Genomic DNA, 71,520 nt, shown 5'->3' with positions numbered 1-71,520 from the left:
CATTTGATTCATCAGCTAGGAATGGCGATTGCTTCACCAGACCAATCGAAGGCTAGGCCAAAGTAACTCGATGTTTCCAAGAGGTGTGTGGCCCAACTATTGAAAGAACCGCTAAGTGGAGAACTATTTGGTATTTTCCGAAGCACTTTTCACCGTAATTGTCATAAGGTTGGTCTCTGCATCCTTAAGCATACCAGAGTCTTCACAGACGAAACAGGCTGAGGCCCAGTAATCTTGGCATTTCCAATGGTTGGTCCTAGAGACTACCAAGAAAGTGTTCTTATAAGCATTATTCCTTTGTGGTTTCAGCATTATTTTCAGAACCCGAGCAGGGTTCTCGCATTAGCATAAGAATCCTGCCTGGTAGTTGAGGTTTATGGGTGGGGTGTAAGTGCGCGGCTTCTGTCAGCCCTGCCTTTGATTTGTTTACCTCCAGAGTTGGAAAGTGCATATTTGCGTGAGATGGGAAAAGTGTGGATCGTGCTTCAGATTTCATCCTGACACTTTGAAATGACCAGTGTGTTGGTAGTTATTTGCATTTCCATGGCGTTTGGCACAGAAATAGTCATGAGGTCGGTCTCTGCATCCTGAAGCCTATGATGCTTTTTGCAGAGAAACCTCTGCTGAGGCCCAGGTAACTTGCTATTTCCCATAGCTGGCACAGGAGCCTTGGAAGATAGGATTGTTTTCAGCATTATTTCACCATCCTTTCACCACTGTTTCAAGAACGGGAGCCCTTTTCAACCGTTAGTGGAAGAATCCTTCTTTGGAGATGAGATATTTTTCTGGGGTGGCAAGTACAGGGCCTCTGTCAGTCCTGGGTTTGTTGGACTAGCGCCAGACATGAGAAGTGCGCCTTTGTGGGACAGGTGAATAGTGCGGATCCTGTTTCAGTCTAAAGACTGAACTTTCCGCACTTTTCACCGTTCCTTTCAGAATCATTTGATTCATCAACTAGGAATGGCGATTGCTTCACCAGACCAATCAAAGGCTAGGCCAAAGTAACTCGATGTTTCCAAGAGGTTTGTGGCCCAACTATTGAAAGAACCGCTAAGTGGAGAACTATTTGGTATTTTTCCGAAGCACTTTTCACCGTAATTGTCATAAGGTTGGTCTCTGCATCCTTAAGCATACCAGAGTCTTCACAGACGAAACAGGCTGAGGCCCAGTAATCTTGGCATTTCCAATAGTTGGTCCTAGAGACTACCAAGAAAGTGTTCTTTTAAGTATTATTCCGTTGTGGTTTCAGCATTATTTTCAGAACCCCAGCAGGGTTCTCGCATTAGCATAAGAATCCTGCCTGGTAGTTGAGATGTCTGGGTGGGGTGTAAGTGCGGGGCTTCTGTCAGCCCTGCCTTTGATTTGTTTACCTCCAGAGTTGGAAAGTGCATATTTGCGTGAGATGGGAAAAGTGTGGATCGTGCTTCAGATTTCATCCTGACACTTTGAAATGACCAGTGTGTTGGTAATTATTTGCATTTCCATGGCGTTTGGCACAGAAATAGTCATGAGGTCGGTCTCTGCATCCTGAAGCCTATGATGCTTTTTGCAGAGAAACCTCTGCTGAGGCCCAGGTAACTTGCTATTTCCCATAGCTGGCACAGGAGCCTTGGAAGATAGGATTGTTTTCAGTATTATTTCACCATCCTTTCACCACTGTTTCAAGAACGGGAGCCCTTTTCAACCGTTAGTGGAAGAATCCTTCTTTGGAGATGAGATATTTTTCTGGGGTGGCAAGTGCAGGGCCTCTGTCAGTCCTGGGTTTGTTGGACTAGCGCCAGACATGAGAAGTGCGCCTTTGTGGGACAGGTGAATAGTGCGGATCCTGTTTCAGTCTAAAGACTGAAACAGGATCCGCACTTTTCACCGTTCCTTTCAGAATCATTTGATTCATCAGCTAGGAATGGCGATTGCTTCACCAGACCAATCGAAGGCTAGGCCAAAGTAACTCGATGTTTCCAAGAGGTGTGTGGCCCAACTATTGAAAGAACCGCTAAGTGGAGAACTATTTGGTATTTTTCCGAAGCACTTTTCACCGTAATTGTCATAAGGTTGGTCTCTGCATCCTTAAGCATACCAGAGTCTTCACAGACGAAACAGGCTGAGGCCCAGTAATCTTGGCATTTCCAATAGTTGGTCCTAGAGACTACCAAGAAAGTGTTCTTTTAAGTATTATTCCGTTGTGGTTTCAGCATTATTTTCAGAACCCGAGCAGGCTTCTCGCATTAGCATAAGAATCCTGCCTGGTAGTTGAGATGTCTGGGTGGGGTGTAAGTGCGGGGCTTCTGTCAGCCCTGCCTTTGATTTGTTTACCTCCAGAGTTGGAAAGTGCATATTTGCGTGAGATGGGAAAAGTGTGGATCGTGCTTCAGATTTCATCCTGACACTTTGAAATGACCAGTGTGTTGGTAATTATTTGCATTTCCATGGCGTTTGGCACAGAAATAGTCATGAGGTCGGTCTCTGCATCCTGAAGCCTATGATGCTTTTTGCAGAGAAACCTCTGCTGAGGCCCAGGTAACTTGCTATTTCCCATAGCTGGCACAGGAGCCTTGGAAGATAGGATTGTTTTCAGTATTATTTCACCATCCTTTCACCACTGTTTCAAGAACGGGAGCCCTTTTCAACCGTTAGTGGAAGAATCCTTCTTTGGAGATGAGATATTTTTCTGGGGTGGCAAGTGCAGGGCCTCTGTCAGTCCTGGGTTTGTTGGACTAGCGCCAGACATGAGAAGTGCGCCTTTGTGGGACAGGTGAATAGTGCGGATCCTGTTTCAGTCTAAAGACTGAAACAGGATCCGCACTTTTCACCGTTCCTTTCAGAATCATTTGATTCATCAGCTAGGAATGGCGATTCCTTCTCCAGACCAATCGAAGGCTAGGCCAAAGTAACTCGATGTTTCCAAGAGGTGTGTGGCCCAACTATTGAAAGAACCGCTAAGTGGAGAACTATTTGGTATTTTTCCGAAGCACTTTTCACCGTAATTGTCAGAAGGTTGGTCTCTGCATCCTTAAGCATACCAGAGTCTTCACAGACGAAACAGGCTGAGGCCCAGTAATCTTGGCATTTCCAATGGTTGGTCCTAGAGACTACCAAGAAAGTGTTCTTATAAGCATTATTCCTTTGTGGTTTCAGCATTATTTTCAGTACCCGAGCAGGGTTCTCGCATTAGCATAAGAATCCTGCCTGGTAGTTGAGATGTCTGGGTGGGGTGTAAGTGAGGGGCTTCTGTCACCCCTGCCTTTGATTTGTTTACCTCCAGAGTTGGAAAGTGCATATTTGCGTGAGATGGGAAAAGTGTGGATCGTGCTTCAGATTTCATCCTGACACTTTGAAATGACCAGTGTGTTGGTAATTATTTGCATTTCCATGGCGTTTGGCACAGAAATAGTCATGAGGTCGGTCTCTGCATCCTGAAGCCTATGATGCTTTTTGCAGAGAAACCTCTGCTGAGGCCCAGGTAACTTGCTATTTCCATAGCTGGCACAGGAGCCTTGGATGATAGGATTGTTTTCAGCATTATTTCACCATTCTTTCACCACTGTTTCAAGAACGGGAGCCCTTTTCAACCGTTAGTGGAAGAATCCTTCTTTGGAGATGAGATATTTTTCTGGGGTGGCAAGTGCAGGGCCTCTGTCAGTCCTGGGTTTGTTGGACTAGCGCCAGACATGAGAAGTGCGCCTTTGTGGGACAGGTGAATAGTGCGGATCCTGTTTCAGTCTAAAGACTGAAACAGGATCCGCACTTTTCACCGTTCCTTTCAGAATCATTTGATTCATCAGCTAGGAATGGCGATTGCTTCACCAGACCAATCGAAGGCTAGGCCAAAGTAACTCGATGTTTCCAAGTGGTGTGTGGCCCAACTATTGAAAGAACCGCTAAGAGGAGAACTATTTGGTATTTTTCCGAAGCACTTTTCACCGTAATTGTCATAAGGTTGGTCTCTGCATCCTTAAGCATACCAGAGTCTTCACAGACGAAACAGGCTGAGGCCCAGTAATCTTGGCATTTCCAATAGTTGGTCCTAGAGACTACCAAGAAAGTGTTCTTATAAGCATTATTCCTTTGTGGTTTCAGCATTATTTTCAGAACCTGAGCAGGGTTCTCGCATTAGCATAAGAATCCTGCCTGGTAGTTGAGGTTTATGGGTGGGGTGTAAGTGCGCGGCTTCTGTCAGCCCTGCCTTTGATTTGTTTACCTCCAGAGTTGGAAAGTGCATATTTGCGTGAGATGGGAAAAGTGTGGATCGTGCTTGAGATTTCATCCTGACACTTTGAAATGACCAGTGTGTTGGTAATTATTTGCATTTCCATGGCGTTTGGCACAGAAATAGTCATGAGGTCGGTCTCTGCATCCTGAAGCCTATGATGCTTTTTGCAGAGAAACCTCTGCTGAGGCCCAGGTAACTTGCTATTTCCCATAGCTGGCACAGGAGCCTTGGAAGATAGGATTGTTTTCAGCATTATTTCACCATCCTTTCACCACTGTTTCAAGAACGGGAGCCCTTTTCAACCGTTAGTGGAAGAATCCTTCTTTGGAGATGAGATATTTTTCTGGGGTGGCAAGTGCAGGGCCTCTGTCAGTCCTGGGTTTGTTGGACTAGCGCCAGACATGAGAAGTGCGCCTTTGTGGGACAGGTGAATAGTGCGGATCCTGTTTCAGTCTAAAGACTGAAACAGGATCCGCACTTTTCACCGTTCCTTTCAGAATCATTTGATTCATCAGCTAGGAATGGCGATTGCTTCACCAGACCAATCGAAGGCTAGGCCAAAGTAACTCGATGTTTCCAAGAGGTGTGTGGCCCAACTATTGAAAGAACCGCTAAGTGGAGAACTATTTGGTATTTTCCGAAGCACTTTTCACCGTAATTGTCATAAGGTTGGTCTCTGCATCCTTAAGCATACCAGAGTCTTCACAAACGAAACAGGCTGAGGCCCAGTAATCTTGGCATTTCCAATGGTTGGTCCTAGAGACTACCAAGAAAGTGTTCTTATAAGCATTATTCCTTTGTGGTTTCAGCATTATTTTCAGAACCCGAGCAGGGTTCTCGCATTAGCATAAGAATCCTGCCTGGTAGTTGAGGTTTATGGGTGGGGTGTAAGTGCGCGGCTTCTGTCAGCCCTGCCTTTGATTTGTTTACCTCCAGAGTTGGAAAGTGCATATTTGCGTGAGATGGGAAAAGTGTGGATCGTGCTTGAGATTTCATCCTGACACTTTGAAATGACCAGTGTGTTGGTAATTATTTGCATTTCCATGGCGTTTGGCACAGAAATAGTCATGAGGTCGGTCTCTGCATCCTGAAGCCTATGATGCTTTTTGCAGAGAAACCTCTGCTGAGGCCCAGGTAACTTGCTATTTCCCATAGCTGGCACAGGAGCCTTGGAAGATAGGATTGTTTTCAGCATTATTTCACCATCCTTTCACCACTGTTTCAAGAACGGGAGCCCTTTTCAACCGTTAGTGGAAGAATCCTTCTTTGGAGATGAGATATTTTTCTGGGGTGGCAAGTACAGGGCCTCTGTCAGTCCTGGGTTTGTTGGACTAGCGCCAGACATGAGAAGTGCGCCTTTGTGGGACAGGTGAATAGTGCGGATCCTGTTTCAGTCTAAAGACTGAAACAGGATCCGCACTTTTCACCGTTCCTTTCAGAATCATTTGATTCATCAACTAGGAATGGCGATTGCTTCACCAGACCAATCAAAGGCTAGGCCAAAGTAACTCGATGTTTCCAAGAGGTTTGTGGCCCAACTATTGAAAGAACCGCTAAGTGGAGAACTATTTGGTATTTTTCCGAAGCACTTTTCACCGTAATTGTCATAAGGTTGGTCTCTGCATCCTTAAGCATACCAGAGTCTTCACAGACGAAACAGGCTGAGGCCCAGTAATCTTGGCATTTCCAATAGTTGGTCCTAGAGACTACCAAGAAAGTGTTCTTTTAAGTATTATTCCGTTGTGGTTTCAGCATTATTTTCAGAACCCCAGCAGGGTTCTCGCATTAGCATAAGAATCCTGCCTGGTAGTTGAGATGTCTGGGTGGGGTGTAAGTGTGGGGCTTCTGTCAGCCCTGCCTTTGATTTGTTTACCTCCAGAGTTGGAAAGTGCATATTTGCGTGAGATGGGAAAAGTGTGGATCGTGCTTCAGATTTCATCCTGACACTTTGAAATGACCAGTGTGTTGGTAATTATTTGCATTTCCATGGCGTTTGGCACAGAAATAGTCATGAGGTCGGTCTCTGCATCCTGAAGCCTATGATGCTTTTTGCAGAGAAACCTCTGCTGAGGCCCAGGTAACTTGCTATTTCCCATAGCTGGCACAGGAGCCTTGGAAGATAGGATTGTTTTCAGTATTATTTCACCATCCTTTCACCACTGTTTCAAGAACGGGAGCCCTTTTCAACCGTTAGTGGAAGAATCCTTCTTTGGAGATGAGATATTTTTCTGGGGTGGCAAGTGCAGGGCCTCTGTCAGTCCTGGGTTTGTTGGACTAGCGCCAGACATGAGAAGTGCGCCTTTGTGGGACAGGTGAATAGTGCGGATCCTGTTTCAGTCTAAAGACTGAAACAGGATCCGCACTTTTCACCGTTCCTTTCAGAATCATTTGATTCATCAGCTAGGAATGGCGATTGCTTCACCAGACCAATCGAAGGCTAGGCCAAAGTAACTCGATGTTTCCAAGAGGTGTGTGGCCCAACTATTGAAAGAACCGCTAAGTGGAGAACTATTTGGTATTTTTCCGAAGCACTTTTCACCGTAATTGTCATAAGGTTGGTCTCTGCATCCTTAAGCATACCAGAGTCTTCACAGACGAAACAGGCTGAGGCCCAGTAATCTTGGCATTTCCAATAGTTGGTCCTAGAGACTACCAAGAAAGTGTTCTTTTAAGTATTATTCCGTTGTGGTTTCAGCATTATTTTCAGAACCCGAGCAGGGTTCTCGCATTAGCATAAGAATCCTGCCTGGTAGTTGAGATTTCTGGGTGGGGTGTACGTGGAGGACTTCTGTCAGCCCTGCCTTTGATTTGTTTACCTCCAGAGTTTGAAAGTGCATATTTGCGTGAGATGGGAAAAGTGTGGATCGTGCTTGAGATTTCATCCTGACACTTTGAAATGACCAGTGTGTTGGTAATTATTTGCATTTCCATGGCGTTTGGCACAGAAATAGTCACGAGGTCGGTCTCTGCATCCTAAAGCCTATGATGCTTTTTGCAGAGAAACCTCTGCTGAGGCCCAGGTAACTTGCTATTTCCCATAGCTGGCACAGGAGCCTTGGAAGATAGGATTGTTTTCAGTATTATTTCACAATCCTTTCACCACTGTTTCAAGAACGGGAGCCCTTTTCAACCGTTAGTGGAAGAATCCTTCTTTAGAGATGAGATATTTTTCTGGGGTGGCAAGTGCAGGGCCTCTGTCAGTCCTGGGTTTGTTGGACTAGCGCCAGACATGAGAAGTGCGCCTTTGTGGGACAGGTGAATAGTGCGGATCCTGTTTCAGTCTAAAGACTGAAACAGGATCCGCACTTTTCACCGTTCCTTTCAGAATCATTTGATTCATCAGCTAGGAATGGCGATTGCTTCACCAGACCAATCGAAGGCTAGGCCAAAGTAACTCGATGTTTCCAAGAGGTGTGTGGCCCAACTATTGAAAGAACCGCTAAGTGGAGAACTATTTGGTATTTTTCCGAAGCACTTTTCACCGTAATTGTCATAAGGTTGGTCTCTGCATCCTTAAGCATACCAGAGTCTTCACAGACGAAACAGGCTGAGGCCCAGTAATCTTGGCATTTCCAATAGTTGGTCCTAGAGACTACCAAGAAAGTGTTCTTTTAAGTATTATTCCGTTGTGGTTTCAGCATTATTTTCAGAACCCGAGCAGGGTTCTCGCATTAGCATAAGAATCCTGCCTGGTAGTTGAGATTTCTGGGTGGGGTGTACGTGGAGGACTTCTGTCAGCCCTGCCTTTGATTTGTTTACCTCCAGAGTTGGAAAGTGCATATTTGCGTGAGATGGGAAACGTGTGGATCGTGCTTCAGATTTCATCCTGACACTTTGAAATGACCAGTGTGTTGGTAATTATTTGCCATTTCCATGGCCTTTGGCACAGAAATAGTCATGAGGTCGGTCTCTGCATCCTGAAGCCTATGATGCTTTTTGCAGAGAAACCTCTGCTGAGCCCAGGTAACTTGCTATTTCCCATAGCTGGCACAGGAGCCTTGGAAGATAGGATTCTTTTCAGTATTATTTCACCATCCTTTCACCACTGTTTCAAGAACGGGAGCCCTTTTCAACCGTTAGTGGAAGAATCCTTCTTTGGAGATGAGATATTTTTCTGGGGTGGCAAGTGCAGGGCCTCTGTCAGTCCTGGGTTTGTTGGACTAGCGCCAGACATGAGAAGTGCGCCTTTGTGGGACAAGTGAAGAGTGCGGATCCTGTTTCAGTCTGAAACAGGATCCGCACTTTTCACCGTTCCTTTCAGAATCATTTGATTGATCAGCTAGGAATAGCGATTGCTTCACCAGACCAATCGAAGGCTAGGCCAAAGTAACTCGATGTTTCCAAGTGGTGTGTGGCCCAACTATTGAAAGAACCGCTAAGAGGAGAACTATTTGGCATTTTTCCGAAGCACTTTTCACAGTAATTGTCAGAAGGTTGGTCTCTGCATCCTTGAGCATACCAGAGTCTTCACAGACGAAACAGGCTGAGGCCCAGTAATCTTGGCATTTCCAATAGTTGGTCCTAGAGACTACCAAGAAAGTGTTCTTTTAAGTATTATTCCGTTGTGGTTTCAGCATTATTTTCAAAACCCCAGCAGGGTTCTCGCATTAGCATAAGAATCCTGCCTGGTAGTTGAGATTTCTGGGTGGGGTGTACGTGGAGGACTTCTGTCAGCCCTGCCTTTGATTTGTTTACCTCCAGAGTTGGAAAGTGCATATTTGCGTGAGATGGGAAAAGTGTGGATCGTGCTTCAGATTTCATCCTGACACTTTGAAATGACCAGTGTGTTGGTAATTATTTGCATTTCCATGGCGTTTGGCACAGAAATAGTCATGAGTTCGGTCTCTGCATCCTGAAGCCTATGATGCTTTTTGCAGAGAAACCTCTGCTGAGGCCCAGGTAACTTGCTTTGCCCATAGCTGGCACAGGAGCCTTGGAAGATAGGATTGTTTTCAGTATTATTTCACCATCCTTTCACCACTGTTTCAAGAACGGGAGCCATTTTCAACCGTTAGTGGAAGAATCCTTCTTTGGAGATGAGATATTTTTCTGGGGTGGCAAGTGCAGGGCCTCTGTCAGTCCTGGGTTTGTTGGACTAGCGCCAGACATGAGAAGTGCGCCTTTGTGGGACAGGTGAATAGTGCGGATCCTGTTTCAGTCTAAAGACTGAAACAGGATCCGCACTTTTCACCGTTCCTTTCAGAATCATTTGATTCATCAGCTAGGAGTAGCGATTGCTTCACCAGAACAATCGAAGGCTAGGCCAAACTAACTCGATGTTTCCAAGTGGTGTGTGGCCCACCTATTGAAAGAACCGCTAAGAGGAGAACTATTTGGCATTTTTCCGAAGCACTTTTCACGGTAATTGTCAGAAGGTTGGTCTCTGCATCCTTGAGCATACCAGAGTCTTCACAGACGAAACAGGCTGAGGCCCAGTAATCTTGGCATTTCCAATAGTTGGTCCTAGAGACTACCAAGAAAGTGTTCTTTTAAGTATTATTCCGTTGTGGTTTCAGCATTATTTTCAGAACCCGAGCAGGGTTCTCGCATTAGCATAAGAATCCTGCCTGGTAGTTGAGATTTCTGGGTGGGGTGTACGTGGAGGACTTCTGTCAGCCCTGCCTTTGATTTGTTTACCTCCAGAGTTGGAAAGTGCATATTTGCGTGAGATGGGAAAAGTGTGGATCGTGCTTCAGATTTCATCCTGACACTTTGAAATGACCAGTGTGTTGGTAATTATTTGCATTTCCATGGCGTTTGGCACAGAAATAGTCATGAGGTCGGTCTCTGCATCCTGAAGCCTATGATGCTTGTTGCAGAGAAACCTCTGCTGAGGCCCAGGTAACTTGCTATTTCCCATAGCTGGCACAGGAGCCTTGGAAGATAGGATTGTTTTCAGTATTATTTCACCATCCTTTCACCACTGTTTCAAGAACGGGAGCCCTTTTCAACCGTTAGTGGAAGAATCCTTCTTTGGAGATGAGATATTTTTCTGGGGTGGCAAGTGCAGGGCCTCTGTCAGTCCTGGGTTTGTTGGACTAGCGCCAGACATGAGAAGTGCGCCTTTGTGGGACAGGTGAATAGTGCGGATCCTGTTTCAGTCTAAAGACTGAAACAGGATCCGCACTTTTCACCGTTCCTTTCAGAATCATTTGATTCATCAGCTAGGAATGGCGATTCCTTCTCCAGACCAATCGAAGCCTAGGCCAAAGTAACTCTATGTATCCAAGTGGTGTGTGCCCCAACTTTTGAAAGAATGGCTAGGTGGAGAACTATTTGGTATTTTTCCGAAGCACTTTTCACCGTAATTGTCATAAGGTTGGTCTCTGCTTCCTTAAGCATACCAGAGTCTTCACAGACGAAACAGGCTGAGGCCCAGTAATCTTGGCATTTCCAATAGTTGGTCCTAGAGACTACCAAGAAAGTGTTCTTTTAAGTATTATTCCGTTGTGGTTTCAGCATTATTTTCAGAACCCCAGCAGGGTTCTCGCTTTAGCATAAGAATCCTGCCTGGTAGTTGAGATTTCTGGGTGGGGTGTAAGTGGGGGGCTTCTGTCAGCCCTGCCTTTGATTTGTTTACCTCCAGAGTTGGAAAGTGCATATTTGCGTGAGATGGGAAAAGTGTGGATCGTGCTTCAGATTTCATCCTGACACTTTGAAATGACCAGTGTGTTGGTAATTATTTGCCATTTCCATGGCGTTTGGCCCCGTCATAGTCATGAGGTCGGTCTCTGCATCCTGAAGCCTATGATGCTTTTTGCAGAGAAACCTCTGCTGAGGCCCAGGTAACTTGCTATTTCCCATAGCTGGCACAGGAGCCTTGGAAGATAGGATTGTTTTCAGTATTATTTCACCATCCTTTCACCACTGTTTCAAGAACGGGAGCCCTTTTCAACCGTTAGTGGAAGAATCCTTCTTTGGAGATGAGATATTTTTCTGGGGTGGCAAGTGCAGGGCCTCTGTCAGTCCTGGGTTTGTTGGACTAGCGCCAGACATGAGAAGTGCGCCTTTGTCGGACAGGTGAATAGTGCGGATCCTGTTTCAGTCTAAAGACTGAAACAGGATCCGCACTTTTCACCGTTCCTTTCAGAATCATTTGATTCATCAGCTAGGAATGGCGATTGCTTCACCAGACCAATCGAAGGCTAGGCCAAAGTAACTCGATGTTTCCAAGAGGTGTGTGGCCCAACTTTTGAAAGAACCGCTAAGTGGAGAACTATTTGGTATTTTTCCGAAGCACTTTTCACCGTAATTGTCATAAGGTTGGTCCCTGCATCCTTAAGCATTCCAGAGTCTTCACAGACGAAACAGGCTGAGGCCCAGTAATCTTGGCATTTCCAATAGTTGGTCCTAGAGACTACCAAGAAAGTGTTCTTTTAAGTATTATTCCGTTGTGGTTTCAGCATTATTTTCAGAACCCGAGCAGGGTTCTGGCATTAGCATAAGAATCCTGCCTGGTAGTTGAGATTTCTGGGTGGGGTGTACGTGGATGACTTCTGTCAGCCCTGCCTTTGATTTGTTTACCTCCAGAGTTGGAAAGTGCATATTTGCGTGAGATGGGAAAAGTGTGGATCGTGCTTCAGATTTCATCCTGACACTTTGAAATGACCAGTGTGTTGGTAATTATTTGCATTTCCATGGCGTTTGGCACAGAAATAGTCATGAGGTCGGTCTCTGCATCCTGAAGCCTATGATGCTTTTTGCAGAGAAACCTCTGCTCAGGCCCAGGTAACTTGCTATTTCCCATAGCTGGCACAGGAGCCTTGGAAGATAGGATTGTTTTCAGCATTATTTCACCATCCTTTCACCACTGTTTCAAGAACGGGAGCCCTTTTCAACCGTTAGTGGAAGAATCCTTCTTTGGAGATGAGATATTTTTCTGGGGTGGCAAGTGCAGGGCCCTCTGTCAGTCCTGGGTTTGTTGAACTAGCGCCAGACATGAGAAGTGCGCCTTTGTGGGACAGGTGAATAGTGCGGATCCTGTTTCAGTCTAAAGACTGAAACAGGATCCGCACTTTTCACCGTTCCTTTCAGAATCATTTGATTCATCAGCTAGGAATGGCGATCCCTTCTCCAGATCAATCGAAGCCTAGGCCAAAGAAACTCTATGTTTCCAAGTGGTGTGTGGCCCAACTTTTGAAAGAACCGCTAAGTGGAGAACTATTTCGTATTTTTCCGAAGCACTTTTCACCGTCATTGTCATAAGGTTGGTCTCTGCTTCCTTAAGCATACCAGAGTCTTCACAGACGAAACAGGCTGAGGCCCAGTAATCTTGGCATTTCCAATAGTTGGTCCTAGAGACTACCAAGAAATTGTTCTTTTAAGTATTATTCCGTTGTGGTTTCAGCGTTATTTTCAGAACCCCAGCAGGGTTCTCGCATTAGCATAAGAATCCTGCCTGGTAGTTGAGATTTCTGGGTGGGGTGTAAGTGCGGGGCTTCTGTCAGCCCTGCCTTTGATTTGTTTACCTCCAGAGTTGGAAAGTGCTTATTTGCGTGAGATGGGAAAAGTGTGGATCGTGCTTCAGATTTCATCCTGACACTTTGAAATGACCAGTGTGTTGGTAATTATTTGCATTTCCATGGCGTTTGGCACAGAAATAGTCATGAGGTCGGTCTCTGCATCCTGAAGCCTATGATGCTTTTTGCAGAGAAACCTCTGCTGAGGCCCAGGTAACTTGCTATTTCCCATAGCTGGCACAGGAGCCTTGGAAGATAGGATTGTTTTCAGTATTATTTCACCATCCTTTCACCACTGTTTCAAGAACGGGAGCCCTTTTCAACCGTTAGTGGAAGAATCCTTCTTTGGAGATGAGATATTTTTCTGGGTTGGCAAGTGCAGGGCCTCTGTCAGTCCTGGGTTTGTTGGACTAGCGCCAGACATAAGAAGTGCGCCTTTGTGGGACAGGTGAATAGTGCGGATCCTGTTTCAGTCTAAAGACTGAAACAGGATCCGCACTTTTCACCGTTCCTTTCAGAATCATTTGATTCATCAGCTAGGAATGGCGATTGCTTCACCAGACCAATAGAAGGCTAGGCCAAAGTAACTCGATGTTTCCAAGAGGTGTGTGGCCCAACTTTTGAAAGAACCGCTAAGTGGAGAACTATTTGGTATTTTTCCGAAGCACTTTTCACCGTAATTGTCATAAGGTTGGTCCCTGCATCCTTAAGCATTCCAGAGTCTTCACAGACGAAACAGGCTGAGGCCCAGTAATCTTGGCATTTCCAATAGTTGGTCCTAGAGACTACCAAGAAAGTGTTCTTTTAAGTATTATTCCGTTGTGGTTTCAGCATTATTTTCAGAACCGGAGCAGGGTTCTCGCATTAGCATAAGAATCCTGCCTGGTAGTTGAGATTTCTGGGTGGGGTGTAAGTGCGGGGCTTCTGTCAGCCCTGCCTTTGATTTGTTTACCTCCAGAGTTGGAAAGTGCATATTTGCGTGAGATGGGAAAAGTGTGGATCGTGCTTCAGATTTCATCCTGACACTTTGAAATGACCAGTGTGTTGGTAATTATTTGCCATTTCCATGGCGTTTGGCACCGTCATAGTCATGAGGTCGGTCTCTGCATCCTGAAGCCTATGATGCTTTTTGCAGAAAAACCTCTGCTGAGGCCCAGGTAACTTGCTATTTCCCATAGCTGGCACAGGAGCCTTGGAAGATAGGATTGTTTTCAGTATTATTTCACCATCCTTTCACCACTGTTTCAAGAACGGGAGCCCTTTTCAACCGTTAGTGGAAGAATCCTTCTTTGGAGATGAGATATTTTTCTGGGGAGGCAAGTGCAGGGCCTCTGTCAGTCCTGGGTTTGTTGGACTAGCGCCAGACATGAGAAGTGCGCCTTTGTGGGACAGTTGAATAGTGCGGATCCTGTTTCAGTGTAAAGACTGAAACAGAATCCGCACTTTTCACCATTCCTTTAAGAATCATTTGATTCATCAGCTAGGAATGGCGATTCCTTCTCCAGACCAATCGAAGCCTAGGCCAAAGTAACTCTATGTTTCCAAGTGGTGTGTGGCCCAACTTTTGAAAGAACCGCTAAGTGGAGAACTATTTGGTATTTTTCCGAAGCACTTTTCACCGTATGTGTCATAAGGTTGGTCTCTGCTTCCTTAAGCATACCAGAGTCTTCACAGACGAAACATGCTGAGGCCCAGTAATCATGGCATTTCCAATAGTTGGTCCTAGAGACTACCAAGAAAGTGTTCTTTAAGTATTATTCTGTTGTGGTTTCAGCATTATTTTCAGAACCCGAGCAGGGTTCTCGCATTAGCATAAGAATCTTGCCTGGTAGTTCAGTTTTCTGGGTGGGGTGTACGTGGAGGACTTCTGTCAGCCCTGCCTTTGATTTGTTTACCTCCAGAGTTGGAAAGTGCATATTTGCGTGAGATGGGAAAAGTGTGGATCGTGCTTCAGATTTCATCCTGACACTTTGAAATGACCAGTGTGTTGGTAATTATTTGCATTTCCATGGCGTTTGGCACAGAAATAGTCATGAGGTCGGTCTCTGCATCCTGAAGCCTATGATGCTTGTTGCAGAGAAACCTCTGCTGAGGCCCAGGTAACTTGCTATTTCCCATAGCTGGCACAGGAGCCTTGGAAGATAGGATTGTTTTCAGTATTATTTCACCATCCTTTCACCACTGTTTCAAGAACGGGAGCCCTTTTCAACCGTTAGTGGAAGAATCCTTCTTTGGAGATGAGATATTTTTCTGGGGTGGCAAGTGCAGGGCCTCTGTCAGTCCTGGGTTTGTTGGACTAGCGCCAGACATGAGAAGTGCGCCTTTGTGGGACAGGTGAATAGTGCGGATCCTGTTTCAGTCTAAAGACTGAAACAGCATCCGCACTTTTCACCGTTCCTTTCAGAATCATTTGATTCATCAGCTAGGAATGGCGATTGCTTCACCAGACGAATCGAAGGCTAGGCCAAAGTAACTCGATGTTTCCAAGTGGTGTGTGGCCCAACTATTGAAAGAACCGCTAAGTGGAGAACTATTTGGTATTTTTCCAAAGCACTTTTCACCGTAATTGTCATAAGGTTGGTCTCTGCATCCTTAAGCATACCAGAGTCTTCACAGACGAAACAGGCTGAGGCCCAGTAATCTTGGCATTTCCAATAGTTGGTCCTAGAGACTACCAAGAAAGTGTTCTTTTAAGTATTATTCCGTTATGGTTTCAGCATTATTTTCAGAACCGGAGCAGGGTTCTCGCATTAGCATAAGAATCCTGCCTGGTAGTTGAGATTTCTGGGTGGGGTGTAAGTGCGGGGCTTCTGTCAGCCCTGCCTTTGATTTGTTTACCTCCAGAGTTGGAAAGTGCATATTTGCGTGAGATGGGAAAAGTGTGGATCGTGCTTCAGATTTCATCCTGACACTTTGAAATGACCAGTGTGTTGGTAATTATTTGCCATTTCCATGGCGTTTGGCACCGTAATAGTCATGAGGTCGGTCTCTGCATCCTGAAGCCTATGATGCTTTTTGCAGAGAAACCTCTGCTGAGGCCCAGGAAACTTGCTATTTCCCATAGCTGACACAGGAGCCGTGGAAGATAGGATTGTTTTCAGTATTATTTCACCATCCTTTCCCCACTGTTTCAAGAACGGGAGCCCTTTTCAACCGTTAGTGGAAGAATCCTTCTTTGGAGATGAGATATTTTTCTGGGTTGGCAAGTGCAGGGCCTCTGTCAGTCCTGGGTTTGTTGGACTAGCGCCAGACATAAGAAGTGCGCCTTTGTGGGACAGGTGAATAGTGCGGATCCTGTTTCAGTCTAAAGACTGAAACAGGATCCGCACTTTTCACCGTTCCTTTCAGAATCATTTGATTCATCAGCTAGGAATGGCGATTGCTTCACCAGACCAATAGAAGGCTAGGCCAAAGTAACTCGATGTTTCCAAGAGGTGTGTGGCCCAACTTTTGAAAGAACCGCTAAGTGGAGAACTATTTGGTATTTTTCCGAAGCACTTTTCACCGTAATTGTCATAAGGTTGGTCCCTGCATCCTTAAGCATTCCAGAGTCTTCACAGACGAAACAGGCTGAGGCCCAGTAATCTTGGCATTTCCAATAGTTGGTCCTAGAGACTACCAAGAAAGTGTTCTTTTAAGTATTATTCCGTTGTGGTTTCAGCATTATTTTCAGAACCGGAGCAGGGTTCTCGCATTAGCATAAGAATCCTGCCTGGTAGTTGAGATTTCTGGGTGGGGTGTAAGTGCGGGGCTTCTGTCAGCCCTGCCTTTGATTTGTTTACCTCCAGAGTTGGAAAGTGCATATTTGCGTGAGATGGGAAAAGTGTGGATCGTGCTTCAGATTTCATCCTGACACTTTGAAATGACCAGTGTGTTGGTAATTATTTGCCATTTCCATGGCGTTTGGCACCGTCATAGTCATGAGGTCGGTCTCTGCATCCTGAAGCCTATGATGCTTTTTGCAGAAAAACCTCTGCTGAGGCCCAGGTAACTTGCTATTTCCCATAGCTGGCACAGGAGCCTTGGAAGATAGGATTGTTTTCAGTATTATTTCACCATCCTTTCACCACTGTTTCAAGAACGGGAGCCCTTTTCAACCGTTAGTGGAAGAATCCTTCTTTGGAGATGAGATATTTTTCTGGGGAGGCAAGTGCAGGGCCTCTGTCAGTCCTGGGTTTGTTGGACTAGCGCCAGACATGAGAAGTGCGCCTTTGTGGGACAGTTGAATAGTGCGGATCCTGTTTCAGTGTAAAGACTGAAACAGAATCCGCACTTTTCACCGTTCCTTTAAGAATCATTTGATTCATCAGCTAGGAATGGCGATTCCTTCTCCAGACCAATCGAAGCCTAGGCCAAAGTAACTCTATGTTTCCAAGTGGTGTGTGGCCCAACTTTTGAAAGAACCGCTAAGTGGAGAACTATTTGGTATTTTTCCGAAGCACTTTTCACCGTATGTGTCATAAGGTTGGTCTCTGCTTCCTTAAGCATACCAGAGTCTTCACAGACGAAACATGCTGAGGCCCAGTAATCATGGCATTTCCAATAGTTGGTCCTAGAGACTACCAAGAAAGTGTTCTTTAAGTATTATTCTGTTGTGGTTTCAGCATTATTTTCAGAACCCGAGCAGGGTTCTCGCATTAGCATAAGAATCTTGCCTGGTAGTTCAGTTTTCTGGGTGGGGTGTACGTGGAGGACTTCTGTCAGCCCTGCCTTTGATTTGTTTACCTCCAGAGTTGGAAAGTGCATATTTGCGTGAGATGGGAAAAGTGTGGATCGTGCTTCAGATTTCATCCTGACACTTTGAAATGACCAGTGTGTTGGTAATTATTTGCATTCCCATGGCGTTTGGCACAGAAATAGTCATGAGGTCGGTCTCTGCATCCTGAAGCCTATGATGCTTGTTGCAGAGAAACCTCTGCTGAGGCCCAGGTAACTTGCTATTTCCCATAGCTGGCACAGGAGCCTTGGAAGATAGGATTGTTTTCAGTATTATTTCACCATCCTTTCACCACTGTTTCAAGAACGGGAGCCCTTTTCAACCGTTAGTGGAAGAATCCTTCTTTGGAGATGAGATATTTTTCTGGGGTGGCAAGTGCAGGGCCTCTGTCAGTCCTGGGTTTGTTGGACTAGCGCCAGACATGAGAAGTGCGCCTTTGTGGGACAGGTGAATAGTGCGGATCCTGTTTCAGTCTAAAGACTGAAACAGCATCCGCACTTTTCACCGTTCCTTTCAGAATCATTTGATTCATCAGCTAGGAATGGCGATTGCTTCACCAGACGAATCGAAGGCTAGGCCAAAGTAACTCGATGTTTCCAAGTGGTGTGTGGCCCAACTATTGAAAGAACCGCTAAGTGGAGAACTATTTGGTATTTTTCCAAAGCACTTTTCACCGTAATTGTCATAAGGTTGGTCTCTGCATCCTTAAGCATACCAGAGTCTTCACAGACGAAACAGGCTGAGGCCCAGTAATCTTGGCATTTCCAATAGTTGGTCCTAGAGACTACCAAGAAAGTGTTCTTTTAAGTATTATTCCGTTATGGTTTCAGCATTATTTTCAGAACCGGAGCAGGGTTCTCGCATTAGCATAAGAATCCTGCCTGGTAGTTGAGATTTCTGGGTGGGGTGTAAGTGCGGGGCTTCTGTCAGCCCTGCCTTTGATTTGTTTACCTCCAGAGTTGGAAAGTGCATATTTGCGTGAGATGGGAAAAGTGTGGATCGTGCTTCAGATTTCATCCTGACACTTTGAAATGACCAGTGTGTTGGTAATTATTTGCCATTTCCATGGCGTTTGGCACCGTAATAGTCATGAGGTCGGTCTCTGCATCCTGAAGCCTATGATGCTTTTTGCAGAGAAACCTCTGCTGAGGCCCAGGAAACTTGCTATTTCCCATAGCTGACACAGGAGCCGTGGAAGATAGGATTGTTTTCAGTATTATTTCACCATCCTTTCACCACTGTTTCAAGAACGGGAGCCCTTTTCAACCGTTAGTGGAAGAATCCTTCTTTGGAGATGAGATATTTTTCTGGGTTGGCAAGTGCAGGGCCTCTGTCAGTCCTGGGTTTGTTGGACTAGCGCCAGACATAAGAAGTGCGCCTTTGTGGGACAGGTGAATAGTGCGGATCCTGTTTCAGTCTAAAGACTGAAACAGGATCCGCACTTTTCACCGTTCCTTTCAGAATCATTTGATTCATCAGCTAGGAATGGCGATTGCTTCACCAGACCAATAGAAGGCTAGGCCAAAGTAACTCGATGTTTCCAAGAGGTGTGTGGCCCAACTTTTGAAAGAACCGCTAAGTGGAGAACTATTTGGTATTTTTCCGAAGCACTTTTCACCGTAATTGTCATAAGGTTGGTCCCTGCATCCTTAAGCATTCCAGAGTCTTCACAGACGAAACAGGCTGAGGCCCAGTAATCTTGGCATTTCCAATAGTTGGTCCTAGAGACTACCAAGAAAGTGTTCTTTTAAGTATTATTCCGTTGTGGTTTCAGCATTATTTTCAGAACCGGAGCAGGGTTCTCGCATTAGCATAAGAATCCTGCCTGGTAGTTGAGATTTCTGGGTGGGGTGTAAGTGCGGGGCTTCTGTCAGCCCTGCCTTTGATTTGTTTACCTCCAGAGTTGGAAAGTGCATATTTGCGTGAGATGGGAAAAGTGTGGATCGTGCTTCAGATTTCATCCTGACACTTTGAAATGACCAGTGTGTTGGTAATTATTTGCCATTTCCATGGCGTTTGGCACCGTCATAGTCATGAGGTCGGTCTCTGCATCCTGAAGCCTATGATGCTTTTTGCAGAAAAACCTCTGCTGAGGCCCAGGTAACTTGCTATTTCCCATAGCTGGCACAGGAGCCTTGGAAGATAGGATTGTTTTCAGTATTATTTCACCATCCTTTCACCACTGTTTCAAGAACGGGAGCCCTTTTCAACCGTTAGTGGAAGAATCCTTCTTTGGAGATGAGATATTTTTCTGGGGAGGCAAGTGCAGGGCCTCTGTCAGTCCTGGGTTTGTTGGACTAGCGCCAGACATGAGAAGTGCGCCTTTGTGGGACAGTTGAATAGTGCGGATCCTGTTTCAGTGTAAAGACTGAAACAGAATCCGCACTTTTCACCGTTCCTTTAAGAATCATTTGATTCATCAGCTAGGAATGGCGATTCCTTCTCCAGACCAATCGAAGCCTAGGCCAAAGTAACTCTATGTTTCCAAGTGGTGTGTGGCCCAACTTTTGAAAGAACCGCTAAGTGGAGAACTATTTGGTATTTTTCCGAAGCACTTTTCACCGTATGTGTCATAAGGTTGGTCTCTGCTTCCTTAAGCATACCAGAGTCTTCACAGACGAAACATGCTGAGGCCCAGTAATCATGGCATTTCCAATAGTTGGTCCTAGAGACTACCAAGAAAGTGTTCTTTAAGTATTATTCTGTTGTGGTTTCAGCATTATTTTCAGAACCCGAGCAGGGTTCTCGCATTAGCATAAGAATCTTGCCTGGTAGTTCAGTTTTCTGGGTGGGGTGTACGTGGAGGACTTCTGTCAGCCCTGCCTTTGATTTGTTTACCTCCAGAGTTGGAAAGTGCATATTTGCGTGAGATGGGAAAAGTGTGGATCGTGCTTCAGATTTCATCCTGACACTTTGAAATGACCAGTGTGTTGGTAATTATTTGCATTTCCATGGCGTTTGGCACAGAAATAGTCATGAGGTCGGTCTCTGCATCCTGAAGCCTATGATGCTTGTTGCAGAGAAACCTCTGCTGAGGCCCAGGTAACTTGCTATTTCCCATAGCTGGCACAGGAGCCTTGGAAGATAGGATTGTTTTCAGTATTATTTCACCATCCTTTCACCACTGTTTCAAGAACGGGAGCCCTTTTCAACCGTTAGTGGAAGAATCCTTCTTTGGAGATGAGATATTTTTCTGGGGTGGCAAGTGCAGGGCCTCTGTCAGTCCTGGGTTTGTTGGACTAGCGCCAGACATGAGAAGTGCGCCTTTGTGGGACAGGTGAATAGTGCGGATCCTGTTTCAGTCTAAAGACTGAAACAGCATCCGCACTTTTCACCGTTCCTTTCAGAATCATTTGATTCATCAGCTAGGAATGGCGATTGCTTCACCAGACGAATCGAAGGCTAGGCCAAAGTAACTCGATGTTTCCAAGTGGTGTGTGGCCCAACTATTGAAAGAACCGCTAAGTGGAGAACTATTTGGTATTTTTCCAAAGCACTTTTCACCGTAATTGTCATAAGGTTGGTCTCTGCATCCTTAAGCATACCAGAGTCTTCACAGACGAAACAGGCTGAGGCCCAGTAATCTTGGCATTTCCAATAGTTGGTCCTAGAGACTACCAAGAAAGTGTTCTTTTAAGTATTATTCCGTTATGGTTTCAGCATTATTTTCAGAACCGGAGCAGGGTTCTCGCATTAGCATAAGAATCCTGCCTGGTAGTTGAGATTTCTGGGTGGGGTGTAAGTGCGGGGCTTCTGTCAGCCCTGCCTTTGATTTGTTTACCTCCAGAGTTGGAAAGTGCATATTTGCGTGAGATGGGAAAAGTGTGGATCGTGCTTCAGATTTCATCCTGACACTTTGAAATGACCAGTGTGTTGGTAATTATTTGCCATTTCCATGGCGTTTGGCACCGTAATAGTCATGAGGTCGGTCTCTGCATCCTGAAGCCTATGATGCTTTTTGCAGAGAAACCTCTGCTGAGGCCCAGGAAACTTGCTATTTCCCATAGCTGACACAGGAGCCGTGGAAGATAGGATTGTTTTCAGTATTATTTCACCATCCTTTCCCCACTGTTTCAAGAACGGGAGCCCTTTTCAACCGTTAGTGGAAGAATCCTTCTTTGGAGATGAGATATTTTTCTGGGTTGGCAAGTGCAGGGCCTCTGTCAGTCCTGGGTTTGTTGGACTAGCGCCAGACATAAGAAGTGCGCCTTTGTGGGACAGGTGAATAGTGCGGATCCTGTTTCAGTCTAAAGACTGAAACAGGATCCGCACTTTTCACCGTTCCTTTCAGAATCATTTGATTCATCAGCTAGGAATGGCGATTGCTTCACCAGACCAATAGAAGGCTAGGCCAAAGTAACTCGATGTTTCCAAGAGGTGTGTGGCCCAACTTTTGAAAGAACCGCTAAGTGGAGAACTATTTGGTATTTTTCCGAAGCACTTTTCACCGTAATTGTCATAAGGTTGGTCCCTGCATCCTTAAGCATTCCAGAGTCTTCACAGACGAAACAGGCTGAGGCCCAGTAATCTTGGCATTTCCAATAGTTGGTCCTAGAGACTACCAAGAAAGTGTTCTTTTAAGTATTATTCCGTTGTGGTTTCAGCATTATTTTCAGAACCGGAGCAGGGTTCTCGCATTAGCATAAGAATCCTGCCTGGTAGTTGAGATTTCTGGGTGGGGTGTAAGTGCGGGGCTTCTGTCAGCCCTGCCTTTGATTTGTTTACCTCCAGAGTTGGAAAGTGCATATTTGCGTGAGATGGGAAAAGTGTGGATCGTGCTTCAGATTTCATCCTGACACTTTGAAATGACCAGTGTGTTGGTAATTATTTGCCATTTCCATGGCGTTTGGCACCGTCATAGTCATGAGGTCGGTCTCTGCATCCTGAAGCCTATGATGCTTTTTGCAGAAAAACCTCTGCTGAGGCCCAGGTAACTTGCTATTTCCCATAGCTGGCACAGGAGCCTTGGAAGATAGGATTGTTTTCAGTATTATTTCACCATCCTTTCACCACTGTTTCAAGAACGGGAGCCCTTTTCAACCGTTAGTGGAAGAATCCTTCTTTGGAGATGAGATATTTTTCTGGGGAGGCAAGTGCAGGGCCTCTGTCAGTCCTGGGTTTGTTGGACTAGCGCCAGACATGAGAAGTGCGCCTTTGTGGGACAGTTGAATAGTGCGGATCCTGTTTCAGTGTAAAGACTGAAACAGAATCCGCACTTTTCACCGTTCCTTTAAGAATCATTTGATTCATCAGCTAGGAATGGCGATTCCTTCTCCAGACCAATCGAAGCCTAGGCCAAAGTAACTCTATGTTTCCAAGTGGTGTGTGGCCCAACTTTTGAAAGAACCGCTAAGTGGAGAACTATTTGGTATTTTTCCGAAGCACTTTTCACCGTATGTGTCATAAGGTTGGTCTCTGCTTCCTTAAGCATACCAGAGTCTTCACAGACGAAACATGCTGAGGCCCAGTAATCATGGCATTTCCAATAGTTGGTCCTAGAGACTACCAAGAAAGTGTTCTTTAAGTATTATTCTGTTGTGGTTTCAGCATTATTTTCAGAACCCGAGCAGGGTTCTCGCATTAGCATAAGAATCTTGCCTGGTAGTTCAGTTTTCTGGGTGGGGTGTACGTGGAGGACTTCTGTCAGCCCTGCCTTTGATTTGTTTACCTCCAGAGTTGGAAAGTGCATATTTGCGTGAGATGGGAAAAGTGTGGATCGTGCTTCAGATTTCATCCTGACACTTTGAAATGACCAGTGTGTTGGTAATTATTTGCATTTCCATGGCGTTTGGCACAGAAATAGTCATGAGGTCGGTCTCTGCATCCTGAAGCCTATGATGCTTGTTGCAGAGAAACCTCTGCTGAGGCCCAGGTAACTTGCTATTTCCCATAGCTGGCACAGGAGCCTTGGAAGATAGGATTGTTTTCAGTATTATTTCACCATCCTTTCACCACTGTTTCAAGAACGGGAGCCCTTTTCAACCGTTAGTGGAAGAATCCTTCTTTGGAGATGAGATATTTTTCTGGGGTGGCAAGTGCAGGGCCTCTGTCAGTCCTGGGTTTGTTGGACTAGCGCCAGACATGAGAAGTGCGCCTTTGTGGGACAGGTGAATAGTGCGGATCCTGTTTCAGTCTAAAGACTGAAACAGCATCCGCACTTTTCACCGTTCCTTTCAGAATCATTTGATTCATCAGCTAGGAATGGCGATTGCTTCACCAGACGAATCGAAGGCTAGGCCAAAGTAACTCGATGTTTCCAAGTGGTGTGTGGCCCAACTATTGAAAGAACCGCTAAGTGGAGAACTATTTGGTATTTTTCCAAAGCACTTTTCACCGTAATTGTCATAAGGTTGGTCTCTGCATCCTTAAGCATACCAGAGTCTTCACAGACGAAACAGGCTGAGGCCCAGTAATCTTGGCATTTCCAATAGTTGGTCCTAGAGACTACCAAGAAAGTGTTCTTTTAAGTATTATTCCGTTATGGTTTCAGCATTATTTTCAGAACCGGAGCAGGGTTCTCGCATTAGCATAAGAATCCTGCCTGGTAGTTGAGATTTCTGGGTGGGGTGTAAGTGCGGGGCTTCTGTCAGCCCTGCCTTTGATTTGTTTACCTCCAGAGTTGGAAAGTGCATATTTGCGTGAGATGGGAAAAGTGTGGATCGTGCTTCAGATTTCATCCTGACACTTTGAAATGACCAGTGTGTTGGTAATTATTTGCCATTTCCATGGCGTTTGGCACCGTAATAGTCATGAGGTCGGTCTCTGCATCCTGAAGCCTATGATGCTTTTTGCAGAGAAACCTCTGCTGAGGCCCAGGAAACTTGCTATTTCCCATAGCTGACACAGGAGCCGTGGAAGATAGGATTGTTTTCAGTATTATTTCACCATCCTTTCCCCACTGTTTCAAGAACGGGAGCCCTTTTCAACCGTTAGTGGAAGAATCCTTCTTTGGAGATGAGATATTTTTCTGGGTTGGCAAGTGCAGGGCCTCTGTCAGTCCTGGGTTTGTTGGACTAGCGCCAGACATAAGAAGTGCGCCTTTGTGGGACAGGTGAATAGTGCGGATCCTGTTTCAGTCTAAAGACTGAAACAGGATCCGCACTTTTCACCGTTCCTTTCAGAATCATTTGATTCATCAGCTAGGAATGGCGATTGCTTCACCAGACCAATAGAAGGCTAGGCCAAAGTAACTCGATGTTTCCAAGAGGTGTGTGGCCCAACTTTTGAAAGAACCGCTAAGTGGAGAACTATTTGGTATTTTTCCGAAGCACTTTTCACCGTAATTGTCATAAGGTTGGTCCCTGCATCCTTAAGCATTCCAGAGTCTTCACAGACGAAACAGGCTGAGGCCCAGTAATCTTGGCATTTCCAATAGTTGGTCCTAGAGACTACCAAGAAAGTGTTCTTTTAAGTATTATTCCGTTGTGGTTTCAGCATTATTTTCAGAACCGGAGCAGGGTTCTCGCATTAGCATAAGAATCCTGCCTGGTAGTTGAGATTTCTGGGTGGGGTGTAAGTGCGGGGCTTCTGTCAGCCCTGCCTTTGATTTGTTTACCTCCAGAGTTGGAAAGTGCATATTTGCGTGAGATGGGAAAAGTGTGGATCGTGCTTCAGATTTCATCCTGACACTTTGAAATGACCAGTGTGTTGGTAATTATTTGCCATTTCCATGGCGTTTGGCACCGTCATAGTCATGAGGTCGGTCTCTGCATCCTGAAGCCTATGATGCTTTTTGCAGAAAAACCTCTGCTGAGGCCCAGGTAACTTGCTATTTCCCATAGCTGGCACAGGAGCCTTGGAAGATAGGATTGTTTTCAGTATTATTTCACCATCCTTTCACCACTGTTTCAAGAACGGGAGCCCTTTTCAACCGTTAGTGGAAGAATCCTTCTTTGGAGATGAGATATTTTTCTGGGGAGGCAAGTGCAGGGCCTCTGTCAGTCCTGGGTTTGTTGGACTAGCGCCAGACATGAGAAGTGCGCCTTTGTGGGACAGTTGAATAGTGCGGATCCTGTTTCAGTGTAAAGACTGAAACAGAATCCGCACTTTTCACCGTTCCTTTAAGAATCATTTGATTCATCAGCTAGGAATGGCGATTCCTTCTCCAGACCAATCGAAGCCTAGGCCAAAGTAACTCTATGTTTCCAAGTGGTGTGTGGCCCAACTTTTGAAAGAACCGCTAAGTGGAGAACTATTTGGTATTTTTCCGAAGCACTTTTCACCGTATGTGTCATAAGGTTGGTCTCTGCTTCCTTAAGCATACCAGAGTCTTCACAGACGAAACATGCTGAGGCCCAGTAATCATGGCATTTCCAATAGTTGGTCCTAGAGACTACCAAGAAAGTGTTCTTTAAGTATTATTCTGTTGTGGTTTCAGCATTATTTTCAGAACCCGAGCAGGGTTCTCGCATTAGCATAAGAATCTTGCCTGGTAGTTCAGTTTTCTGGGTGGGGTGTACGTGGAGGACTTCTGTCAGCCCTGCCTTTGATTTGTTTACCTCCAGAGTTGGAAAGTGCATATTTGCGTGAGATGGGAAAAGTGTGGATCGTGCTTCAGATTTCATCCTGACACTTTGAAATGACCAGTGTGTTGGTAATTATTTGCATTCCCATGGCGTTTGGCACAGAAATAGTCATGAGGTCGGTCTCTGCATCCTGAAGCCTATGATGCTTGTTGCAGAGAAACCTCTGCTGAGGCCCAGGTAACTTGCTATTTCCCATAGCTGGCACAGGAGCCTTGGAAGATAGGATTGTTTTCAGTATTATTTCACCATCCTTTCACCACTGTTTCAAGAACGGGAGCCCTTTTCAACCGTTAGTGGAAGAATCCTTCTTTGGAGATGAGATATTTTTCTGGGGTGGCAAGTGCAGGGCCTCTGTCAGTCCTGGGTTTGTTGGACTAGCGCCAGACATGAGAAGTGCGCCTTTGTGGGACAGGTGAATAGTGCGGATCCTGTTTCAGTCTAAAGACTGAAACAGCATCCGCACTTTTCACCGTTCCTTTCAGAATCATTTGATTCATCAGCTAGGAATGGCGATTGCTTCACCAGACGAATCGAAGGCTAGGCCAAAGTAACTCGATGTTTCCAAGTGGTGTGTGGCCCAACTATTGAAAGAACCGCTAAGTGGAGAACTATTTGGTATTTTTCCAAAGCACTTTTCACCGTAATTGTCATAAGGTTGGTCTCTGCATCCTTAAGCATACCAGAGTCTTCACAGACGAAACAGGCTGAGGCCCAGTAATCTTGGCATTTCCAATAGTTGGTCCTAGAGACTACCAAGAAAGTGTTCTTTTAAGTATTATTCCGTTATGGTTTCAGCATTATTTTCAGAACCGGAGCAGGGTTCTCGCATTAGCATAAGAATCCTGCCTGGTAGTTGAGATTTCTGGGTGGGGTGTAAGTGCGGGGCTTCTGTCAGCCCTGCCTTTGATTTGTTTACCTCCAGAGTTGGAAAGTGCATATTTGCGTGAGATGGGAAAAGTGTGGATCGTGCTTCAGATTTCATCCTGACACTTTGAAATGACCAGTGTGTTGGTAATTATTTGCCATTTCCATGGCGTTTGGCACCGTAATAGTCATGAGGTCGGTCTCTGCATCCTGAAGCCTATGATGCTTTTTGCAGAGAAACCTCTGCTGAGGCCCAGGAAACTTGCTATTTCCCATAGCTGACACAGGAGCCGTGGAAGATAGGATTGTTTTCAGTATTATTTCACCATCCTTTCACCACTGTTTCAAGAACGGGAGCCCTTTTCAACCGTTAGTGGAAGAATCCTTCTTTGGAGATGAGATATTTTTCTGGGTTGGCAAGTGCAGGGCCTCTGTCAGTCCTGGGTTTGTTGGACTAGCGCCAGACATAAGAAGTGCGCCTTTGTGGGACAGGTGAATAGTGCGGATCCTGTTTCAGTCTAAAGACTGAAACAGGATCCGCACTTTTCACCGTTCCTTTCAGAATCATTTGATTCATCAGCTAGGAATAGCGATTGCTTCACCAGACCAATAGAAGGCTAGGCCAAAGTAACTCGATGTTTCCAAGAGGTGTGTGGCCCAACTTTTGAAAGAACCGCTAAGTGGAGAACTATTTGGTATTTTTCCGAAGCACTTTTCACCGTAATTGTCATAAGGTTGGTCCCTGCATCCTTAAGCATTCCAGAGTCTTCACAGACGAAACAGGCTGAGGCCCAGTAATCTTGGCATTTCCAATAGTTGGTCCTAGAGACTACCAAGAAAGTGTTCTTTTAAGTATTATTCCGTTGTGGTTTCAGCATTATTTTCAGAACCGGAGCAGGGTTCTCGCATTAGCATAAGAATCCTGCCTGGTAGTTGAGATTTCTGGGTGGGGTGTAAGTGCGGGGCTTCTGTCAGCCCTGCCTTTGATTTGTTTACCTCCAGAGTTGGAAAGTGCATATTTGCGTGAGATGGGAAAAGTGTGGATCGTGCTTCAGATTTCATCCTGACACTTTGAAATGACCAGTGTGTTGGTAATTATTTGCCATTTCCATGGCGTTTGGCACAGAAATAGTCATGAGGTCGGTCTCTGCATCCTGAAGCCTATGATGCTTTTTGCAGGAAAACCTCTGCTGAGGCCCAGGTAACTTGCTATTTCCCATAGCTGGCACAGGAGCCTTGGAAGATAGGATTGTTTTCAGTATTATTTCACCATCCTTTCACCACTGTTTCAAGAACGGGAGCCCTTTTCAACCGTTAGTGGAAGAATCCTTCTTTGGAGATGAGATATTTTTCTGGGGAGGCAAGTGCAGGGCCTCTGTCAGTCCTGGGTTTGTTGGACTAGCGCCAGACATGAGAAGTGCGCCTTTGTGGGACAGTTGAATAGTGCGGATCCTGTTTCAGTGTAAAGACTGAAACAGAATCCGCACTTTTCACCGTTCCTTTAAGAATCATTTGATTCATCAGCTAGGAATGGCGATTCCTTCTCCAGACCAATCGAAGCCTAGGCCAAAGTAACTCTATGTTTCCAAGTGGTGTGTGGCCCAACTTTTGAAAGAACCGCTAAGTGGAGAACTATTTGGTATTTTTCCGAAGCACTTTTCACCGTATGTGTCATAAGGTTGGTCTCTGCTTCCTTAAGCATACCAGAGTCTTCACAGACGAAACATGCTGAGGCCCAGTAATCATGGCATTTCCAATAGTTGGTCCTAGAGACTACCAAGAAAGTGTTCTTTAAGTATTATTCTGTTGTGGTTTCAGCATTATTTTCAGAACCCGAGCAGGGTTCTCGCATTAGCATAAGAATCTTGCCTGGTAGTTCAGTTTTCTGGGTGGGGTGTACGTGGAGGACTTCTGTCAGCCCTGCCTTTGATTTGTTTACCTCCAGAGTTGGAAAGTGCATATTTGCGTGAGATGGGAAAAGTGTGGATCGTGCTTCAGATTTCATCCTGACACTTTGAAATGACCAGTGTGTTGGTAATTATTTGCATTTCCATGGCGTTTGGCACAGAAATAGTCATGAGGTCGGTCTCTGCATCCTGAAGCCTATGATGCTTTTTGCAGAGAAACCTCTGCTGAGGCCCAGGTAACTTGCTATTTCCCATAGCTGGCACAGGAGCCTTGGAAGATAGGATTGTTTTCAGTATTATTTCACCATCCTTTCACCACTGTTTCAAGAACGGGAGCCCTTTTCAACCGTTAGTGGAAGAATCCTTCTTTGGAGATGAGATATTTTTCTGGGGTGGCAAGTGCAGGGCCTCTGTCAGTCCTGGGTTTGTTGGACTAGCTCCAGACATGAGAAGTGCGCCTTTGTGGGACAGGTGAATAGTGCGGATCCTGTTTCAGTCTAAAGACTGAAACAGGATCCGCACTTTTCACCGTTCCTTTCAGAATCATTTGATTCATCAGCTAGGAATAGCGATTGCTTCACCAGACCAATCGAAGGCTAGGCCAAAGTAACTCGATGTTTCCAAGTGTTGTGTGGCCCAACTATTGAAAGAACCGCTAAGTGGAGAACCATTTGGTATTTTTCCGAAGCACTTTTCACCGTAATTGTCATAAGGTTGGTCTCTGCATCCTTAAGCATACCAGAGTCGTCACAGACGAAACAGGCTGAGGCCCAGTAATCTTGGCATTTCCAACAGTTGGTCCTAGAGACTACCAAGAAAGTGTTCTTTTAAGTATTATTCCGCTGTGGTTTCAGCATTATTTTCAGAACCCGAGCAGGGTTCTCGCATTAGCATAAGAATCCTGCCTGGTAGTTGAGATTTCTGGGTGGGGTGTAAGTGCGGGGCTTCTGTCAGCCCTGCCTTTGATTTGTTTACCTCCAGAGTTGGAAAGTGCATATTTGCGTGAGATGGGAAAAGTGTGGATCGTGCTTCAGATTTCATCCTGACACTTTGAAATGACCAGTGTGTTGGTAATTATTTGCCATTTCCATGGCGTTTGGCACCGTAATAGTCATGAGGTCTGTCTCTGCATTCTGAAGCCTATGATGCTTTTTGCAGAGAAACCTCTGCTGAGGCCCAGGTAACTTGCTATTACCCATAGCTGGCACAGGAGACGTGGAAGATAGGATTGTTTTCAGTATTATTTCACCATCCTTTCACCACTGTTTCAAGAACGGGAGCCCTTTTCAACCGTTAGTGGAAGAATCCTTCTTTGGGGATGAGATATTTTTCTGGGGTGGCAAGTGCAGGGCCTCTGTCAGTCCTGGGTTTGTTGGACTACCGCCAGACATGAGAAGTGCGCCTTTGTGGGACAGGTGAATAGTGCGGATCCTGTTTCAGTCTAAAGACTGAAACAGAATCCGCACTTTTCACCGTTCCTTTCAGAATCATTTGATTCATCAGCTAGGAATGGCGATTCCTTCTCCAGACCAATCGAAGCCTAGGCCAAAGTAACTCTATGTTTCCAAGTGGTGTGTGGCCCAACTTTTGAAAGAACCGCTAAGTGGAGAACTATTTGGTATTTTTCCGAAGCACTTTTCACCGTAAGTGTCATAAGGTTGGTCTCTGCTTCCTTAAGCATACCAGAGTCTTCACAGACGAAACAGGCTGAGGCCCAGTAATCATGGCATTTCCAATAGTTGGTCCTAGAGACTACCAAGAAAGTGTTCTTTAAGTATTATTCTGTTGTGGTTTCAGCATTATTTTCAGAACCCGAGCAGGGTTCTCGCATTAGCATAAGAATCCTGCCTGGTAGTGGAGATTTCTCAGTGGGGTGTAAGTGCGGGGCTTCTGTCAGCCCTGCCATTGATTTGTTTACCTCCAGAGTTGGAAAGTGCATATTTGCGTGAGATGGGAAAAGTGTGGATCGTGCTTCAGATTTGATCCTGACACTTTGAAATGACCAGTGTGTTGGTAATTATTTGCATTTCCATGGCGTTTGGCACAGAAATAGTCATGAGGTCGGTCTCTGCATCCTGAAGCCTATGATGCTTTTTGCAGAGAAACCTCTGCTGAGGCCCAGGTAACTTGCTATTTCCCATAGCTGGCACAGGAGCCTTGGAAGATAGGATTGTTTTCAGTATTATTTCACCATCCTTTCACCACTGTTTCAAGAACGGGAGCCCTTTTCAACCGTTAGTGGAAGAATCCTTCTTTGGAGATGAGATATTTTTCTGGGGTGGCAAGTGCAGGGCCTCTGTCAGTCCTGGGTTTGTTGGACTAGCGCCAGACATGAGAAGTGCGCCTTTGTGGGACAGGTGAATAGTGCGGATCCTGTTTCAGTCTAAAGACTGAAACAGGATCCGCACTTTTCACCGTTCCTTTCAGAATCATTTGATTCATCAGCTAGGAATGGCGATTGCTTCACCAGACCAATCGAAGGCTAGGCCAAAGTAACTCGATGTTTCCAAGAGGTGTGTGGCCCAACTTTTGAAAGAACCGCTAAGTGGAGAACTATTTGGTATTTTTCCGAAGCACTTTTCACCGTAATTGTCATAAGGTTGGTCTCTGCATCCTTAAGCATACCAGAGTCTTCACAGACGAAACAGGCTGAGGCCCAGTAATCTTGGCATTTCCAATAGTTGGTCCTAGAGACTACCAAGAAAGTGTTCTTTTAAGTATTATTCCGTTGTGGTTTCAGCATTATTTTCAGAACCGGAGCAGGGTTCTCGCATTAGCATAAGAATCCTGCCTCGTAGTTGAGATTTCTGGGTGGGGTGTAAGTGCGGGGCTTCTGTCAGCCCTGCCTTTGATTTGTTTACCTCCAGAGTTGGAAAGTGCATATTTGCGTGAGATGGGAAAAGTGTGGATCGTGCTTCAGATTTCATCCTGACACTTTGAAATGACCAGTGTGTTGGTAATTATTTGCCATTTCCATGGCGTTTGGCACCGTAATAGTCATGAGGTCGGTCTCTGCATCCTGAAGCCTATGATGCTTTTTGCAGAGAAACCTCTGCTGAGGCCCAGGTAACTTGCTATTTCCCATAGCTGGCACAGGAGCCTTGGAAGATAGGATTGTTTTCAGTATTATTTCACCATCCTTTCACCACTGTTTCAAGAACGGGAGCCCTTTTCAACCGTTAGTGGAAGAATCCTTCTTTGGAGATGAGATATTTTTCTGGGGTAGCAAGTGGAGGGCCTCTGTCAGTCCTGGGTTTGTTGGACTAGCGCCAGACATGAGAAGTGCGCCTTTGTGGGACAGGTGAATAGTGCGGATCCTGTTTCAGTCTAAAGACTGAAACAGGATCCACACTTTTCACCGTTCCTTTCAGAATCATTTGATTCATCAGCTAGGAATGGCGATTGCTTCACCAGACCAATCGAAGGCTAGGCCAAAGTAACTCGATGTTTCCAAGTGGTGTGTGGCCCAACTATTGAAAGAACCGCTAAGTGGAGAACTATTTGGTATTTTTCCGAAGCACTTTTCACCGTAATTGTCAGAAGGTTGGTCTCTGCATCCTTGAGCATACCAGAGTCTTCACAGACGAAACAGGCTGAGGCCCAGTAATCTTGGCATTTCCAGTAGTTGGTCCTAGAGACTACCAAGAAAGTGTTCTTTTAAGTATTATTCCGTTGTGGTTTCAGCATTATTTTCAGAACCCGAGCAGGGTTCTCGCATTAGCATAGGAATCCTGCCTGGTAGTTGAGATTTCTGGGTTGGGGTGTACGTGGAGGACTTCTGTCAGCCCTGCCTTTGATTTGTTTACCTCCAGAGTTGGAAAGTGCATATTTGCGTGAGATGGGAAAAGTGTGGATCGTGCTTGAGATTTCATCCTGACACTTTGAAATGGCCAGTGTGTTGGTAATTATTTGCATTTCCATGGCGTTTGGCACAGAAATAGTCATGAGGTCGGTCTCTGCATCCTGAAGCCTATGATGCTTTTTGCAGAGAAACCTCTGCTGAGGCCCAGGTAACTTGCTATTTCCCATAGCTGGCACAGGAGCCTTGGAAGATAGGATTGTTTTCAGTATTATTTCACCATCCTTTCACCACTGTTTCAAGAACGGGAGCCCTTTTCAACCGTTAGTGGAAGAATCCTTCTTTGGAGATGAGGTATTTTTCTGGGGTGGCAAGTGCAGGGCCTCTGTCAGTCCTGGGTTTGTTGGACTAGCGCCAGACATGAGAAGTGCGCCTTTGTGGGACAGGTGAATAGTGCGGATCCTGTTTCAGTCTAAAGACTGAAACAGGATCCGCACTTTTCACCGTTCCTTTCAGAATCATTTGATTCATCAGCTAGGAATGGCGATTGCTTCACCAAACCAATCGAAGGCTAGGCCAAAGTAACTCGATGTTTCCAAGAGGTGTGTGGCCCAACTATTGAAAGAACCGCTAAGTGGAGAACTATTTGGTATTTTTCCGAAGCACTTTTCACCGTAATTGTCAGAAGGTTGGTCTCTGCATCCTTAAGCATACCAGAGTCTTCACAGACGAAACAGGCTGAGGCCCAGTAATCTTGGCATTTCCAATAGTTGGTCCTAGAGACTACCAAGAAAGTGTTCTTTTAAGTATTATTCCGTTGTGGTTTCAGCATTATTTTCAGAACCCCAGCAGGATTCTCGCATTAGCATAAGAATCCTGCCTGGTAGTTGAGATTTCTGGGTGGGGTGTAAGTGCGGGGCTTCTGTCAGCCCTGCCTTTGATTTGTTTACCTCCAGAGTTGGAAAGTGCATATTTGCGTGAGATGGGAAAAGTGTGGATCGTGCTTCAGATTTCATCCTGACACTTTGAAATGACCAGTGTGTTGGTAATTATTTGCATTTCCATGGCGTTTGGCACAGAAATAGTCATGAGGTCGGTCTCTGCATCCTGAAGCCTATGATGCTTTTTGCAGGGAAACCTCTGCTCAGGCCCAAGTAACTTGCTATTTCCCATAGCTGGCACAGGAGCCTTGGAAGATAGGATTGTTTTCAGTATTATTTCACCGTCCTTTCACCACTGTTTCAAGAACGGGAGCCCTTTTCAACCGTTAGTGGAAGAATCCTTCTTTGGAGATGAGATATTTTTCTGGGGTGGCAAGTGCAGGGCCTCTGTCAGTCCTGGGTTTGTTGGACTAGCGCCAGACATGAGAAGTGCGCCTTTGTGGGACAGGTGAATAGTGCGGATCCTGTTTCACTCTAAAGACTGAAACAGGATCCGCACTTTTCACCATTCCTTTCAGAATCATTTGATTCTTCACCTAGGAATAGCGATTGCTTCACCAGACCAATCGAAGGCTAGGCCAAAGTAACTCGATGTTTCCAAGTTGTGTGTGGCCCAACTATTGAAAGAACCGCTAAGTGGAGAACTATTTGGTATTTTTCCGAAGCACTTTTCACCGTAATTGTCATAAGGTTGGTCTCTGCATCCTTAAGCATACCAGAGTCTTCACAGACGAAACAGGCTGAGGCCCAGTAATCTTGGCATTTCCAATAGTTGGTCCTAGAGACTACCAAGAAAGTGTTCTTTTAAGAATTATTCCGTTGTGGTTTCAGCATTATTTTCAGAACCCGAGCAGGGTTCTCGCATTAGCATAAGAATCCTGCCTGGTAGTTGAGATTTCTGGGTGGGGTGTACGTGGAGGACTTCTATCAGCCCTGCCTTTGATTTGTTTACCTCCAGAGTTGGAAAGTGCATATTTGCGTGAGATGGGAAAAGTGTGGATCGTGCTTCAGATTTCATCCTGACACTTTGAAATGACCAGTGTGTTGGTAATTATTTGCATTTCCATGGCGTTTGGCACAGAAATAGTCATGAGGTCGGTCTCTGCATCCTGAAGCCTATGATGCTTGTTGCAGAGAAACCTCTGCTGAGGCCCAGGTAACTTGCTATTTCCCATAGCTGGCACAGGAGCCTTGGAAGATAGGATTGTTTTCAGTATTATTTCACCATCCTTTCACCACTGTTTCAAGAACGGGAGCCCTTTTCAACCGTTAGTGGAAGAATCCTTCTTTGGAGATGAGATATTTTTCTGGGGTGGCAAGTGCAGGGCCTCTGTCAGTCCTGGGTTTGTTGGACTAGCGCCAGACATGAGAAGTGCGCCTTTGTGGGACAGGTGAATAGTGAGGATCCTGTTTAAGTCTAAAGACTGAAACAGGATCCGCACTTTTCACCGTTCCTTTCAGAATCATTTGATTCATCAGCTAGGAATGGCGATTGCTTCACCAGACCAATCGAAGGCTAGGCCAAAGTAACTCGATGTTTCCAAGTGGTGTCTGGCCCAACTATTGAAAGAACCGCTAAGAGGAGAACTATTTGGTATTTTTCCGAAGCACTTTTCACCGTAATTGTCATAAGGTTGGTCTCTGCATCCTTGAGCATACCAGAGTCTTCACAGACGAAACAGGCTGAGGCCCAGTAATCTTGGCATTTCCAATAGTTGGTCCTAGAGACTACCGAGAAAGTGTTCTTTTAAGTATTATTCTGTTGTGGTTTCAGCATTATTTTCAAAACCCGAGCAGGGTTCTCGCATTAGCATAAGAATCCTGCCTGGTAGTTGAGATTTCTGGGTGGGGTGTAAGTGCGGGGCTTCTGTCAGCCCTGCCTTTGATTTGTTTACCTCCAGAGTTGGAAAGTGCATATTTGCGTGAGATGGGAAAAGTGTGGATCGTGCTTCAGATTTCATCCTGACACTTTGAAATGACCAGTGTGTTGGTAATTATTTGCATTTCCATGGCGTTTGGCACAGAAATAGTCATGAGTTCGGTCTCTGCATCCTGAAGCCTATGATGCTTTTTGCAGAGAAACCTCTGCTCAGGCCCAGGTAACTTGCTATTTCCCATAGCTGGCACAGGAGCCTTGGAAGATAGGATTGTTTTCAGCATTATTTCACCATCCTTTCACCACTCTTTCAAGAACGGGAGCCCTTTTCAACCGTTAGTGGAAGAATCCTTCTTTGGAGATGAGATATTTTTCTGGGGTGGCAAGTGCAGGGCCTCTGTCAGTCCTGGGTTTGTTGGACTAGCGCCAGACATGAGAAGTGCGCCTTTGTGGGACAGGTGAATAGTGCGGATCCTGTTTCAGTCTAAAGACTGAAACAGGATCCGCACTTTTCACCGTTCCTTTCAGAATCATTTGATTCATCAGCTAGGAATGGCGATTGCTTCACCAGACCAAACGAAGGCTAGGCCAAAGTAACTCGATGTTTCCAAGAGGTGTGTGGCCCAACTTTTGAAAGAACCGCTAAGTGGAGAAGTATTTGGTATTTTTCCGAAGCACTTTTCACCGTAATTGTCAGAAGGTTGGTCTCTGCATCCTTGAGCATACCAGAGTCTTCACAGACGAAACAGGCTGAGGCCCAGTAATCTTGGCATTTCCAATAGTTGGTCCTAGAGACTACCAAGGAAGTGTTCTTTTAAGTATTATTCCGTTGTGGTTTCAGCATTATTTTCAGAACCCCAGCACGGTTCTCGCATTAGCATAAGAATCCTGCCTGGTAGTTGAGATTTCTGGGGTGGGGTGTACGTGGAGGACTTCTGTCAGCCCTGCCTTTGATTTGTTTACCTCCAGAGTTGGAAAGTGCATATTTGCGTGAGATGGGAAAAGTGTGGATCGTGCTTCAGATTTCATCCTGACACTTTGAAATGACCAGTGTGTTGGTAATTATTTGCATTTCCATGGCGTTTGGCACAGAAATAGTCATGAGGTCGGTCTCTGCATCCTGAAGCCTATGATGCTTGTTGCAGAGAAACCTCTGCTGAGGCCCAGGTAACTTGCTATTTCCCATAGCTGGCACAGGAGCCTTGGAAGATAGGATTGTTTTCAGTATTATTTCACCATCCTTTCACCACTGTTTCAAGAACGGGAGCCCTTTTCAACCGTTAGTGGAAGAATCCTTCTTTGGAGATGAGATATTTTTCTGTGGTGGCAAGTGCAGGTCCTCTGTCAGTCCTGGGTTTGTTGGACTAGCGCCAGACATGAGAAGTGCGCCTTTGTGGGACAGGTGAATAGTGCGGATCCTGTTTCAGTCTAAAGACTGAAACAGGATCCGCACTTTTCACCGTTCCTTTCAGAATCATTTGATTCATCAGCTAGGAATGGCGATTGCTTCACCAGACCAATCGAAGGCTAGGCCAAAGTAACTCGATGTTTCCAAGAGGTGTGTGGCCCAACTTTTGAAAGAACCGCTAAGTGGAGAACTATTTGGTATTTTTCCGAAGCACTTTTCACCGTAATTGTCATAAGGTTGGTCTCTGCATCCTTAAGCATACCAGAGTCTTCACAGACGAAACAGGCTGAGGCCCAGTAATCTTGGCATTTCCAATAGTTGGTCCTAGAGACTACCAAGAAAGTGTTCTTTTAAGTATTATTCCGTTGTGGTTTCAGCATTATTTTCAGAACCGGAGCAGGGTTCTCGCATTAGCATAAGAATCCTGCCTGGTAGTTGAGATTTCTGGGTGGGGTGTAAGTGCGGGGCTTCTGTCAGCCCTGCCTTTGATTTGTTTACCTCCAGAGTTGGAAAGTGCATATTTGCGTGAGATGGGAAAAGTGTGGATCGTGCTTCAGATTTCATCCTGACACTTTGAAATGATCAGCGTGTTGGCAATTATTTGCATTTCCATGGCGTTTGGCACAGAAATAGTCATGAGGTCGGTCTCTGCATCCTGAAGCCTATGATGCTTTTTGCAGAGAAACCTCTGCTGAGGCCCAGGTAACTTGCTATTTCCCATAGCTGGCACAGGAGCCTTGGAAGATAGGATTGTTTTCAGTATTATTTCACCATCCTTTCACCACTGTTTCAAGAACGGGAGCCCTTTTCAACCGTTAGTGGAAGAATCCTTCTTTGGAGATGAGATATTTTTCTGGGGTAGCAAGTGGAGGGCCTCTGTCAGTCCTGGGTTTGTTGGACTAGCGCCAGACATGAGAAGTGCGCCTTTGTGGGACAGGTGAATAGTGCGGATCCTGTTTCAGTCTAAAGACTGAAACAGGATCCGCACTTTTCACCGTTCCTTTCAGAATCATTTGATTCATCAGCTAGGAATGGCGATTGCTTCACCAGACCAATCGAAGGCTAGGCCAAAGTAACTCGATGTTTCCAAGTGGTGTGTGGCCCAACTATTGAAAGAACCGCTAAGTGGAGAACTATTTGGTATTTTTCCGAAGCACTTTTCACCGTAATTGTCAGAAGGTTGGTCTCTGCATCCTTGAGCATACCAGAGTCTTCACAGACGAAACAGGCTGAGGCCCAGTAATCTTGGCATTTCCAGTAGTTGGTCCTAGAGACTACCAAGAAAGTGTTCTTTTAAGTATTATTCCGTTGTGGTTTCAGCATTATTTTCAGAACCCGAGCAGGGTTCTCGCATTAGCATAAGAATCCTGCCTGGTAGTTGAGATTTCTGGGTGGGGTGTAAGTGCGGGGCTTCTGTCAGCCCTGCCTTTGATTTGTTTACCTCCAGAGTTGGAAAGTGCATATTTCCGTGAGATGGGAAAAGTGTGGATCGTGCTTCAGATTTCATCCTGACACTTTGAAATGACCAGTGTGTTGGTAATTATTTGCCATTTCCATGGCGTTTGGCACCGTAATAGTCATGAGGTCGGTCTCTGCATCCTGAAGCCTATGATGCTTTTTGCAGAGAAACCTCTGCTGAGGCCCAGGTAACTTGCTATTTCCCATAGCTGGCACAGGAGCCTTGGAAGATAGGATTGTTTTCAGTATTATTTCACCATCCTTTCACCACTGTTTCAAGAACGGGAGCCCTTTTCAACCGTTAGTGGAAGAATCCTTCTTTGGAGATGAGATATTTTTCTGGGGTGGCAAGTGCAGGGCCTCTGTCAGTCCTGGGTTTGTTGGACTAGCGCCAGACATGAGAAGTGCGCCTTTGTGGGACAGGTGAATAGTGCGGATCCTGTTTCACTCTAAAGACTGAAACAGGATCCGCACTTTTCACCATTCCTTTCAGAATCATTTGATTCTTCACCTAGGAATAGCGATTGCTTCACCAGACCAATCGAAGGCTAGGCCAAAGTAACTCGATGTTTCCAAGTTGTGTGTGGCCCAACTATTGAAAGAACCGCTAAGTGGAGAACTATTTGGTATTTTTCCGAAGCACTTTTCACCGTAATTGTCATAAGGTTGGTCTCTGCATCCTTAAGCATACCAGAGTCTTCACAGACGAAACAGGCTGAGGCCCAGTAATCTTGGCATTTCCAATAGTTGGTCCTAGAGACTACCAAGAAAGTGTTCTTTTAAGAATTATTCCGTTGTGGTTTCAGCATTATTTTCAGAACCCGAGCAGGGTTCTCGCATTAGCATAAGAATCCTGCCTGGTAGTTGAGATTTCTGGGTGGGGTGTACGTGGAGGACTTCTATCAGCCCTGCCTTTGATTTGTTTACCTCCAGAGTTGGAAAGTGCATATTTGCGTGAGATGGGAAAAGTGTGGATCGTGCTTCAGATTTCATCCTGACACTTTGAAATGACCAGTGTGTTGGTAATTATTTGCATTTCCATGGCGTTTGGCACAGAAATAGTCATGAGGTCGGTCTCTGCATCCTGAAGCCTATGATGCTTGTTGCAGAGAAACCTCTGCTGAGGCCCAGGTAACTTGCTATTTCCCATAGCTGGCACAGGAGCCTTGGAAGATAGGATTGTTTTCAGTATTATTTCACCATCCTTTCACCACTGTTTCAAGAACGGGAGCCCTTTTCAACCGTTAGTGGAAGAATCCTTCTTTGGAGATGAGATATTTTTCTGGGGTGGCAAGTGCAGGGCCTCTGTCAGTCCTGGGTTTGTTGGACTAGCGCCAGACATGAGAAGTGCGCCTTTGTGGGACAGGTGAATAGTGAGGATCCTGTTTAAGTCTAAAGACTGAAACAGGATCCGCACTTTTCACCGTTCCTTTCAGAATCATTTGATTCATCAGCTAGGAATGGCGATTGCTTCACCAGACCAATCGAAGGCTAGGCCAAAGTAACTCGATGTTTCCAAGTGGTGTCTGGCCCAACTATTGAAAGAACCGCTAAGAGGAGAACTATTTGGTATTTTTCCGAAGCACTTTTCACCGTAATTGTCATAAGGTTGGTCTCTGCATCCTTGAGCATACCAGAGTCTTCACAGACGAAACAGGCTGAGGCCCAGTAATCTTGGCATTTCCAATAGTTGGTCCTAGAGACTACCGAGAAAGTGTTCTTTTAAGTATTATTCTGTTGTGGTTTCAGCATTATTTTCAAAACCCGAGCAGGGTTCTCGCATTAGCATAAGAATCCTGCCTGGTAGTTGAGATTTCTGGGTGGGGTGTAAGTGCGGGGCTTCTGTCAGCCCTGCCTTTGATTTGTTTACCTCCAGAGTTGGAAAGTGCATATTTGCGTGAGATGGGAAAAGTGTGGATCGTGCTTCAGATTTCATCCTGACACTTTGAAATGACCAGTGTGTTGGTAATTATTTGCATTTCCATGGCGTTTGGCACAGAAATAGTCATGAGTTCGGTCTCTGCATCCTGAAGCCTATGATGCTTTTTGCAGAGAAACCTCTGCTCAGGCCCAGGTAACTTGCTATTTCCCATAGCTGGCACAGGAGCCTTGGAAGATAGGATTGTTTTCAGCATTATTTCACCATCCTTTCACCACTCTTTCAAGAACGGGAGCCCTTTTCAACCGTTAGTGGAAGAATCCTTCTTTGGAGATGAGATATTTTTCTGGGGTGGCAAGTGCAGGGCCTCTGTCAGTCCTGGGTTTGTTGGACTAGCGCCAGACATGAGAAGTGCGCCTTTGTGGGACAGGTGAATAGTGCGGATCCTGTTTCAGTCTAAAGACTGAAACAGGATCCGCACTTTTCACCGTTCCTTTCAGAATCATTTGATTCATCAGCTAGGAATGGCGATTGCTTCACCAGACCAAACGAAGGCTAGGCCAAAGTAACTCGATGTTTCCAAGAGGTGTGTGGCCCAACTTTTGAAAGAACCGCTAAGTGGAGAAGTATTTGGTATTTTTCCGAAGCACTTTTCACCGTAATTGTCAGAAGGTTGGTCTCTGCATCCTTGAGCATACCAGAGTCTTCACAGACGAAACAGGCTGAGGCCCAGTAATCTTGGCATTTCCAATAGTTGGTCCTAGAGACTACCAAGGAAGTGTTCTTTTAAGTATTATTCCGTTGTGGTTTCAGCATTATTTTCAGAACCCCAGCACGGTTCTCGCATTAGCATAAGAATCCTGCCTGGTAGTTGAGATTTCTGGGGTGGGGTGTACGTGGAGGACTTCTGTCAGCCCTGCCTTTGATTTGTTTACCTCCAGAGTTGGAAAGTGCATATTTGCGTGAGATGGGAAAAGTGTGGATCGTGCTTCAGATTTCATCCTGACACTTTGAAATGACCAGTGTGTTGGTAATTATTTGCATTTCCATGGCGTTTGGCACAGAAATAGTCATGAGGTCGGTCTCTGCATCCTGAAGCCTATGATGCTTGTTGCAGAGAAACCTCTGCTGAGGCCCAGGTAACTTGCTATTTCCCATAGCTGGCACAGGAGCCTTGGAAGATAGGATTGTTTTCAGTATTATTTCACCATCCTTTCACCACTGTTTCAAGAACGGGAGCCCTTTTCAACCGTTAGTGGAAGAATCCTTCTTTGGAGATGAGATATTTTTCTGTGGTGGCAAGTGCAGGTCCTCTGTCAGTCCTGGGTTTGTTGGACTAGCGCCAGACATGAGAAGTGCGCCTTTGTGGGACAGGTGAATAGTGCGGATCCTGTTTCAGTCTAAAGACTGAAACAGGATCCGCACTTTTCACCGTTCCTTTCAGAATCATTTGATTCATCAGCTAGGAATGGCGATTGCTTCACCAGACCAATCGAAGGCTAGGCCAAAGTAACTCGATGTTTCCAAGAGGTGTGTGGCCCAACTTTTGAAAGAACCGCTAAGTGGAGAACTATTTGGTATTTTTCCGAAGCACTTTTCACCGTAATTGTCATAAGGTTGGTCTCTGCATCCTTAAGCATACCAGAGTCTTCACAGACGAAACAGGCTGAGGCCCAGTAATCTTGGCATTTCCAATAGTTGGTCCTAGAGACTACCAAGAAAGTGTTCTTTTAAGTATTATTCCGTTGTGGTTTCAGCATTATTTTCAGAACCGGAGCAGGGTTCTCGCATTAGCATAAGAATCCTGCCTGGTAGTTGAGATTTCTGGGTGGGGTGTAAGTGCGGGGCTTCTGTCAGCCCTGCCTTTGATTTGTTTACCTCCAGAGTTGGAAAGTGCATATTTGCGTGAGATGGGAAAAGTGTGGATCGTGCTTCAGATTTCATCCTGACACTTTGAAATGATCAGCGTGTTGGCAATTATTTGCATTTCCATGGCGTTTGGCACAGAAATAGTCATGAGGTCGGTCTCTGCATCCTGAAGCCTATGATGCTTTTTGCAGAGAAACCTCTGCTGAGGCCCAGGTAACTTGCTATTTCCCATAGCTGGCACAGGAGCCTTGGAAGATAGGATTGTTTTCAGTATTATTTCACCATCCTTTCACCACTGTTTCAAGAACGGGAGCCCTTTTCAACCGTTAGTGGAAGAATCCTTCTTTGGAGATGAGATATTTTTCTGGGGTAGCAAGTGGAGGGCCTCTGTCAGTCCTGGGTTTGTTGGACTAGCGCCAGACATGAGAAGTGCGCCTTTGTGGGACAGGTGAATAGTGCGGATCCTGTTTCAGTCTAAAGACTGAAACAGGATCCGCACTTTTCACCGTTCCTTTCAGAATCATTTGATTCATCAGCTAGGAATGGCGATTGCTTCACCAGACCAATCGAAGGCTAGGCCAAAGTAACTCGATGTTTCCAAGTGGTGTGTGGCCCAACTATTGAAAGAACCGCTAAGTGGAGAACTATTTGGTATTTTTCCGAAGCACTTTTCACCGTAATTGTCAGAAGGTTGGTCTCTGCATCCTTGAGCATACCAGAGTCTTCACAGACGAAACAGGCTGAGGCCCAGTAATCTTGGCATTTCCAGTAGTTGGTCCTAGAGACTACCAAGAAAGTGTTCTTTTAAGTATTATTCCGTTGTGGTTTCAGCATTATTTTCAGAACCCGAGCAGGGTTCTCGCATTAGCATAAGAATCCTGCCTGGTAGTTGAGATTTCTGGGTGGGGTGTAAGTGCGGGGCTTCTGTCAGCCCTGCCTTTGATTTGTTTACCTCCAGAGTTGGAAAGTGCATATTTGCGTGAGATGGGAAAAGTGTGGATCGTGCTTCAGATTTCATCCTGACACTTTGAAATGACCAGTGTGTTGGTAATTATTTGCCATTTCCATGGCGTTTGGCACCGTAATAGTCATGAGGTCGGTCTCTGCATCCTGAAGCCTATGATGCTTTTTGCAGAGAAACCTCTGCTGAGGCCCAGGTAACTTGCTATTTCCCATAGCTGGCACAGGAGCCTTGGAAGATAGGATTGTTTTCAGTATTATTTCACCATCCTTTCACCACTGTTTCAAGAACGGGAGCCCTTTTCAACCGTTAGTGGAAGAATCCTTCTTTGGAGATGAGATATTTTTCTGGGGTGGCAAGTGCAGGGCCTCTGTCAGTCCTGGGTTTGTTGGACTAGCGCCAGACATGAGAAGTGCGCCTTTGTGGGACAGGTGAATAGTGCGGATCCTGTTTCAGTGTAAAGACTGAAACAGAATCCGCACTTTTCACCGTTCCTTTCAGAATCATTTGATTCATCAGCTAGGAATGGCGATTCCTTCTCCAGACCAATCGAAGCCTAGGCCAAAGTAACTCGATGTTTCCAAGTGGTGTGTGGCCCAGCTTTTGAAAGAACCGCTAAGTGGAGAACTATTTGGTATTTTTCCGAAGCACTTTTCACCGTAAGTGTCATAAGGTTGGTCTCTGCATCCTTAAGCATACCAGAGTCTTCACAGACGAAACAGGCTGAGGCCCAGTAATCTTGGCATTTCCAATAGTTGGTCCTAGAGACTACCAAGAAAGTGTTCTTTTAAGAATTATTCCGTTGTGGTTTCAGCATTATTTTCAGAACCCGAGCAGGGTTCTCGCATTAGCATAAGAATCCTGCCTGGTAGTTGAGATTTCTGGGTGGGGTGTACGTGGAGGACTTCTATCAGCCCTGCCTTTGATTTGTTTACCTCCAGAGTTGGAAAGTGCATATTTGCGTGAGATGGGAAAAGTGTGGATCGTGCTTCAGATTTCATCCTGACACTTTGAAATGACCAGTGTGTTGGTAATTATTTGCATTTCCATGGCGTTTGGCACAGAAATAGTCATGAGGTCGGTCTCTGCATCCTGAAGCCTATGATGCTTGTTGCAGAGAAACCTCTGCTGAGGCCCAGGTAACTTGCTATTTCCCATAGCTGGCACAGGAGCCTTGGAAGATAGGATTGTTTTCAGTATTATTTCACCATCCTTTCACCACTGTTTCAAGAACGGGAGCCCTTTTCAACCGTTAGTGGAAGAATCCTTCTTTGGAGATGAGATATTTTTCTGGGGTGGCAAGTGCAGGGCCTCTGTCAGTCCTGGGTTTGTTGGACTAGCGCCAGACATGAGAAGTGCCCCTTTGTGGGACAGGTGAATAGTGAGGATCCTGTTTAAGTCTAAAGACTGAAACAGGATCCGCACTTTTCACCGTTCCTTTCAGAATCATTTGATTCATCAGCTAGGAATGGCGATTGCTTCACCAGACCAATCGAAGGCTAGGCCAAAGTAACTCGATGTTTCCAAGTGGTGTCTGGCCCAGCTTTTGAAAGAACCGCTAAGAGGAGAACTATTTGGTATTTTTCCGAAGCACTTTTCACCGTAATTGTCATAAGGTTGGTCTCTGCATCCTTGAGCATACCAGAGTCTTCACAGACGAAACAGGCTGAGGCCCAGTAATCTTGGCATTTCCAATAGTTGGTCCTAGAGACTACCGAGAAAGTGTTCTTTTAAGTATTATTCTGTTGTGGTTTCAGCATTATTTTCAAAACCCGAGCAGGGTTCTCGCATTAGCATAAGAATCCTGCCTGGTAGTTGAGATTTCTGGGTGGGGTGTAAGTGCGGGGCTTCTGTCAGCCCTGCCTTTGATTTGTTTACCTCCAGAGTTGGAAAGTGCATATTTGCGTGAGATGGGAAAAGTGTGGATCGTGCTTCAGATTTCATCCTGACACTTTGAAATGACCAGTGTGTTGGTAATTATTTGCATTTCCATGGCGTTTGGCACAGAAATAGTCATGAGTTCGGTCTCTGCATCCTGAAGCCTATGATGCTTTTTGCAGAGAAACCTCTGCTCAGGCCCAGGTAACTTGCTATTTCCCATAGCTGGCACAGGAGCCTTGGAAGATAGGATTGTTTTCAGCATTATTTCACCATCCTTTCACCACTGTTTCAAGAACGGGAGCCCTTTTCAACCGTTAGTGGAAGAATCCTTCTTTGGAGATGAGATATTTTTCTGGGGTGGCAAGTGCAGGGCCTCTGTCAGTCCTGGGTTTGTTGGACTAGCGCCAGACATGAGAAGTGCGCCTTTGTGGGACAGGTGAATAGTGCGGATCCTGTTTCAGTCTAAAGACTGAAACAGGATCCGCACTTTTCACCGTTCCTTTCAGAATCATTTGATTCATCAGCTAGGAATGGCGATTGCTTCACCAGACCAAACGAAGGCTAGGCCAAAGTAACTCGATGTTTCCAAGAGGTGTGTGGCCCAACTTTTGAAAGAACCGCTAAGTGGAGAAGTATTTGGTATTTTTCCGAAGCACTTTTCACCGTAATTGTCAGAAGGTTGGTCTCTGCATCCTTGAGCATACCAGAGTCTTCACAGACGAAACAGGCTGAGGCCCAGTAATCTTGGCATTTCCAATAGTTGGTCCTAGAGACTACCAAGGAAGTGTTCTTTTAAGTATTATTCCGTTGTGGTTTCAGCATTATTTTCAGAACCCCAGCACGGTTCTCGCATTAGCATAAGAATCCTGCCTGGTAGTTGAGATTTCTGGGGTGGGGTGTACGTGGAGGACTTCTGTCAGCCCTGCCTTTGATTTGTTTACCTCCAGAGTTGGAAAGTGCATATTTGCGTGAGATGGGAAAAGTGTGGATCGTGCTTCAGATTTCATCCTGACACTTTGAAATGACCAGTGTGTTGGTAATTATTTGCATTTCCATGGCGTTTGGCACAGAAATAGTCATGAGGTCGGTCTCTGCATCCTGAAGCCTATGATGCTTTTTGCAGAGAAACCTCTGCTGAGGCCCAGGTAACTTGCTATTTCCCATAGCTGGCACAGGAGCCTTGGAAGATAGGATTGTTTTCAGTATTATTTCACCATCCTTTCACCACTGTTTCAAGAACGGGAGCCCTTTTCAACCGTTAGTGGAAGAATCCTTCTTTGGAGATGAGATATTTTTCTGGGGTGGCAAGTGCAGGGCCTCTGTCAGTCCTGGGTTTGTTGGACTAGCGCCAGACATGAGAAGTGCGCCTTTGTGGGACAGGTGAATAGTGCGGATCCTGTTTCAGTCTAAAGACTGAAACAGGATCCGCACTTTTCACCGTTCCTTTCAGAATCATTTGATTCATCAGCTAGGAATGGCGATTGCTTCACCAGACCAATCGAAGGCTAGGCCAAAGTAACTCGATGTTTCCAAGTGGTGTGTGGCCCAACTATTGAAAGAACCGCTAAGTGGAGAACTATTTGGTATTTTTCCGAAGCACTTTTCACCGTAATTGTCAGAAGGTTGGTCTCTGCATCCTTGAGCATACCAGAGTCTTCACAGACGAAACAGGCTGAGGCCCAGTAATCTTGGCATTTCCAGTAGTTGGTCCTAGAGACTACCAAGAAAGTGTTCTTTTAAGTATTATTCCGTTGTGGTTTCAGCATTATTTTCAGAACCCGAGCAGGGTTCTCGCATTAGCATAAGAATCCTGCCTGGTAGTTGAGATTTCTGGGTGGGGTGTAAGTGCGGGGCTTCTGTCAGCCCTGCCTTTGATTTGTTTACCTCCAGAGTTGGAAAGTGCATATTTCCGTGAGATGGGAAAAGTGTGGATCGTGCTTCAGATTTCATCCTGACACTTTGAAATGACCAGTGTGTTGGTAATTATTTGCCATTTCCATGGCGTTTGGCACCGTAATAGTCATGAGGTCGGTCTCTGCATCCTGAAGCCTATGATGCTTTTTGCAGAGAAACCTCTGCTGACGCCCAGGTAACTTGCTATTTCCCATAGCTGGCACAGGAGCCTTGGAAGATAGGATTGTTTTCAGTATTATTTCACCATCCTTTCACCACTGTTTCAAGAACGGGAGCCCTTTTCAACCGTTAGTGGAAGAATCCTTCTTTGGAGATGAGATATTTTTCTGGGGTGGCAAGTGCAGGGCCTCTGTCAGTCCTGGGTTTGTTGGACTAGCGCCAGACATGAGAAGTGCGCCTTTGTGGGACAGGTGAATAGTGCGGATCCTGTTTCAGTGTAAAGACTGAAACAGAATCCGCACTTTTCACCGTTCCTTTCAGAATCATTTGATTCATCAGCTAGGAATGGCGATTCCTTCTCCAGACCAATCGAAGCCTAGGCCAAAGTAACTCGATGTTTCCAAGTGGTGTGTGGCCCAGCTTTTGAAAGAACCGCTAAGTGGAGAACTATTTGGTATTTTTCCGAAGCACTTTTCACCGTAAGTGTCATAAGGTTGGTCTCTGCATCCTTAAGCATACCAGAGTCTTCACAGACGAAACAGGCTGAGGCCCAGTAATCTTGGCATTTCCAATAGTTGGTCCTAGAGACTACCAAGAAAGTGTTCTTTTAAGAATTATTCCGTTGTGGTTTCAGCATTATTTTCAGAACCCGAGCAGGGTTCTCGCATTAGCATAAGAATCCTGCCTGGTAGTTGAGATTTCTGGGTGGGGTGTACGTGGAGGACTTCTATCAGCCCTGCCTTTGATTTGTTTACCTCCAGAGTTGGAAAGTGCATATTTGCGTGAGATGGGAAAAGTGTGGATCGTGCTTCAGATTTCATCCTGACACTTTGAAATGACCAGTGTGTTGGTAATTATTTGCATTTCCATGGCGTTTGGCACAGAAATAGTCATGAGGTCGGTCTCTGCATCCTGAAGCCTATGATGCTTGTTGCAGAGAAACCTCTGCTGAGGCCCAGGTAACTTGCTATTTCCCATAGCTGGCACAGGAGCCTTGGAAGATAGGATTGTTTTCAGTATTATTTCACCATCCTTTCACCACTGTTTCAAGAACGGGAGCCCTTTTCAACCGTTAGTGGAAGAATCCTTCTTTGGAGATGAGATATTTTTCTGGGGTGGCAAGTGCAGGGCCTCTGTCAGTCCTGGGTTTGTTGGACTAGCGCCAGACATGAGAAGTGCCCCTTTGTGGGACAGGTGAATAGTGAGGATCCTGTTTAAGTCTAAAGACTGAAACAGGATCCGCACTTTTCACCGTTCCTTTCAGAATCATTTGATTCATCAGCTAGGAATGGCGATTGCTTCACCAGACCAATCGAAGGCTAGGCCAAAGTAACTCGATGTTTCCAAGTGGTGTCTGGCCCAACTATTGAAAGAACCGCTAAGAGGAGAACTATTTGGTATTTTTCCAAAGCACTTTTCACCGTAATTGTCATAAGGTTGGTCTCTGCATCCTTGAGCATACCAGAGTCTTCACAGACGAAACAGGCTGAGGCCCAGTAATCTTGGCATTTCCAATAGTTGGTCCTAGAGACTACCGAGAAAGTGTTCTTTTAAGTATTATTCTGTTGTGGTTTCAGCATTATTTTCAAAACCCGAGCAGGGTTCTCGCATTAGCATAAGAATCCTGCCTGGTAGTTGAGATTTCTGGGTGGGGTGTAAGTGCGGGGCTTCTGTCAGCCCTGCCTTTGATTTGTTTACCTCCAGAGTTGGAAAGTGCATATTTGCGTGAGATGGGAAAAGTGTGGATCGTGCTTCAGATTTCATCCTGACACTTTGAAATGACCAGTGTGTTGGTAATTATTTGCATTTCCATGGCGTTTGGCACAGAAATAGTCATGAGTTCGGTCTCTGCATCCTGAAGCCTATGATGCTTTTTGCAGAGAAACCTCTGCTCAGGCCCAGGTAACTTGCTATTTCCCATAGCTGGCACAGGAGCCTTGGAAGATAGGATTGTTTTCAGCATTATTTCACCATCCTTTCACCACTGTTTCAAGAACGGGAGCCCTTTTCAACCGTTAGTGGAAGAATCCTTCTTTGGAGATGAGATATTTTTCTGGGGTGGCAAGTGCAGGGCCTCTGTCAGTCCTGGGTTTGTTGGACTAGCGCCAGACATGAGAAGTGCGCCTTTGTGGGACAGGTGAATAGTGCGGATCCTGTTTCAGTCTAAAGACTGAAACAGGATCCGCACTTTTCACCGTTCCTTTCAGAATCATTTGATTCATCAGCTAGGAATGGCGATTGCTTCACCAGACCAAACGAAGGCTAGGCCAAAGTAACTCGATGTTTCCAAGAGGTGTGTGGCCCAACTTTTGAAAGAACCGCTAAGTGGAGAAGTATTTGGTATTTTTCCGAAGCACTTTTCACCGTAATTGTCAGAAGGTTGGTCTCTGCATCCTTGAGCATACCAGAGTCTTCACAGACGAAACAGGCTGAGGCCCAGTAATCTTGGCATTTCCAATAGTTGGTCCTAGAGACTACCAAGGAAGTGTTCTTTTAAGTATTATTCCGTTGTGGTTTCAGCATTATTTTCAGAACCCCAGCACGGTTCTCGCATTAGCATAAGAATCCTGCCTGGTAGTTGAGATTTCTGGGGTGGGGTGTACGTGGAGGACTTCTGTCAGCCCTGCCTTTGATTTGTTTACCTCCAGAGTTGGAAAGTGCATATTTGCGTGAGATGGGAAAAGTGTGGATCGTGCTTCAGATTTCATCCTGACACTTTGAAATGACCAGTGTGTTGGTAATTATTTGCATTTCCATGGCGTTTGGCACAGAAATAGTCATGAGGTCGGTCTCTGCATCCTGAAGCCTATGATGCTTGTTGCAGAGAAACCTCTGCTGAGGCCCAGGTAACTTGCTATTTCCCATAGCTGGCACAGGAGCCTTGGAAGATAGGATTGTTTTCAGTATTATTTCACCATCCTTTCACCACTGTTTCAAGAACGGGAGCCCTTTTCAACCGTTAGTGGAAGAATCCTTCTTTGGAGATGAGATATTTTTCTGGGGTGGCAAGTGCAGGGCCTCTGTCAGTCCTGGGTTTGTTGGACTAGCGCCAGACATGAGAAGTGCGCCTTTGTGGGACAGGTGAATAGTGCGGATCCTGTTTCAGTCTAAAGACTGAAACAGGATCCGCACTTTTCACCGTTCCTTTCAGAATCATTTGATTCATCAGCTAGGAATGGCGATTGCTTCACCAGACCAATCGAAGGCTAGGCCAAAGTAACTCAATGTTTCCAAGAGGTGTGTGGCCCAACTTTTGAAAGAACCGCTAAGTGGAGAACTATTTGGTATTTTTCCGAAGCACTTTTCACCGTAATTGTCATAAGGTTGGTCTCTGCATCCTTAAGCATACCAGAGTCTTCACAGACGAAACAGGCTGAGGCCCAGTAATCTTGGCATTTCCAATAGTTGGTCCTAGAGACTACCAAGAAAGTGTTCTTTTAAGTATTATTCCGTTGTGGTTTCAGCATTATTTTCAGAACCGGAGCAGGGTTCTCGCATTAGCATAAGAATCCTGCCTGGTAGTTGAGATTTCTGGGTGGGGTGTAAGTGCGGGGCTTCTGTCAGCCCTGCCTTTGATTTGTTTACCTCCAGAGTTGGAAAGTGCATATTTGCGTGAGATGGGAAAAGTGTGGATCGTGCTTCAGATTTCATCCTGACACTTTGAAATGATCAGCGTGTTGGCAATTATTTGCATTTCCATGGCGTTTGGCACAGAAATAGTCATGAGGTCGGTCTCTGCATCCTGAAGCCTATGATGCTTTTTGCAGAGAAACCTCTGCTGAGGCCCAGGTAACTTGCTATTTCCCATAGCTGGCACAGGAGCCTTGGAAGATAGGATTGTTTTCAGTATTATTTCACCATCCTTTCACCACTGTTTCAAGAACGGGAGCCCTTTTCAACCGTTAGTGGAAGAATCCTTCTTTGGAGATGAGATATTTTTCTGGGGTAGCAAGTGGAGGGCCTCTGTCAGTCCTGGGTTTGTTGGACTAGCGCCAGACATGAGAAGTGCGCCTTTGTGGGACAGGTGAATAGTGCGGATCCTGTTTCAGTCTAAAGACTGAAACAGGATCCGCACTTTTCACCGTTCCTTTCAGAATCATTTGATTCATCAGCTAGGAATGGCGATTGCTTCACCAGACCAATCGAAGGCTAGGCCAAAGTAACTCGATGTTTCCAAGTGGTGTGTGGCCCAACTATTGAAAGAACCGCTAAGTGGAGAACTATTTGGTATTTTTCCGAAGCACTTTTCACCGTAATTGTCAGAAGGTTGGTCTCTGCATCCTTGAGCATACCAGAGTCTTCACAGACGAAACAGGCTGAGGCCCAGTAATCTTGGCATTTCCAGTAGTTGGTCCTAGAGACTACCAAGAAAGTGTTCTTTTAAGTATTATTCCGTTGTGGTTTCAGCATTATTTTCAGAACCCGAGCAGGGTTCTCGCATTAGCATAAGAATCCTGCCTGGTAGTTGAGATTTCTGGGTTGGGGTGTACGTGGAGGACTTCTGTCAGCCCTGCCTTTGATTTGTTTACCTCCAGAGTTGGAAAGTGCATATTTGCGTGAGATGGGAAAAGTGTGGATCGTGCTTGAGATTTCATCCTGACACTTTGAAATGACCAGTGTGTTGGTAATTATTTGCATTTCCATGGCGTTTGGCACAGAAATAGTCATGAGGTCGGTCTCTGCATCCTGAAGCCTATGATGCTTTTTGCAGAGAAACCTCTGCTGAGGCCCAGGTAACTTGCTATTTCCCATAGCTGGCACAGGAGCCTTGGAAGATAGGATTGTTTTCAGTATTATTTCACCATCCTTTCACCACTGTTTCAAGAACGGGAGCCCTTTTCAACCGTTAGTGGAAGAATCCTTCTTTGGAGATGAGGTATTTTTCTGGGGTGGCAAGTGCAGGGCCTCTGTCAGTCCTGGGTTTGTTGGACTAGCGCCAGACATGAGAAGTGCGCCTTTGTGGGACAGGTGAAGAGTGCGGATCCTGTTTCAGTCTAAAGACTGAAACAGGATCCGCACTTTTCACCGTTCCTTTCAGAATCATTTGATTCATCAGCTAGGAATGGCGATTGCTTCACCAAACCAATCGAAGGCTAGGCCAAAGTAACTCGATGTTTCCAAGAGGTGTGTGGCCCAACTATTGAAAGAACCGCTAAGTGGAGAACTATTTGGTATTTTTCCGAAGCACTTTTCACTGTAATTGTCATAAGGTTGGTCTCTGCATCCTTAAGCATACCAGAGTCTTCACAGACGAAACAGGCTGAGGCCCAGTAATCTTGGCATTTCCAATAGTTGGTCCTAGAGACTACCAAGAAAGTGTTCTTTTAAGAATTATTCCGTTGTGGTTTCAGCATTATTTTCAGAACCCGAGCAGGGTTCTCGCATTAGCATAAGAATCCTGCCTGGTAGTTGAGATTTCTGGGTGGGGTGTACGTGGAGGACTTCTATCAGCCCTGCCTTTGATTTGTTTACCTCCAGAGTTGGAAAGTGCATATTTGCGTGAGATGGGAAAAGTGTGGATCGTGCTTCAGATTTCATCCTGACACTTTGAAATGACCAGTGTGTTGGTAATTATTTGCATTTCCATGGCGTTTGGCACAGAAATAGTCATGAGGTCGGTCTCTGCATCCTGAAGCCTATGATGCTTGTTGCAGAGAAACCTCTGCTGAGGCCCAGGTAACTTGCTATTTCCCATAGCTGGCACAGGAGCCTTGGAAGATAGGATTGTTTTCACTATTATTTCACCATCCTTTCACCACTGTTTCAAGAACGGGAGCCCTTTTCAACCGTTAGTGGAAGAATCCTTCTTTGGAGATGAGATATTTTTCTGGGGTGGCAAGTGCAGGGCCTCTGTCAGTCCTGGGTTTGTTGGACTAGCGCCAGACATGAGAAGTGCGCCTTTGTGGGACAGGTGAATAGTGAGGATCCTGTTTAAGTCTAAAGACTGAAACAGGATCCGCACTTTTCACCGTTCCTTTCAGAATCATTTGATTCATCAGCTAGGAATGGCGATTGCTTCACCAGACCAATCGAAGGCTAGGCCAAAGTAACTCGATGTTTCCAAGTGGTGTCTGGCCCAACTATTGAAAGAACCGCTAAGAGGAGAACTATTTGGTATTTTTCCAAAGCACTTTTCACCGTAATTGTCATAAGGTTGGTCTCTGCATCCTTGAGCATACCAGAGTCTTCACAGACGAAACAGGCTGAGGCCCAGTAATCTTGGCATTTCCAATAGTTGGTCCTAGAGACTACCGAGAAAGTGTTCTTTTAAGTATTATTCTGTTGTGGTTTCAGCATTATTTTCAAAACCCGAGCAGGGTTCTCGCATTAGCATAAGAATCCTGCCTGGTAGTTGAGATTTCTGGGTGGGGTGTAAGTGCGGGGCTTCTGTCAGCCCTGCCTTTGATTTGTTTACCTCCAGAGTTGGAAAGTGCATATTTGCGTGAGATGGGAAAAGTGTGGATCGTGCTTCAGATTTCATCCTGACACTTTGAAATGACCAGTGTGTTGGTAATTATTTGCATTTCCATGGCGTTTGGCACAGAAATAGTCATGAGTTCGGTCTCTGCATCCTGAAGCCTATGATGCTTTTTGCAGAGAAACCTCTGCTCAGGCCCAGGTAACTTGCTATTTCCCATAGCTGGCACAGGAGCCTTGGAAGATAGGATTGTTTTCAGCATTATTTCACCATCCTTTCACCACTGTTTCAAGAACGGGAGCCCTTTTCAACCGTTAGTGGAAGAATCCTTCTTTGGAGATGAGATATTTTTCTGGGGTGGCAAGTGCAGGGCCTCTGTCAGTCCTGGGTTTGTTGGACTAGCGCCAGACATGAGAAGTGCGCCTTTGTGGCACAGGTGAATAGTGCGGATCCTGTTTCAGTCTAAAGACTGAAACAGGATCCGCACTTTTCACCGTTCCTTTCAGAATCATTTGATTCATCAGCTAGGAATGGCGATTGCTTCACCAGACCAAACGAAGGCTAGGCCAAAGTAACTCGATGTTTCCAAGAGGTGTGTGGCCCAACTTTTGAAAGAACCGCTAAGTGGAGAAGTATTTGGTATTTTTCCGAAGCACTTTTCACCGTAATTGTCAGAAGGTTGGTCTCTGCATCCTTAAGCATACCAGAGTCTTCACAGACGAAACAGGCTGAGGCCCAGTAATCTTGGCATTTCCAATAGTTGGTCCTAGAGACTACCAAGAAAGTGTTCTTTTAAGAATTATTCCGTTGTGGTTTCAGCATTATTTTCAGAACCCGAGCAGGGTTCTCGCATTAGCATAAGAATCCTGCCTGGTAGTTGAGATTTCTGGGTGGGGTGTACGTGGAGGACTTCTATCAGCCCTGCCTTTGATTTGTTTACCTCCAGAGTTGGAAAGTGCATATTTGCGTGAGATGGGAAAAGTGTGGATCGTGCTTCAGATTTCATCCTGACACTTTGAAATGACCAGTGTGTTGGTAATTATTTGCATTTCCATGGCGTTTGGCACAGAAATAGTCATGAGGTCGGTCTCTGCATCCTGAAGCCTATGATGCTTGTTGCAGAGAAACCTCTGCTGAGGCCCAGGTAACTTGCTATTTCCCATAGCTGGCACAGGAGCCTTGGAAGATAGGATTGTTTTCAGTATTATTTCACCATCCTTTCACCACTGTTTCAAGAACGGGAGCCCTTTTCAACCGTTAGTGGAAGAATCCTTCTTTGGAGATGAGATATTTTTCTGGGGTGGCAAGTGCAGGGCCTCTGTCAGTCCTGGGTTTGTTGGACTAGCGCCAGACATGAGAAGTGCGCCTTTGTGGGACAGGTGAATAGTGAGGATCCTGTTTAAGTCTAAAGACTGAAACAGGATCCGCACTTTTCACCGTTCCTTTCAGAATCATTTGATTCATCAGCTAGGAATGGCGATTGCTTCACCAGAGCAATCGAAGGCTAGGCCAAAGTAACTCGATGTTTCCAAGTGGTGTCTGGCCCAACTATTGAAAGAACCGCTAAGAGGAGAACTATTTGGTATTTTTCCGAAGCACTTTTCACCGTAATTGTCATAAGGTTGGTCTCTGCATCCTTGAGCATACCAGAGTCTTCACAGACGAAACAGGCTGAGGCCCAGTAATCTTGGCATTTCCAATAGTTGGTCCTAGAGACGACCGAGAAAGTGTTCTTTTAAGTATTATTCTGTTGTGGTTTCAGCATTATTTTCAAAACCCGAGCAGGGTTCTCGCATTAGCATAAGAATCCTGCCTGGTAGTTGAGATTTCTGGGTGGGGTGTAAGTGCGGGGCTTCTGTCAGCCCTGCCTTTGATTTGTTTACCTCCAGAGTTGGAAAGTGCATATTTGCGTGAGATGGGAAAAGTGTGGATCCTGCTTCAGATTTCATCCTGACACTTTGAAATGACCAGTGTGTTGGTAATTATTTGCATTTCCATGGTGTTTGGCACAGAAATAGTCATGAGGTCGGTCTCTGCATCCTGAAGCCTATGATGCTTTTTGCACAGAAACCTCTGCTCAGGCCCAGGTAACTTGCTATTTCCCATAGCTGGCACAGGAGCCTTGGAAGATAGGATTGTTTTCAGCATTATTTCACCATCCTTTCACCACTGTTTCAAGAACGGGAGCCCTTTTCAACCGTTAGTGGAAGAATCCTTCTTTGGAGATGAGATATTTTTCTGGGGTGGCAAGTGCAGGGCCTCTGTCAGTCCTGGGTTTGTTGGACTAGCGCCAGACATGAGAAGTGCGCCTTTGTGGGACAGGTGAATAGTGCGGATCCTGTTTCAGTCTAAAGACTGAAACAGGATCCGTGCTTTTCACCGTTCCTTTCAGAATCATTTGATTCATCAGCTAGGAATGGCGATTGCTTCACCAGACCAAACGAAGGCTAGGCCAAAGTAACTCGATGTTTCCAAGAGGTGTGTGGCCCAACTTTTGAAAGAACCGCTAAGTGGAGAAGTATTTGGTATTTTTCCGAAGCACTTTTCACCGTAATTGTCAGAAGGTTGTTCTCTGCATCCTTAAGCATACCAGAGTCTTCACAGACGAAACAGGCTGAGGCCCAGTAATCTTGGCATTTCCAATAGTTGGTCCTAGAGACTACCAAGAAAGTGTTCTTTTAAGTATTATTCCGTTGTGGTTTCAGCATTATTTTCAGAACCCGAGCAGGGTTCTCGCATTAGCATAAGAATCCTGCCTGGTAGTTGAGATTTCTGGGTGGGGTGTACGTGGAGGACTTCTGTCAGCCCTGCCTTTGATTTGTTTACCTCCAGAGTTGGAAAGTGCATATTTGCGTGAGATGGGAAAAGTGTGGATCGTGCTTCAGATTTCATCCTGACACTTTGAAATGACCAGTGTGTTGGTAATTATTTGCATTTCCATGGCGTTTGGCACAGAAATAGTCATGAGGTCGGTCTCTGCATCCTGAAGCCTATGATGCTTGTTGCAGAGAAACCTCTGCTGAGGCCCAGGTAACTTGCTATTTCCCATAGCTGGCACAGGAGCCTTGGAAGATAGGATTGTTTTCAGTATTATTTCACCATCCTTTCACCACTGTTTCAAGAACGGGAGCCCTTTTCAACCGTTAGTGGAAGAATCCTTCTTTGGAGATGAGATATTTTTCTGGTGTGGCAAGTGCAGGGCCTCTGTCAGTCCTGGGTTTGTTGGACTAGCGCCAGACATGAGAAGTGCGCCTTTGTGGGACAGGTGAATAGTGCGGATCCTGTTTCACTCTAAAGACTGAAACAGGATCCGCACTTTTCACCATTCCTTTCAGAATCATTTGATTCTTCACCTAGGAATAGCGATTGCTTCACCAGACCAATCGAAGGCTAGGCCAAAGTAACTCGATGTTTCCAAGTGGTGTGTGGCCCAACTATTGAAAGAACCGCTAAGAGGAGAACTATTTGGTATTTTTCCGAAGCACTTTTCACCGTAATTGTCATAAGGTTGGTCTCTGCATCCTTGAGCATACCAGAGTCTTCACAGACGAAACAGGCTGAGGCCCAGTAATCTTGGCATTTCCAATAGTTGGTCCTAGAGACTACCAAGAAAGTGTTCTTTTAAGTATTATTCCGTTGTGGTTTCAGCATTATTTTCAGAACCCCAGCAGGGTTCTCGCATTAGCATAAGAATCCTGCCTGGTAGTTGAGATTTCTGGGTGGGGTGTAAGTGCGGGGCTTCTGTCAGCCCTGCCTTTGATTTGTTTACCTCCAGAGTTGGAAAGTGCATATTTGCGTGAGATGGGAAAAGTGTGGATCCTGCTTCAGATTTCATCCTGACACTTTGAAATGACCAGTGTGTTGGTAATTATTTGCATTTCCATGGCGTTTGGCACAGAAATAGTCATGAGGTCGGTCTCTGCATCCTGAAGCCTATGATGCTTTTTGCAGAGAAACCTCTGCTGAGGCCCAGGTAACTTGCTATTTCCCATAGCTGGCACAGGAGCCTTGGAAGATAGGATTGTTTTCAGTATTATTTCACCATCCTTTCACCACTGTTTCAAGAACCGGAGCCCTTTTCAACCGTTAGTGGAAGAATGCTTCTTTGGAGATGAGATATTTTTCTGGGGTGGCAAGTGCAGGGCCTCTGTCAGTCCTGGGTTTGTTGGACTAGCGCCAGACATGAGAAGTGCGCCTTTGTGTGACAGGTGAATAGTGCCGATCCTGTTTCAGTCTAAAGACTGAAACAGGATCCGCACTTTTCACCGTTCCTTTCAGAATCATTTCATTCATCAGCTAGGAATGGCGATTGCTTCACCAGACCAACCGAAGGCTAGGCCAAAGTAACTCGATGTTTCCAAGAGGTGTGTGGCCCAACTTTCGAAAGAACCGCTAAGAGGAGAACTATTTGGTATTTTTCCGAAGCACTTTTCACCATAATTGTCATAAGGTTGGTCTCTGCATCCTTAAGCATACCAGAGTCTTCACAGACGAAACAGGCTGAGGCCCAGTAATCTTGGCATTTCCAATAGTTGGTCCTAGAGACTACCAAGAAAGTGTTCTTTTAAGTATTATTCCATTGTGGTTTCAGCATTATTTTCAGAACCCCAGCAGGGTTCTCGCATTAGCATAAGAATCCTGCCTGGTAGTTGAGATTTCTGGGTGGGGTGTACGTGGAGGACTTCTGTCAGCCCTGCCTTTGATTTGTTTACCTCCAGAGTTGGAAAGTGCATATTTGCGTGAGATGGGAAAAGTGTGGATCGTGCTTCAGATTTCATCCTGACACTTTGAAATGACCAGTGTGTTGGTAATTATTTGCATTTCCATGGCGTTTGGCACAGAAATAGTCATGAGGTCGGTCTCTGCATCCTGAAGCCTATGATGCTTTTTGCAGAGAAACCTCTGCTGAGGCCCAGGTAACTTGCTATTTCCCATAGCTGGCAAAGGAGCCTTGGAAGATAGGATTGTTTTCACTATTATTTTACCATCCTTTCACCACTGTTTCAAGAACGGGAGCCCTTTTCAACCGTTAGTGGAAGAATCCTTCTTTGGAGATGAGATATTTTTCTGGGGTGGCAAGTGCAGGGCCTCTGTCAGTCCTGGGTTTGTTGGACTAGCGCCAGACATGAGAAGTGCGCCTTTGTGGGACAGGTGAATAGTGCGGATCCTGTTTCAGTCTAAAGACTGAAACAGGATCCGCACTTTTCACCGTTCCTTTCAGAATCATTTGATTCATCAGCTAGGAATGGCGATTGCTTCACCAGACCAACCGAAGGCTAGGCCAAAGTAACTCGATGTTTCCAAGAGGTGTGTGGCCCAACTTTTGAAAGAACCGCTAAGAGGAGAACTATTTGGTATTTTTCCGAAGCACTTTTCACCGTAATTGTCATAAGGTTGGTCTCTGCATCCTTAAGCATACCAGAGTCTTCACAGACGAAACAGGCTGAGGCCCAGTAATCTTGGCATTTCCAATAGTTGGTCCTAGAGACTACCAAGAAAGTGTTCTTTTAAGTATTATTCCGTTGTGGTTTCAGCATTATTTTCAGAACCCGAGCAGGGTTCTCACATTAGCATAAGAATCCTGCCTGGTAGTTGAGATTTCTGGGTGGGGTGTACATGGAGGACTTCTGTCAGCCCTGCCTTTGATTTGTTTACCTCCAGAGTTGGAAAGTGCATATTTGCGTGAGATGGGAAAAGTGTGGATCGTGCTTCAGATTTCATCCTGACACTTTGAAATGACCAGTGTGTTGGTAATTATTTGCATTTCCATGGCGTTTGGCACAGAAATAGTCATGAGGTCGGTCTCTGCATCCTGAAGCCTATGATGCTTTTTGCAGAGAAACCTCTGCTGAGGCCCAGGTAACTTGCTATTTCCCATAGCTGGCACAGGAGCCTTGGAAGATAGGATTGTTTTCACTATTATTTCACCATCCTTTCACCACTGTTTCAAGAACGGGAGCCCTTTTCAACCGTTAGTGGAAGAATCCTTCTTTGGAGATGAGATATTTTTCTGGGGTGGCAAGTGCAGGGCCTCTGTCAGTCCTGGGTTTGTTGGACTAGCGCCAGACATGAGAAGTGCGCCTTTGTGGGACAGGTGAATAGTGCGGATCCTGTTTCAGTCTAAAGACTGAAACAGGATCCGCACTTTTCACCGTTCCTTTCAGAATCATTTGATTCATCAGCTAGGAATGGCGATTGCTTCACCAGACCAACCGAAGGCTAGGCCAAAGTAACTCGATGTTTCCAAGAGGTGTGTGGCCCAACTTTTGAAAGAACCGCTAAGAGGAGAACTATTTGGTATTTTTCCGAAGCACTTTTCACCGTAATTGTCATAAGGTTGGTCTCTGCATCCTTAAGCATACCAGAGTCTTCACAGACGAAACAGGCTGAGGCCCAGTAATCTTGGCATTTCCAATAGTTGGTCCTAGAGACTACCAAGAAAGTGTTCTTTTAAGTATTATTCCGTTGTGGTTTCAGCATTATTTTCAGAACCCGAGCAGGGTTCTCACATTAGCATAAGAATCCTGCCTGGTAGTTGAGATTTCTGGGTGGGGTGTACATGGAGGACTTCTGTCAGCCCTGCCTTTGATTTGTTTACCTCCAGAGTTGGAAAGTGCATATTTGCGTGAGATGGGAAAAGTGTGGATCGTGCTTCAGATTTCATCCTGACACTTTGAAATGACCAGTGTGTTGGTAATTATTTGCATTTCCATGGCGTTTGGCACAGAAATAGTCATGAGGTCGGTCTCTGCATCCTGAAGCCTATGATGCTTTTTGCAGAGAAACCTCTGCTGAGGCCCAGGTAACTTGCTATTTCCCATAGCTGGCACAGGAGCCTTGGAAGATAGGATTGTTTTCAGTATTATTTCACCATCCTTTCACCACTGTTTCAAGAACGGGAGCCCTTTTCAACCGTTAGTGGAAGAATCCTTCTTTGGAGATGAGATATTTTTCTGGGGTGGCAAGTGCAGGGCCTCTGTCAGTCCTGGGTTTGTTGGACTAGCGCCAGACATGAGAAGTGCGCCTTTGTGGGACAGGTGAATAGTGCGGATCCTGTTTCAGTCTAAAGACTGAAACAGGATCCGCACTTTTCACCGTTCCTTTCAGAATCATTTGATTCATCACCTAGGAATGGCGATTGCTTCACCAGACCAATCGAAGGCTAGGCCAAAGTAACTCGATGTTTCCAAGAGGTGTGTGGCCCAACTTTTGAAAGAACAGCTAAGTGGAGAACTATTTGGTATTTTTCCGAAGCACTTTTCACCGTAATTGTCAGAAGGTTGGTCTCTGCATCCTTAAGCATACCAGAGTCTTCACAGACGAAACAGGCTGAGGCCCAGTAATCTTGGCATTTCCAATAGTTGGTCCTAGAGACTACCAAGAAAGTGTTCTTTTAAGTATTATTTCGTTGTGGTTTCAGCATTATTTTCAGAACCCGAGCAGGGTTCTCGCCTTAGCATAAGAATCCTGCCTGGTAGTTGAGATTTCTGGGTGGGGTGTAAGTGCTGGGCTTCTGTCAGCCCTGCCTTTGATTTGTTTACCTCCAGAGTTGGAAAGTGCATATTTGCGTGAGATGGGAAAAGTGTGGATCGTGCTTCAGATTTCATCCTGACACTTTGAAATGACCAGTGTGTTGGTAATTATTTGCATTTCCATGGCGTTTGGCATAGAAATAGTCATGAGGTCGGTCTCTGCATCCTGAAGCCTATGATGCTTTTTGCAGAGAAACCTCTGCTGAGGCCCAGGTAACTTGCTATTTCCCATAGCTGGCACAGGAGCCTTGGAAGATAGGATTGTTTTCAGTATTATTTCACCATCCTTTCACCACTGTTTCAAGAACGGGAGCCCTTTTCAACCGTTAGTGGAAGAATCCTTCTTTGGAGATGAGATATTTTTCTGGGGTGGCAAGTGCAGGGCCTCTGTCAGTCCTGGGTTTCTTGGACTAGCGCCAGACATGAGAAGTGCGCCTTTGTGGGACAGGTGAATAGTGCGGATCCTGTTTCAGTCTAAAGACTGAAACAGGATCCGCACTTTTCACCGTTCCTTTCAGAATCATTTGATTCATCAGCTAGGAATGGCGATTGCTTCACCAGACCAACTGAAGGCTAGGCCAAAGTAACTCGATGTTTCCAAGAGGTGTGTGGCCCAACTTTTGAAAGAACCGCTAAGTGCAGAACTATTTGGTATTTTTCCGAAGCACTTTTCACCGTAATTGTCATAAGGTTGGTCTCTGCATCCTTAAGCATACCAGAGTCTTCACAGACGAAACAGGCTGAGGCCCAGTAATCTTGGCATTTCCAATAGTTGGTCCTAGAGACTACCAAGAAAGTGTTCTTTTAAGTATTATTCCGTTGTGGTTTCAGCATTATTTTCAGAACCCGAGCAGGGTTCTCGCCTTAGCATAAGAATCCTGCCTGGTAGTTGAGATTTCTGGGTGGGGTGTAAGTGGAAGACTTCTGTCAGCCCTGCCTTTGATTTGTTTACCTCCAGAGTTGGAAAGTGCATATTTGCGTGAGATGGGAAAAGTGTGGATCGTGCTTCAGATTTCATCCTGACACTTTGAAATGACCAGTGTGTTGGTAATTGTTTGCGTTTCCATGGCGTTTGGCACAGAAATAGTCATGAGGTCGGTCTCTGCATCCTGAAGCCTATGATGCTTTTTGCAGAGAAACCTCTGCTGAGGCCCAGGTAACTTGCTATTTCCCATAGCTGGCACAGGAGCCTTGGAAGATAGGATTGTTTTCAGTATTTTTTCACCATCCTTTCACCACTGTTTCAAGAACGGGAGCCCTTTTCAACCGTTAGTGGAAGAATCCTTCTTTGGAGATGAGGTATTTTTCTGGGGTGGCAAGTGCAGGGCCTCTGTCAGTCCTGGGTTTGTTGGACTAGCGCCAGACATGAGAAGTGCGCCTTTGTGGGACAGGTGAATAGTGCGGATCCTGTTTCAGTCTAAAGACTGAAACAGGATCCGCACTTTTCACCGTTCCTTTCAGAATCATTTGATTCATCAGCTAGCAATGGCGATTGCTTCACCAGACCAATCGAAGGCTAGGCCAAAGTAACTCGATGTCTCCAAGGGGTGTGTGGCCCAACTATTAAAAGAACCGCTAAGTGGAGAACTATTTGGTATTTTTCCGAAGCACTATTCACCGTAATTGTCAGAAGGTTGGTCTCTGCATCCTTGAGCATACCAGAGTCTTCACAGACGAAACAGGCTGAGGCCCAGTAATCTTGGCATTTCCAATAGTTGGTCCTAGAGACTACCAAGAAAGTGTTCTTTTAAGTATTATTCCATTGTGGTTTCAGCATTATTTTCAGAACCCGAGCAGGGTTCTCGCATTAGCATAAGAATCCTGCCTGGTAGTTGAGATTTCTGGGTGGGGTGTACGTGGAGGACTTCTGTCAGCCCTGCCTTTGATTTGTTTACCTCCAGAGTTGGAAAGTGCATATTTTCGTGAGATGGGAAAAGTGTGGATCGTGCTTCAGATTTCATCCTGACACTTTGAAATGACCAGTGTGTTGGTAATTATTTGCATCTCCATGGCATTTGGCACAGAAATAGTCATGAGGTCGGTCTCTGCATCCTGAAGCCTATGATGCTTGTTGCAGAGAAACCTCTGCTGAGGCCCAGGTAACTTGCTATTTCCCATAGCTGGCACAGGAGCTTTGGAAGATAGGATTGTTTTCAGTATTATTTCACCATCCTTTCACCACTGTTTCAAGAACGGGAGCCCTTTTCAACCGTTAGTGGAAGAATCCTTCTTTGGAGGTGAGACATTTTTCTGGGGTGGCAAGTGCAGGGCCTCTGTCAGTCCTGGGTTTGTTGGACTAGCGCCAGACATGAGAAGTGCGCCTTTGTGGGACAGGTGAATAGTGCGGATCCTGTTTCAGTCTAAAGACTGAAACAGGATCCGCACTTTTCACCGTTCCTTTCAGAATCATTTGATTCATCAGCTAGGAATGGCGATTGCTTCACCAGACCAACCGAAGGCTAGGCCAAAGTAACTCGATGTTTCCAAGAGGTGTGTGGCCCAACTTTTGAAAGAACCGCTAAGTGGAGAACTATTTGGTATTTTTCGGAAGCACTTTTCACCGTAATTGTCAGAAGGTTGGTCTCTGCATCCTTAAGCATACCAGAGTCTTCACAAACGAAACAGGCTGAGGCCCAGTAATCTTGGCATTTCCAAAAGTTGGTCCTAGAGACTACCAAGAAAGTGTTCTTTTAAGTATTATTCCGTTGTGGTTTCAGCATTATTTTCAGAACCCGAGCAGGGTTCTCGCATTAACATAAGAATCCTGCCTGGTAGTTGAGATTTCTGGGTGGGGTGTAAGTGCGGGGCTTCTGTCAGCCCTGCCTTTGATTTGTTTACCTCCAGAGTTGGAAAGTGCATAATTGCGTGAGATGGGAAAAGTGTGGATCGTGCTTCAGATTTCATCCTGACACTTTGAAATGACCAGTGTGTTGGTAATTATTTGCATCTCCATGGCGTTTGGCACAGAAATAGTCATGAGGTCGGTCTCTGCATCCTGAAGCCTATGATGCTTTTTGCAGAGAAACCTCTGCTCAGGCCCAGGTAACTTGCTATTTCCCATAGCTGGCACAGGAGCTTTGGAAGATAGGATTGTTTTCAGTATTATTTCACCATCCTTTCACCACTGTTTCAAGAACGGGAGCCCTTTTCAACCGTTAGTGGAAGAATCCTTCTTTGGAGATGAGACATTTTTCTGGGGTGGCAAGTGCAGGGCCTCTGTCAGTCCTGGGTTTGTTGGACTAGCGCCAGACATGAGAAGTGCGCCTTTGTGGGACAGGTGAATAGTGCGGATCCTGTTTCAGTCTAAAGACTGAAACAGGATCCGCACTTTTCACCGTTCCTTTCAGAATCATTTGATTCATCAGCTAGGAATGGCGATTGCTTCACCAGACCAATCGAAGGCTAGGCCAAAGTAACTCGATGTTTCCAAGAGGTGTGTGGCCCAACTATTGAAAGAACCGCTAAGTGGAGAACTATTTGGAATTTTTCCGAAGCACTTTTCACCGTAATTGTCATAAGGTTGGTCTCTGCATCCTTGAGCATACCAGAGTCTTCACAGACGAAACAGGCTGAGGCCCAGTAATCTTGGCATTTCCAATAGTTGGTCCTAGAGACTACCAAGACAGTGTTCTTTTAAGTATTATTCTGTTGTGGTTTCAGCATTATTTTCAGAACCCGAGCAGGGTTCTCGCATTAGCATAAGAATCCTGCCTGGTAGTTGAGATTTCTGGGTGGGGTGTAAGTGCGGGGCTTCTGTCAGCCCTGCCTTTGATTTGTTTACCTCGAGAGTTGGAAAGTGCATATTTGCGTGAGATGGGAAAAGTGTGGATCGTGCTTCAGATTTCATCCTGACACTTTGAAATAACCAGTGTGTTGGTAATTATTTGCATTTCCATGGCGTTTGGCACAGAAATAGTCATGAGGTCGGTCTCTGCATCCTGAAGCCTATGATGCTTTTCGCAGAGAAACCTCTGCTGAGGCCCAGGTAACTTGCTATTTCCCATAGCTGGCACAGGAGCCTTGGATGATAGGATTGTTTTCAGCATTATTTCACCATCCTTTCACCACTGTTTCAAGAACGGGAGCCCTTTTCAAACGTTAGTGGAAGAATCCTTCTTTGGAATTGAGATATTTTTCTGGGGTGGCAAGTGCAGGGCCTCTGTCAGTCCTGGGTTTGTTGGACTAGCGCCAGACATGAGAAGTGCGCCTTTGTGGGACAGGTGAATACTGCGGATCCTGTTTCAGTCTAAAGACTGAAACAGGATCCGCACTTTTCACCGTTCCTTTCAGAATCATTTGATTCATCAGCTAGGAATGGCGATTGCTTCACCAGACCAATCGAAGGCTAGGCCAAAGTAACTCGATGTTTCCAAGAGGTGTGTGGCCCAACTTTTGAAAGAACCGCTAAGTGGAGAACTATTTGGTATTTTTCCGAAGCACTTTTCACCGTAATTGTCAGAAGGTTGGTCTCTGCATCCTTAAGCATACCAGAGTCTTCACAGACGAAACAGGCTGAGGCCCAGTAATCTTGGCATTTCCAATAGTTGGTCCTAGAGATTACCAAGGAAGTGTTCTTTTAAGTATTATTCCCTTGTGGTTTCAGCATTATTTTCAGAACCCCAGCAGGGTTCTCGCATTAGCATAAGAATCCTGCCTGGTAGTTGAGATTTCTGGGTGGGGTGTAAGTGCGGGGCTTCTGTCAGCCCTGCCTTTGATTTGTTTACCTCCAGAGTTGGAAAGTGCATAATTGCGTGAGATGGGAAAAGTGTGGATCGTGCTTCAGATTTCATCCTGACACTTTGAAATGACCAGTGTGTTGGTAATTATTTGCATCTCCATGGCGTTTGGCACAGAAATAGTCATGAGGTCGGTCTCTGCATCCTGAAGCCTATCATGCTTTTTGCAGAGAAACCTCTGCTCAGGCCCAGGTAACTTGCTATTTCCCATAGCTGGCACAGGAGCTTTGGAAGATAGGATTGTTTTCAGTATTATTTCACCATCCGTTCACCACTGTTTCAAGAACGGGAGCCCTTTTCAACCGTTAGTGGAAGAATCCTTCTTTGGAGATGAGACATTTTTCTGGGGTGGCAAGTGCAGGGCCTCTGTCAGTCCTGGGTTTGTTGGACTAGCGCCAGACATGAGAAGTGCGCCTTTGTGGGACAGGTGAATAGTGCGGATCCTGTTTCAGTCTAAAGACTGAAACAGGATCCGCACTTTTCACCGTTCCTTTCAGAATCATTTGATTCATCAGCTAGGAATGGCGATTGCTTCACCAGACCAACCGAAGGCTAGGCCAAAGTAACTCGATGTTTCCAAGAGGTGTGTGGCCCAACTTTTGAAAGAACCGCTAAGTGGAGAACTATTTGGTATTTTTCCGAAGCACTTTTCACCGTAATTGTCAGAAGGTTGGTCTCTGCATCCTTAAGCATACCAGAGTCTTCACAGACGAAACAGGCTGAGGCCCAGTAATCTTGGCATTTCCAATAGTTGGTCCTAGAGACTACCAAGAAAGTGTTCTTTTAAGTATTATTCCGTTGTGGTTTCAGCATTATTTTCAGAACCCGAGCAGGGTTCTCACGTTAGCATAAGAATCCTGCCTGGTAGTTGAGATTTCTGGGTGGGGTGTACGTGGAGGACTTCTGTCAGCCCTGCCTTTGATTTGTTTACCTCCAGAGTTGGAAAGTGCATATTTGCGTGAGATGGGAAAAGTGTGGATCGTGCTTCAGATTTCATCCTGACACTTTGAAATGACCAGTGTGTTGGTAATTATTTGCATTTCCATGGCGTTTGGCACAGAAATAGTCATGAGGTCTGTCTCTGCATCCTGAAGCCTATGATGCTTTTTGCAGAGAAACCTCTGCTGAGGCCCAGGTAACTTGCTATTTCCCATAGCTGGCACAGGAGCCTTGGAAGATAGGATTGTTTTCAGTATTATTTCACCATCCTTTCACCACTGTTTCAAGAACGGGAGCCCTTTTCAACCGTTAGTGGAAGAATCCTTCTTTGGAGATGAGATATTTTTCTGGGGTGGAAAGTGCAGGGCCTCTGTCAGTCCTGGGTTTGTTGGACTAGCGCCAGACATGAGAAGTGCGCCTTTGTGGGACAGGTGAATAGTGCGGATCCTGTTTCAGTCTAAAGACTGAAACAGGATCCGCACTTTTCACCGTTCCTTTCAGAATCATTTGATTCATCAGCTAGGAATGGCGATTGCTTCACCAGACCAATCGAAGGCTAGGCCAAAGTAACTCGATGTTTCCAAGAGGTGTGTGGCCCAACTATTGAAAGAACCGCTAAGAGGAGAACTATTTGGTATTTTTCCGAAGCACTTTTCACCGTAATTGTCATAAGGTTGGTCTCTGCATCCTTGAGCATACCAGAGTCTTCACAGACGAAACAGGCTGAGGCCCAGTAATCTTGGCATTTCCAATAGTTGGTCCTAGAGACTACCAAGAAAGTGTTCTTTTAAGTATTATTCTGTTGTGGTTTCAGCATTATTTTCAGAACCCGAGCAGGGTTCTCGCATTAGCATAAGAATCCTGCCTGGTAGTTGAGATTTCTGGGTGGGGTGTAAGTGCGGGGCTTCTGTCAGCCCTGCCTTTGATTTGTTTACCTCGAGAGTTGGAAAGTGCATATTTGCGTGAGATGGGAAAAGTGTGGATCGTGCTTCAGATTTCATCCTGACACTTTGAAATGACCAGTGTGTTGGTAATTATTTGCATTTCCATGGCGTTTGGCACAGAAATAGTCCTGAGGTCGGTCTCTGCATCCTGAAGCCTATGATGCTTTTCGCAGAGAAACCTCTGCTGAGGCCCAGGTAACTTGCTATTTCCCATAGCTGGCACAGGAGCCTTGGATGATAGGATTGTTTTCAGCATTATTTCACCATCCTTTCACCACTGTTTCAAGAACGGGAGCCCTTTTCAAACGTTAGTGGAAGAATCCTTCTTTGGAATTGAGATATTTTTCTGGGGTGGCAAGTGCAGGGCCTCTGTCAGTCCTGGGTTTGTTGGACTAGCGCCAGACATGAGAAGTGCGCCTTTGTGGGACAGGTGAATACTGCGGATCCTGTTTCAGTCTAAAGACTGAAACAGGATCCGCACTTTTCACCGTTCCTTTCAGAATCATTTGATTCATCAGCTAGGAATGGCGATTGCTTCACCAGACCAATCGAAGGCTAGGCCAAAGTAACTCGATGTTTCCAAGAGGTGTGTGGCCCAACTTTTGAAAGAACCGCTAAGTGGAGAACTATTTGGTATTTTTCCGAAGCACTTTTCACCGTAATTGTCAGAAGGTTGGTCTCTGCATCCTTAAGCATACCAGAGTCTTCACAGACGAAACAGCCTGAGGCCCAGTAATCTTGGCATTTCCAATAGTTGGTCCTAGAGATTACCAAGGAAGTGTTCTTTTAAGTATTATTCCCTTGTGGTTTCAGCATTATTTTCAGAACCCCAGCAGGGTTCTCGCATTAGCATAAGAATCCTGCCTGGTAGTTGAGATTTCTGGGTGGGGTGTAAGTGCGGGGCTTCTGTCAGCCCTGCCTTTGATTTGTTTACCTCCAGAGTTGGAAAGTGCATAATTGCGTGAGATGGGAAAAGTGTGGATCGTGCTTCAGATTTCATCCTGACACTTTGAAATGACCAGTGTGTTGGTAATTATTTGCATCTCCATGGCGTTTGGCACAGAAATAGTCATGAGGTCGGTCTCTGCATCCTGAAGCCTATGATGCTTTTTGCAGAGAAACCTCTGCTCAGGCCCAGGTAACTTGCTATTTCCCATAGCTGGCACAGGAGCTTTGGAAGATAGGATTGTTTTCAGTATTATTTCACCATCCGTTCACCACTGTTTCAAGAACGGGAGCCCTTTTCAACCGTTAGTGGAAGAATCCTTCTTTGGAGATGAGACATTTTTCTGGGGTGGCAAGTGCAGGGCCTCTGTCAGTCCTGGGTTTGTTGGACTAGCGCCAGACATGAGAAGTGCGCCTTTGTGGGACAGGTGAATAGTGCGGATCCTGTTTCAGTCTAAAGACTGAAACAGGATCCGCACTTTTCACCGTTCCTTTCAGAATCATTTGATTCATCAGCTAGGAATGGCGATTGCTTCACCAGACCAACCGAAGGCTAGGCCAATGTAACTCGATGTTTCCAAGAGGTGTGTGGCCCAACTTTTGAAAGAACCGCTAAGTGGAGAACTATTTGGTATTTTTCCGAAGCACTTTTCACCGTAATTTTCAGAAGGTTGGTCTCTGCCTCCTTAAGCATACCAGAGTCTTCACAGACGAAACAGGCTAAGGCCCAGTAACCTTGGCATTTCCAATAGTTGGTCCTAGAGACTACCAAGAAAGTGTTCTTTTAAGTATTATTCCGTTGTGGTTTCAGCATTATTTTCAGAACCCGAGCAGGGTTCTCGCATTAGCATAAGAATCCTGCCGGGTAGTTGAGATTTCTGGGTGGGGTGTACGTGGAGGACTTCTGTCAGCCCTGCCTTTGATTTGTTTACCTCGAGAGTTGGAAAGTGCATATTTGCGTGAGATGGGAAAAGTGTGGATCGTGCTTCAGATTTCATCCTGACACTTTGAAATGACCAGTGTGTTGGTAATTATTTGCATTTCCATGGCGTTTGGCACAGAAATAGTCATGAGGTCGGTCTCTGCATCCTGAAGCCTATGATGCTTTTTGCAGAGAAACCTCTGCTGAGGCCCAGGTAACTTGCTATTTCCCATAGCTGGCACAGGAGCCTTGGAAGATAGGATTGTTTTCAGTATTATTTCACCATCCTTTCACCACTGTTTCAAGAACGGGAGCCCTTTTCAACCGTTAGTGGAAGAATCCTTCTTTGGAGATGAGGTATTTTTCTCGGGTGGCAAGTGCAGGGCCTCTGTCAGTCCTGGGTTTGTTGGACTAGCGCCAGACATGAGAAGTGCGCCTTTGTGGGACAGGTGAATAGTGCGGATCCTGTTTCAGTCTAAAGACTGAAACAGGATCCGCACTTTTCACCGTTCCTTTCAGAATCATTTGATTCATCAGCTAGGAATGGCGATTGCTTCACCAGACCAACCGAAGGCTAGGCCAAAGTAACTCGATGTTTCCAAGAGGTGTGTGGCCCAACTTTTGAAAGAACCGCTAAGTGGAGAACTATTTGGTATTTTTCCGAAGCACTTTTCACCGTAATTGTCAGAAGGTTGGTCTCTGCATCCTTAAGCATACCAGAGTCTTCACAGACGAAACAGGCTGAGGCGCAGTAATCTTGGCATTTCCAATAGTTGGTCCTAGAGACTACCAAGAAAGTGTTCTTTTAAGTATTATTCCCTAGTGGTTTCAGCATTATTTTCAGAACCCCAGCAGGGTTCTCGCATTAGCATAAGAATCCTGCCTGGTAGTTGAGATTTCTGGGTGGGGTGTAAGTGCGGGGCTTCTGTCAGCCCTGCCTTTGATTTGTTTACCTCCAGAGTTGGAAAGTGCATATTTGCGTGAGATGGGAAAAGTGTGGATCGTGCTTCAGATTTCATCCTGACACTTTGAAATGACCAGTGTGTTGGTAATTATTTGCATTTCCATGGCGTTTGGCACAGAAATAGTCATGAGGTCGGTCTCTGCATCCTGAAGCCTATGATGCTTTTTGCAGAGAAACCTCTGCTGAGGCCCAGGTAACTTGCTATTTCCCATAGCTGGCACAGGAGAATGGATGATAGGATTGTTTTCAGCATTATTTCACCATCCTTTCACCACTGTTTCAAGAACGGGAGCCCTTTTCAACCGTTAGTGGAAGAATCCTTCTTTGGAGATGAGATATTTTTCTGGGGTGGCAAGTGCAGGGCCTCTGTCAGTCCTGGGTTTGTTGGACTAGCGCCAGACATGAGAAGTGCGCCTTTGTGGGACAGGTGAATAGTGCGGATCCTGTTTCAGTCTAAAGACTGAAACAGGATCCGCACTTTTCACCGTTCCTTTCAGAATCATTTGATTCATCAGCTAGGAATGGCGATTGCTTCACCAGACCAACCGAAGGCTAGGCCAAAGTAACTCGATGTTTCCAAGAGGTGTGTGGCCCAACTTTTGAAAGAACCGCTAAGAGGAGAACTATTTGGTATTTTTCCGAAGCACTTTTCACCGTAATTGTCAGAAGGTTGGTCTCTGCATCCTTAAGCATACCAGAGTCTTCACAAACGAAACAGGCTGAGGCCCAGTAATCTTGGCATTTCCAAAAGTTGGTCCTAGAGACTACCAAGAAAGTGTTCTTTTAAGTATTATTCCGTTGTGGTTTCAGCATTATTTTCAGAACCCGAGCAGGGTTCTCGCATTAACATAAGAATCCTGCCTGGTAGTTGTGATTTCTGGGTGGGGTGTAAGTGCGGGGCTTCTGTCAGCCCTGCCTTTGATTTGTTTACCTCCAGAGTTGGAAAGTGCATAATTGCGTGAGATGGGAAAAGTGTGGATCGTGCTTCAGATTTCATCCTGACCCTTTGAAATGACCAGTGTGTTGGTAATTATTTGCATCTCCATGGCGTTTGGCACAGAAATAGTCATGAGGTCGGTCTCTGCATCCTGAAGCCTATGATGCTTTTTGCAGAGAAACCTCTGCTCAGGCCCAGGTAACTTGCTATTTCCCATAGCTGGCACAGGAGCTTTGGAAGATAGGATTGTTTTCAGTATTATTTCACCATCCTTTCACCACTGTTTCAAGAACGGGAGCCCTTTTCAACCGTTAGTGGAAGAATCCTTCTTTGGAGATGAGACATTTTTCTGGGGT

This window comes from Lemur catta, chromosome 6, assembly GCF_020740605.2.
Source record: "Lemur catta isolate mLemCat1 chromosome 6, mLemCat1.pri, whole genome shotgun sequence".
Classification (NCBI taxonomy): domain Eukaryota; kingdom Metazoa; phylum Chordata; class Mammalia; order Primates; family Lemuridae; genus Lemur; species Lemur catta.
Note: the sequence above shows the minus strand (reverse complement) of the source record.